The sequence below is a fragment of the Diadema antillarum genome, unplaced genomic scaffold (genome assembly GCF_040938485.1).
Source record: "Diadema antillarum isolate AM-2024a unplaced genomic scaffold, OU_Dant_1.0 seq00000372_RagTag, whole genome shotgun sequence".
NCBI lineage: Eukaryota > Metazoa > Echinodermata > Echinoidea > Diadematoida > Diadematidae > Diadema > Diadema antillarum.
Window position 1 is genome coordinate 203,446 of NW_027271372.1, and position 72,089 is coordinate 275,534.

Sequence of the window (72,089 nt, forward strand, 5' to 3'; positions counted from 1 at the left end):
GAGTAAAAAGTTTACATTAAATCATCTAATTATTCAATATCAAGATGTCTAGGTTCTCTTTGTTTTGAAGGCTTTATTGCTATCGGCATTTTGTCAACAGACACTGGGCATTGCGCACCCAATTCAATTTCATGTTACAGTATTGTACTATCTGCTTTTAATTTTTAAGGACCACTTCTTGACCAAGTCAACTTCAGAAGACAAATGGGAGTGCCATTTCTAGTCCTTTCGAATATCAGAATGTCATTGTACCAGGGTTGTCTTTTGCATGATTTCGAGATGAGACGGTATGAACATGGTTTCCCCACACAAAACAGTCTGTTACGTGAAAAAAAAGTCAAAATTTTAATAGAATGATGCAGTATGAATTGACCACCACCTGCAAATATATGGTATGGTGTGTATGTACGTGGGTATGTATATTTGTATGTATGTATGTATGTATGTATGTATGTACAGTATGTGTGTGTATGTATGTACAACTTGTATGCATGTATGCATGTTGTTGGCCTATAATCATACATAATTATGTACACAATTATGTATATTACACATATTATTCATAATTATTTCATCAATGAAACAAATGACACTTGATTCCTTTTCCTGAATATTTATTTCACTGAAAACATCACAGCAACAAAAGGAAATGTCTTTGTTTCACAATACATGAAGACAGCTAGTGCCTACAAATCAGAGTGGGAACAAAAAATAATACATTATAAATTAGTCATATTTTAAAAGTCATTTCATCAAAAAAAAAAATGCAGAAAATGCTGAGAATAATTATTTACATAACACATTCTGTCAAATTTATACAACAAAAGACACGCAATTTGGGGAGTGCTTGAATATAGTTGATGCTGGGGTGATCTAATTTCGCCTCACGAAGAAGAAAACTGTCCCCAATCTTGAAAAGGCTGAACAGGGAATTTTATTTTTTGTTGATTTGTCACTAATAATTACAGGTTATATGTGAATTTAGTCTTCATGTTGGAACAAAAAATCAAAAATCGAGATTCTAAACAGGTGTACTTGCATACAAATTTGTATTGGTGTTGCATGGATGCGAGGCTTTGAAAAGTTAAACCTACTTTGGTATCTATACATGTATAGGATGCAACTCTGCTGAAGTTTTCTTTCCCCAACATTGCATGACTACATGGCATGGCTATGATTTAACCCTTTCTGCGCCAGGAGCTCTGGACAGTGCATACAATGCAGTGGGTTTTTTTTTTTGTGCTAATCAGAACTCAAAGCACCCAAAAGGTTAAGCTTCGCCTTATGAGAACACTGTGCCACCTTAGCCTTCATCAATTTCAAATTAAAAAAAAGAAAGAAGAAATGCCTTTGTGTGTCTATGGAATGATTTAATTGCATCTCAAAATATCAAAACATCCCCCCCCCCCCCCCCCCAAAGAATGAGATCTTAAGTTGTTGGACAAGAGGTGTCGTTCTGACCGCAGCGGACACTAGCATCAAACATTATGATCTGGACAAAACTTCCCAAAGATGAAAACATTACAGAAATAAAAAAAAATCTTCATGAATACCATACAAGACTCATTTCGCTACTTCAAATTCATATATACATGTCTACAGGTCCACTGTATTTACCATATTTCAAATAGGTATAAAAAATTCTGTATAATCTTTAATCATGTACAAACATTTTACCCAAAACTTCCAATCTTACATGCTTGCATCCTTTGCACGTAACTGGAAATGGTTTCGAGTACAGTAAACAAATTTTGGAGAAATGCATGACAAAAGGACCATTTCCCTCTGATGAAAAAGAGGAAAAATAAACCTTGAAAAAAAAAAAAACTGGTTCCAAGAGCGAGTGTTGTTACAAAATTCAAAAATAAAATTCTATCATGTGAACCCTCTCCTCCTTTACAAACTTTGCAACAAAATGCCAACTACAAAGGAACAACCACTCTGATCTTGTCACTTCTAAAGCTGGAGACAAAGCAGCATTAATGAACATGTTTTGTAAGAGAAAAAAAGATTCTCAATTTATAAAAACCAACATAATAGGTCTACACTGAGCATGGGCATATGCAGAGTTCTGTTCAGACCACTGGAGAACTTGAACATTTGCAGAGTACCGAAGTGACAATGTCACAGTCTTTTTATATAGCTTGGGTTGGAAACGGGTGTGAGCATGGTCAGCAACAATAATGTTCACAGACCAGGCTATCATTTGAAGTTGTATAGAACCAGTTTCCATGGCGATGAATGGCTATGCCATTGCACTTTAGTACACTATAGCAGCAATCACCTACTGAATTTGATTTTGAGAGGACAAGCTTTTCAGTTACAATGTCCTGACAGAGAATTACAGAATGCATAAATGCTTTGGACGAAAGGAAAGATACTTCCCTGACTTACCATTTAATTCATATTCTGTAAGCCATAAATTTGTGTCGGTTTTTTTTTTTATATATTTAGGGGATCATAAAAATCTCCAAAGCACATACTTCATACTTTCATGTAACCAAAAAAGAAAAAAAAAAAGAAAAGAAAAAGGAATATGTCTGCATTTATCCATTCTCACTGTTAGTTAGTTGCAAGTACTGATTTTTAATGGAATACTTCTTTCATTAATTTACCATACCCTAAGTTACCCACATAATGACACCAACATCAAGTCTTGCCTCTAGCCAACCAGTGCACAAAGAGCTGAACTAAAACACTGCTGCCGGCACCCCTACACAGTACAGGCATGAAACAAAGCTGGGGTGTCAGGAAAACCATTGGTAGAATGCAGGAAATGAGCCCCCAAGTCTCTGATTGTATCTATTGATAAGGCATCCTAAGTGTGATGGACATAAACATTTCAAAAGTTTTGAGCTTTGTAACGAGTACTTCCGAAAAAGAGAAATCAATGTTGTGAATGACGATTTGGACACTTTGTCTACTTCATTTCAAGCTACATACAGTAGAGCCTTGCTCTTTTCTAACTCTTTTTCAAAGACAGTGTGTTGTTCACCAACAGCGTCCTACTGTCCTCTTTTTTCCCTACCCCACCCCCATTCCTGACCTCATACAATAATAGATGCAGCGTGCGAGATGGCTCAATACATAATCTATACGGTGGAAGATACTATGCAGTTGCTGTGAAGTGACTTAAGATACAGAAAGCTGATGGGAGGTGTTTCTAGTGTAAGGCAGAAACCGTTTATCAGCCGGAGAATGCTATTTCAGGTGACACACACTCCTTGTGTTGTATGCAGGAGTGTTATAAACATACAAACAAAAAATAAAAATGAGAAAAAAAATACAGAGCATATGGCAAATGAACTATCAGCTGTCAGGCATGTTTAACAAAGTAGTGATCACAACGGAGACTGGGTGAACGTGAATCTCGGTGTAATCTATATAATATGCCGATTGTGAGTACATTGCATACATGGATGAATATTATATACAGCAGCTTCTTAATTGAGATCTGAGTGGTTCAAACCATCCCTTCTATCTCCTTCAACATTGACACAATTTCAACTTCCCAGGCAGTGCCAAAATCAGATCATACCAGATATGTTTACACCTCACCGATGGCAGATTGAAAGTTGGGACCGGGACACCCATCTGGACTGACCTTGGTCCTATAAACATTTCAGGGCAAGTAACCGGTCATTGGTCAAGGGATTGCAAAATCTTGGATATCTTACCGGTAAATCTTTCCTACCAATGACTGCTTCATGTTCCATTCATGTGAGGGAGAGAGAAGACAGAGAATGATTCTCCTACAAAGCTACTAAATTGTTATATTCTCTGTAACAGCCATCTGCATATGGCCCTTTTTCATGAACCTGTACAAATAACATGGTGTTTAATAAACCTATCATATTTGCGTCAGGGAGTCTTTTAGCTGATTAATTTAAATCATCTGGCACATACACAAAATAAATATTCTCAAAAATTCTCTTTGGCTTTGATTTGTCCGTAGATTTAGTAGGCTGGGGAGGCAACGTTTTGTAAGCAGGGTCAATAAACATTCAAATAGCACACTGGCCAACAGCATCAGTCTCTTGGAAGAATCAAAAATTAAAAATAACCTCTGTGTGAATACAGAGGAGTCCACTTCACATCAGTTCAGCATTCAGGTTTTAAACAGATTTCAATCTCAACAAGCCCATAAATGTCATGATGTTAAAGCTCAGTATTGGTGATCTCTGTGAGTACCACAAACTCAACAGCCATTACGATAGCTTCATGTTATCTGCAGCAGAACTACCAACGCATCACGTCACAGTGATGTGCATAATATAACTAAATCCAACTATGTGCTAAGCAGCAATGACAACTTCTTGCATACGAATACAAACACGGCCATAACGTTAATGCTCTTTTTTTTTTTCTTGTAACACTGAACAACCTGCCACGTGCAAGCAAAAGTGGAACAAAAAATGAAGAAGAAAAAACAGTGTCTCATGTGCCAAAAATGTATGTACAAAATACTTTACAGTCTGTACAGAGAGGTCACAGGTGTAAGAAATGAATTCATGGTTTTCTCCCTGTTGGAGGACACAACCCAATTGAATTCCCCACATCACCAAACTTTGGTCAACACGTGAGCTTGCTCCTTTGAAACTCCTGTCATACTGAGACAGGAGTGCTTTCTTTCACAGTATTTGAAACCAAATGGCACTGTATCACAATTCATATCTCCTTACAGAGATGAAAACGATGGAAAAAAAAAATAGACAAAAACCTCCTACAACTTGGGATTGCATAAGTGTGGAAGTAGTGAAACGGTGTATATATTCGTGACTTTCTGAAAGGCATCCCTGATATTGCATCATCAATTCCATGGCCTGTATTGTCCATTGCGTATATCATACACATCCATTTCCCCACTGAAACGGCCATGATACCAAAGAGTACCGGTAATCCCTTTTCATGAAATCACTGCCAAAAAAAAAAGTTTGGAGTTGGAATAATGAGGCATGTCATCCTGAAAAGGTAATACTGGGCTCTGCAAGTATCAGAAGAAACAAAATGTTGACACCATGTTAGGTAAAAGAAAGAACAAATATCAAGATGGCCAAGCTCCTACTGGACTGACATAGAAGCAACAGCTGGTTGCAGCAAAGACAGATGTAAGGGTGCCTTGGAGCGCTCTAAAGTGAAACTAAAGCGAACTGAACCAAAGTGTACCATACTGAACTGTGCCAGATTTGGAGCGTTTGAGCACTCTGCTGAGAAAGCGTACGTCACGAGTTATTTTTAGAGGGGGTCATGCATTTTGTAGCAAGAGGATCATTCACCTGACGCGCTCAGACTACCTTTACAGATGTCTCGAACAAAGAGAACGAACTCTTTGCATTATGACATGTGTGCATGTTATGCACATTCTTCACATGCAAACTTTTGGTACCCTTTTGGTACCCTTTTGGAGCACATCGAGAAGTGGTCCACTTTTAGCTCGTTTCAGTTCGGTATGGTACACTTTTAGGTGCGTTCGAGTGCTCCTCTGGCGCCGGCACAGTACGGATCGTTTGCTTTGGGAGAGTGCTCAAACGCACCCTGAAGAGTGAAAGTGAAAGAAGATGATGGAATGCAGGCACAGTCTCTGGGTGCTTCTAATGGTTGTCGGGGGAGATGACAGAGTTACAAAAAAAGAGCATCTAAGGGAGGCTGCAACCCAAGCTCTTCATCCAAGCTCCCATCAGCTAAATACATGTCTCTGGGATCCATCGTTCACAGTAGTGATCACGTTAAAAACAAATTACGCACATAAAATAAAAGACTATCACAAGGAAATGGCACTGGTAATTGAGCCAGCAAAGGACATTATGCAATGTGCAGTACCTTGGTAAGTATAAAGATGAAAAATGATTCATACAAAGTGATATGTGAAAGGCAAGAAAGGCTGGTTGTTCGCCAAAGCAAATTTGGGTAATTAAAGAAAAATCAATGCACTTACACAATCTCAAAAATAAGAAAAAAAAAAAACCCAGAGATTTCGCTTTGATCACATACAAGATGGCCTCCAAGTTAATTCATCATTATACATTGTAAATGATAAAACAAAAAAAAAATCACCTGATTGTGACTCAGTGATGATGATGACAACATCTTCAACAAAAACAATTCTGTAGCACAGGAAAAGAGTAAAGGGCGATTTCATACGGAAAAGAATGTAACTTGCTTTCCTGTGTGTAATTTGGGGAACAAACAAGACTATTTTGTATCCTGTGTCAAATCACGCTGTCAGAATTTGGCTTTTCCCACACAAATACGTACAACAGTAATAATCACTAAAAAGGAATGGTGCACTAACAGAATAAAATGAATCATAATTAGGGAAGACATGTTTAGCCACGGCTCTAAACTAATAAAATTCCATCTCTTTTTCAAATGCATTCATTGTCACTGTCGAAATCAGACTAAATTTGCCCCTCATGATATTTCATCACTAGTTTTTCCTTCACTTTGCTAAACTACAAAACTTTATTGAATTTTTATTGTGCTGACTCATCACTTCATGAGCAACAAACTGCTTCAGTCGAAGCTGATGTTTGGGTCCATCAATATTGAATTAACTTGGTTTCTGCACCATCAGTTTATTTCCCTTCTAGCAAGCAAACCTGGGGCAATTCAACACAGAATCTCAGTGCGTTTGTGTGTGCACATCCGACCGTGGCCACCACTTAGACAATAGCCAGCTACACACGTGGTTTTCTCTCCTGGTGACCCCGGAAGCAGTCGCCATTCCTTCGCTCTTGGCGTCGTACATGAAACTCTGCCACCAGAACAAGATGTTCCACGAACAAGCAGTTGGGAGGGGCTCTGAGAAACCTGCGACATGTCTAACCAAGCCATGTTGAAAGCACCGGCTCCCGCAGGCTCTGCAAAACCCCCATCTCTGTCGGGACTCTGTTGCAGAACTCCACACATCTTCGCGCCGTCCTCGCATCAACAGATACGTTGCATTCGGGCAGTTCTAGTGCACATATTTCAATTCATGAATAACGAATGAAGTCATCTTCTTCCGAGTCTTGCTTTATATATATATTTATATTTATATATATATAAAAAAACAAACAAACACAAATCGCATTGGCAAAATGTCTGCCTTTCAGAGGCCTCACTTTGAGAAGAAACTCTCAGTCTGTTGCACGTTGCTGTCCGGTCTGAACAAGACTGTGTCCAGCCTAAGCGAGGAGTCGTTTGGAAATGACACGCCTCCCTCACTGGCACTTGTTATTGCTGGGGAATCCCCGTTTTTGTCCCTGAATCCGAGAGCCGGGACAGGAATGGTCACCTGGGGGGCCGGCCTCTCCGCCACGGGCGAGCCGCTCGTCGTCGGTTCCGTCTTTATCGTGATCGTCCCTCCCTGGGACGACAGTCCATAGCTTTCGCTAGCCGACGTCCCGTTCTCCACCTTAATCGCCGACGCGAAAATGGGTGACCAGAGAGAGCTGCTGGGGCTGGCCTCCTGTGCGACACTGGACGGTCCAGCGCTGGACTCCTCGGTGTTCTCAGTCTTGACCAATGTTTCCTTGCTGGAGGTGCTGTTTGGACCATCCCCGTTTCTCTCTCCCTCCTTCCCCTGCCTCGATTTCATCGACACAGCTGCTAGGTCTTCGAAGCCCTTGTACCGCTTTTCTGTGGCCTCAGACTGGAATGAAATGTATAGGGAGCACTCACAATGGCACTGTTCACAACATGAAAATGAGTTGGACATACCAAAACATTTTTGCTTATGAAATGCCATAAGATAATTCCTCAATCGCACAGCGATACAACGGAAATCATTCTTATTTGCAAACACTTTTTTTTAACATAAACAAATTATTTTCATTTTAAGAACTTCTTTTACGCAATATCCACTTATCTGCATGGATTTTGCAATTCTTAATTCTTTGTGCCAAATCTTGACACATAAAGGAATTCATGTAATATATTCATAAAATCAACAGCTATGGTAGACGATCAAGCAGATGATGCAATGAATCCTTATCTGTCAGCCATTTTGCTTGTGGCAGGAATAAATTTCAATACGGAAAAAGCTTTTTGAAAGACTGTGAGTCACAACCTTGTTGTTCGTATTTGTTTGATATAATCCTCTCTGCTCATATGATTCTCTGCACTGTTTTCAACCGGGTACTGGTTACAGCGAGGTAAAAAATCAGCGATACCAGTGACCTTATTTGAACAAGGTTCCCCTGTGGTGAAACCGATGAATGGCAGCCCTATAGAGGGCGGTATGACTCACCAGCCTTATCCGCACCCTCTTCGGCATGGGCTCCCCTTCCTTGTAGATGTCCTCCTTTTTGACGGTGACCACGGAGCCGTCCTCGAACTCCACCTCGTACATCTTGGTGGAGTACGAGTTGATGAAGGTGCCGGCGTACAGTATTCCATCCACCCAGCGTACGTCCACGTCGGCCCCAACCTCGGGTGGGCCGTCCCTCACGATGTTGTGGCTCTGGGTGGAGAACAAGTATATCATTTGATGCGCAACAGCTGGACGCTAATTGAACAATGTGTCTGACGAGTCCTGATTTGCAAAAATATATGACATATACAGTATCTTCAATCATGGCTGAGATCATGCTCACTCTTTCTTTAATGCAAAGAAACACTCACAGCACAAATTTTTGAACAGTGCAGTTATCTTTTATTGCTGTCTTTTCACATGTTCCTTCCTGTATTATATGCACCCTAGTGGTGATCTACAAACAACATTGCAGTAGTTATGGAACTACTACTTAAACTGAGAAACAAACTTACCCATATCATGTTACTGTCAGCTTTCAAGTTTTTTTTTTTACAGTGCAAACTCACCTCTATGTCCTCTGGATACAGGTTGTCACAAAAGCTTTGGTCCTCCTTGAACTCTACATGACAGAACATCTGGGCCTTCTCCCCCTTCACCATCGACTTGTAGTAGCGGTTGTTCTTGTGCTTGGCTATCACCTGATCTCCGGCATGGATTTCCTTCATCTTGCGAATTCTCGTCTGAAAAATTTACAGGTGTGAACATGTTTCAGTTTACAAATGAAGAGTTTGATTGCAAAATGGGATGAGTGTCATTTTCAAACATTCTAAAGTAAGTCCATCACTAAGTAGAGCAAAGTAAGACCTTTCCAGTGATAACTCACTTGTTGCATAATGAAAAATATTCTGGAAGTTTTGATTTTAATCATCCCATATTTTTTTTTTTCACGTCCATTTGCTAAGGACACTAGAAAGAGTATTTACACCAAAAATATGCCTATTAGGAGCTGTATTTAGTGACTTACAGCAAATAGTCTGATTTGATGAATACATTATGCATTGATTAGCATAAATACGCACAAATGACTTTTTTGAGGGGAAAATTCCAACTTTACACTTTCGTAGAGTACAGTGCAAGCAATGTGTGTGCTGATTTTTGTCACGATCGTGCGGTCAACGACTGAGATTAAGGGGGGGGGGGGGGGGGGGGGGGGGCTTCCCAGGCTCCCGGCTCTATCGTCTACCTAAATAGCCAATAGCCTGGCCTAGTTAGGGTTAACAAGGTATGTATAAACTCATGGATCCAGTCCTTCACACTGTCAAATTGCCCAACACAGCGTTCGCATCGCAACATAAACCTCGCATTAAAAGTTAAAAAAACTCACCCAGTCCTTGACGTTGACCGGATGCCTGACGCAGGTGGCGAAGACGGCACACGGCCACACCCCAGGCTCCATGATGACCCCAGCAGCATTGGCACACGTCACGTGGAAAGAGATGGCACATTTGCCCACCGAACATTGAATACAGGACCCATACTTTGGGCTGTACTTGATGAATGACCGGCAGAAAAAGCATTTCTGTGGACAAAGTCGAGGGCGAGAGAAAATGGCGGAATAGGATATGGTACAATTAAGAAAGGCTTTGCATAAAAATAAGATTTTGCAGCAAATTTACTGCACTGAAAACCAACAGAAGGAAATGCTCATATATGACTTAAACCATCTTTTCTTTACATGATGTTATATTAAATCATATCACAATTATCATGCATGGTGTTTGCTATACTTGTAAGGATATGAACATTATCCAATGTCCCTCACATTTAACAAAAGTTGCCTGCAAGCAACAAACAAGCAACAAACCAGCAAAAAACAACCTCTTCCCACAAAAAAAAGTCCCCCCACAACAAAAACAACCCAACACCTTTCTTCATTTGCTGCTTCATAAAATCTGTGGACCATGGTATATTGTAGCAAGCCTCAAAGAATTCCATGCTATACTACCAATCAATACGGAATATGCCTGCCAATAAGAAAAGGGAAGCCTACCAGTTTGAGTCTGGCTTCCGATATGTTGGAGCAGTCGATGGGGTGCCTCTCCAGTACATTGACAAAGCGCACCTCAGGGATGGCCATGGCACACATGATGTGGGCCCACTTGCCGTGGGTGGTGTGCCGCAGGGCCCCGCCCCTCAAGTTACACAGGCAGCATACCTACAGGTGGTAGGAAGAAGATGGGGCAAAGATATTAAGAGTGGGTACAAACAGAGATCGGACTTACACGTATGTGTACAATAAAGAAAGAGATTGGCTGCATACTGTCAAGCAAATTGGAGCTGACAGCTTTTTTCGTGGCATAAAATATTTGCAAATTGCTACTGGCATATAAGGCATAGAGCATAGACAAGAACTTTCACATGCATTTACATTTTGCGAATCTTGGCTCCCATGAAATTTGTGTCATTAAAATGTGCAAAAACATTTCTGGTTTTACAGTATGCAACATGGTGGGAAAATCTAAATTAAAGGATAGTTTACTCTCTACTCTTTACAGCAAGAAAACTGATCATTCATATACCAGTATGCATGAATGCAGTCACAAATGTTCCATGAGATTTCATCCATTCTATCCCCGAGTGCTATGGATACGTGCTTATCCCAAAGATGAAAGCATTTTTTTTAAACACAATCCCTCTTTATGTGTACATCAAGGTAATGAATTGAATGTTGCAAGTGAAGACATAATCATGCACACAATCACAAATATTCCCTCAAGTTTGCTTGGTTCTTCCTAAGTGCAATAGGACATTTACTCATCTAAAAAATGAAAGCTTTTTCATCATACACATCACTTTTTACGTGTATAGTAAGGCAATGAACTAAATGTTGCAATACAAGTGCTATAATTACGTATCTCATCACTGCCTATGTTAATAATAGTTCTAAGCCAGAATCCACTGATACCGACACAAGAGAATAACCCTAAGAGGCCGAGAGATGCTAGGGAAATTACTCACAGCTGACCAGTCTTCTTCGGTGCACCGCTGGCACGTCCAGGCGACCACATTCCTGGGCGGTGCTTCGCCATAGCAACCTACAAACACAGCAGATTGACAAAATGGTTTACATGATGACAACAAGGCATACTAAACCCGACAAGTACATGTTTGGTCTGCATATTGTTCTATTAACCTGGTTCTTCTGCTTTCTCAACTGCGCATCCTAAAGGTACTTTGTCATTTCAATTTCTATCATTGAAAAAGTTGTATGTAAGCCCACAGAAATTCATGATACATTACATGAAAACTCTTTCAACACTGCTGTGATCAATATACAGAACCAAAACTACAACAGGCAGATTTTGCCCAAGATCTACACCGAGCCAACTTAACCATGACCAATCACATACGAAATCAGAAATCACCTAAGACAAGCTTTGTGAATTATCCTCTGTATTATAACCACATACGAAATCAGAAATCACCTAAGACAAGCTTTGTGAATTATTCTCTGTATCATAATCACATGCAGTAGAAATATTCACAAATCATGCTATCAGCCCTAAGGAGCAGTGTAATTTAGGTGAGACATTTATACATTTTTTTTTCTTTTTACATATTCCATTCATATACATATACGTATGACATTTTTCATATTTTTCTTGAGGTCATGCCCCTACTAAAGGATTATTTTCGTATATTGGTACATTGCATCTTTTCTGAAGTGCTGAATTCTCTTCTATAACACTGTTGAGACTGATACCAGCTGATCTGTGATTAACCCTTTCTGTGCCAGGGACTTTGCACAGCGTGTACAATGCTACAGGGTTTTCTGTGCCGTTCGACCCTCAAAGCACACAAAGGGTTAAAATGCATTACGTGAGACAGAGACGAGTACTCACTTGCATGAACAGCAAGGTTGCATGTCATGCACGAGAGAATGGGGCTGCACGCCTCGTCATCGATCAGGGGGTTCTCGCAGCTGGGATTGGCGTTCTCGCTCGTTGCCGCGAAGCAGTCCTCTGGCGTCAGCACAAACTTCTGGTAGTCCTGGGAGGACCCCACCAGGACCGTCTTACCCGCATCGTCTTCGTCATAGATTCCAAGCTGAAAGGAAGGAATGAGGAGAGAGGGAAAAATGAGTTCCTCAATGTTAAACACTAAATCTTATACAGGTATTCTTCAAATTTGTATTGCATATACAAGTGACTTCTGTTCCGACAAAGTCCTCGGAACCGACAGTTTTTGTTCCTTTTATAGCCAAACAGTAATGGATAATATTTTATGAAGATTTATAGATGATAATTTTGGGACCTCAATCTTAACTTTGTTGTAATGAGGACTTTGTGACAGCCGTGTTTGTTAGAAGAGGGTGCACTGCACTGCCCTCCTTGCAATAATGACGTAAAATCAAGACCAGTGGCTTGTTGTATAAGCGTTTAGCCTGGGAAAAACTCCAGTAAGAATTGAAAACTCAGGATAGCGTGATTCTGCCAGTGACTTAACATAGGAAAAAATCTGTTAAAAATCAGCCCGAGTTTTTCTCGGGTAAAGAGTTTTATGCAACAGGCCACAGATTTCCTGAAAATGCATGTCAAGTCTCAGCAAAGTTTGTGCACTTTGGCACACGGAGGAGTGAGGACTTTACCTTGTCGTGGTAAAATATCCTACAGACACAGCAGCCTGGCTTCTGGTCAGCCATGGAGGCATTGTACACCCTCTCCATCAAGAAGTTGGTCGGCTGGGTCACCCAGAGGCCATTCAGTGACCTCGCCCAGTCCTTCATGGCCCGCATTTCTTTGGTGGTGAAGGCTACACAGAGATACAAGTAGAGGAGACAAGGCAAAAAATGCTGATGAAATGTGTTTAGCATTTTAAACTCGGGGCTTTGGTGTTGCTGTTGTTGCTCTCTATGTTGTTTCATGTGACAGCTATGTTGTACATTGCAACCCCAACTCAGTTAATCTTTTAATACTCCATAGGGGGTTAACTTTGTATCATCCTGCATGCATATTGTAAACCCATTATACTCTGCTACCATCGTGTAATGTGCTTACGGTTTAATAGTAAGACATGCCCACTCAAATTTTGAAGGACACACAAACTGCCCATTTCATTCTGGACACTCCGTATCACTATTCGTCCGTACCATCTTTCTTTTCATAACAGATGCGTGCATGGCCATTATTTTCATCAGCATATCATATATCACCTACAAATTTGTTGTTTGTGGAAAGCTGATCAATCATGTACTGGATAGCATCGTTAACATTCAAAAGCCCATAAAAAAAAAAAAAAAATCAAGAAGTTCTACTGGCAGAGATGACATATAATATTACAGGTACTTATGAGAAAACAGTGCAATTTCTGAACTGTGGGGGGGGGGGGGGAATCAAGTGGAGTTAGCTTTGACTCAAGCAAAGAGTTGCAGCCAATCAACAATTCGAACACATTCAATGAACTGCAAGCACTCATATTTATGTCGGAAGTCCAGCTTCTGATTACAGTGACCCCATAACAAAGGAGACAACCAATCTCTATTTCGATGGTGGTGCTTACAGTGAAAGTTATGATGACTGAGTGCAAATATGTATTGACTGAATACAACTGGGCTCCTTTTTAAAGCAGGCCCTTGGGCTCTGAAAAGACTACTAGTACCCAGTTTTAAAATGAGATGGAACAAATTACAAATAAATTACTGACAATAACTGAACTCAAGCAACGCTAATAAACTACACTGTATGACAGGAACCTTTCAGCATATGAAAAGTGAAGTGGGTATGTGAATGAACGCAAGACGTTAGTATAAGAAGTCTAAATCTTCAAGTAGGAATAACAATTCAATAAAAGGCACAACTGAATATGTGCTGTCCAATCATGTAAACTTTGATGTGAAGTATAATGTTTGAAGGAAGCCACGTACGGAAGCAAACTTTCGACAATGCAATCGACTAGGGCATGCATAACCTCTCTCGATTCTATTCTTCAAATTTACAGACTCTCCCACCCCCCCCCCCATTAATTATCAAATATCAAAAACAATGCCAAATGTTTTGATATAAACAAGAGGGCCTTTACACATCAAACACAAAATTTGTGCAGGTACTACTATTAAAGAATTGAGTTGTGCATATTACTGATGTAGATATCTCTTTCCACATCCATCTCACAGCTTCTGAAGTAACCTGAGGTTTACAGCTAGGCACAATATGAAAGCTATATGGAGACACTTATCTCACTATGTTCTTGATAAAGTCATGCTATACCATGTACTAGGAACGATATGAAAGCAATGTGGAGACACTTAATTTCACTATGTTCTTGATAAAGTCTTGCTATACCATGTACAAGCTACACCATGTGACACTTATGAGGGAGAAGCAGAGAGAGAAGAGGAGGACAATGTGTGAAAAGGATGGTTGGACAGAGCCAGACATATGAGGACGCAGTGGTTGCTGGGATTTGCGGAAAAAAACTGTGTCATGTTTGTGTCATGCTAAGCAGTGGCCATGGAAGGAGTTGGAATCTGACCTTGCCGGTCGTACAATGCCCGACACCCTACACCTTTACAATGGGAATACCGGCATCCAATCCACTTAATATCATTGACAACTGTCTTTTTTTATTTCAATTTGGTAAAGATGGTATGCTAGAATGTGATATTCATCAAACATGCATGACTCTGCATACACAATAAAGTTCATCAATGGGTGCAAGCTTTAATCTAACTTCCAAACTGTAAATGATTTGTGACAAAGATACTGCAAATATAAGCAGTGCTGGGATTTTGACAGCGAAGATTTTTCAGACATGAGTGATGATAGGACATAGTAAATGCATAAGGGACACACAGCACCATCAGGAAATTTTCCCTGGATTTGTATTTGTGCCATTAATTACATTGAGTGGTACGTTATAGAAATAAATTTGATGATTTTGTGTTTGCAGATGGAATCTGGTGCTCTTTTTCTTCACTGAGGGGAGTGCATCCATACCTGTAAGTCCTCTTCAACAAGAAATCAAATTATGATGGCACACTCTAGTCATTTTCTGGTCATGGGACTTCTTCTTGAGAAATTGAATGACAGAAACTGATGTACGCTCCTAACCCTGAGTGACTCTAGCATTTTCTTCCCCTGTGACAGTGGATGCAGTATGACGTGAGGTGAGTGATGTGGAATTCTAGTGATGCATGTTTCCTTTTTGGGCGTTACTGCTCCTCATGGTGGTCAAACTGTGTGTGGAACTCATGCTATCAACATGAGTTTGTGATTTCAGGCTACTCTTATACTTGTGTAAGATACTGCCATGAAGGAATTGTGGGCATCACTCTAATAGAGACTTGAAAGAAACTGTCACTTACAATGGCCGTAACTACTACTGTAAAAGTGGAAATTTTCGTGCATTTCGCGCAACCAGAAACTGGCGCGAAAATAAGAGCACGCGAACATTCTTGCTTGCTTGCTATATGTTCCAGTAGTTCATGTCTTGATTCTGTGGAATTAAAAACACGCAAAACTCATCTCAACCTGCACAGCGCGAAAAAAATTACTCACGCGAAAATATCCACTTTTACAGTATGGCTATGCCTGAAGAAAATGGTCAAACCTCGCTGGGCTTTTGCTCTGGTGACAGTTGCGATCACTGTAAGTGACAGTTTTTCTCAAGGCAATAACGGAAGAACGAGCCCTAGACTTTGTGGTAGCTCCAACAGGGCCCACGGGTCAGTCTCCCGCCCCCAACCGGACTGAGCATTTACCAGAATGAGTGTGATGAGCAGACTGCGGAAGCACTGATGGTATACCACCCGGCTTGGGCATGGCTAGGGCCCGCCTATATTCCAACATGGCCACTGCTGAGCGAGGGGGTGATGGACATCGGTCTGTGTGGGGGAGAGGGTGCACATATGGATGTAGTTTGGGGACTGCATGAGGGCACTTGGCAAATGGGGGAAGTTTCAAAGTGAACTGATCGCGGAAAAAGAATGACACACAGAGGCAAGACAGTTCCGCTCAAACCAGGATATATATGAAAGTCATAGAGAAGTTAATGCAGAATCCTACTCCAGAAGAAAATGTTAAGAAACTTTGAAGTTGATGTTAATGGTTGCTGTTTACCTCCCTACAAGGGCAGGAACACGTTGCTGGGGTTTCTCTTTCTACTGTACATATCAACTGATATCAGTGTCAAGGTTTAAAATACTCAAATTGTTTATGTTAAAACAAACAAAGAACAAGAAACCAAAAGCAATTAAGTAACAAATAAGTAGTGCATTCATAGCATTTTATGCCAGTATGGATGCACAGAATTTCTGAGTGAAAAGTACAAGTTTTGTACATGCATCAGCTAATAAAAGGTCGAAGGTCATGGGTGCAGCCAGCCCATCCTACAGACACTATTGTGAAATACTAACAAGGCAAGAATACTTAGGATGTGATTTAAGGATGCATGTGTGCAGAAACACAAAATAATAAACATGCAGTTCCCTTCAAAAATGTTTTGACACTGATAACTTCAGGACAAGTATTAGCTCAACAACAACAAAAATCTTATCAAAGGTCCCATCCGAAAATACCAATGCCTAGAAGCCTTAAAATCTTCAAACTTTCAGTCACCAAACATAGGGTCATACATGAACCAAATACAGAATAATTTTTTATTTGTATTATTTCTTGCTGAACTGAATAACAAAATGAAATTTGAAAGAAATTGATATGAACATCAGAAAAATCAAGTAGCAGTAACAATAATAATAATAAGATATGATATGTGTGTTCTTTCTTTTTTTTTTCTCTACACATAGCCACATTCAAGGACAAGTTCACCTTCATAGACATGTGGATTGAGTAAATGCAGCAATATTAGTAGAACACATCAGTGAGAGTTTGAGGAAAATCGGACAATCCGTTCAAAAGTTAATGAAATTTTGAAGTTTCTGCTTAGTCACTGCTGGATGAGAAGACTACTACAGCTTGTGATGTCACATGTGTACAACGATATAAAGAAAATATAAAGAAAATTCAAGATATTTTCAATTTTCTCGCATAATAAAAGAACACAAGGACTTCTCTCTTTCAGAAGGCAAGGGGAATAATCCTACCCTTAACTTACGACGATGACGAATCGAGGAAATGTGCACTTTCTTCAAAAAGTAAAATTTTGTGAAATTCTCTCTACATTTTCCTTATATCGTTCTATGCATGTGACATCATACATTATAGTAGTCTTCTCATCCAGCAGTAACTGTGCAGATACTTTAAAAATTCATAACTTTTGAACGGATTGTCCGATTTTCCTCAAACTTTCACTGATGTGTTCTACTAATATTGCTGCATTCACTCAATCCACATGTATATGACATCGGACTTGTCCTTTAAGGTTGATTCATTGTGTGATACATGGCCAAGGTATTGTTTGTATTCAACACACTTCTTTGGAAGAAAAATATCTTTATTCTCAGACTTTCTTGGCAAACCAAGAGGGCACAACCTGAAACTGTGCATTCTGCAAATGACTGAATTAACCCTGTGCTGAAGTGAATAGAATTGATTAGACAAAGAAAGAAAACTATTAAATGTCCTACTGAGCCCAAGGGAATGAAATAAGGGACAGTGTATGACATCACTCTGATGTGGATTAATGATCCTCAACACACGAATCACTCAGCAATAAACACACAAGTCAGAGCACTAGATATGACATCAACTGTGAATGTGGGCTCACAAAAGTGTTGGCAAAGAGCGGAGAAGTACAACAAAGGCAGAGTATGCTCACATACACTGAGAGTGGTATGTTAATCAACAGCACACAGTGATTTTGTTTCCTGTTCTTGGGGATAAAGCACATGTACAGTTTATTCCCATTTTAGAAGGTTTTCAAAAACCAATTAGTTTATCAACTTTCAAAGAGATGACTGTACTTGAGAAAGTTTCCTGAAACTTAATTGAAATCTGTTAGTGTGGGAGGCAGGATAGGCCTCACCGCAGGCATCATCTGATGCACTGAAGTAAAGATTGTGCACAATTCCCTTTTGGAATGAATGAGGTAGAAGAAAGAATTGTCATCTTACCTTTGCCTTTCCTCATGCGCACCATCTGTCTGCGGCCTTCCTCCTCCCTGCTTGGTCTCGGTTGATGCTTGTGCTTGTACTTGCCGTTACCAGCAGACGAGGCCTTGGGCTTAGAGGATGAGTAGCGGTGATCGAACATCACCCACCGGCTCGTCTCCGTCGACTCCTCCTGATCGGCGCAGTCGACCTCCTTCTCCGGCTCGATGCTCCCCTCTCCGTCCGACACCCCATCTTCCACCAGTGGCCTCTCGAGCGCAGACGTCTGATCGACATTTGATGCATCTCCCGTGGCATCCTCCGCGTTAGTCTTTCCGCTTTTGCTCTTGGTGTCTTTCCTCTTGGTCTTTTTGCGCTTTTTGAGTTCTGCCTTGGGCGTGATCACCAACACTCCTTCGGGGAGCTTCTTTTTCTTGAGTTTCTTTTGTCCATTTGCGGCTGGGTGTTCCGCTGAGGCCTTCTTCTTTTTGGATGGCGATGCGCCGTCCTCCGCGCTTGGTGCCTTCCTCTTTTTGGCAACACCGGTTGCGTCTTCCGACTTTTCCTTCTGCTTTTTCTTCTTCTTCTTTGAGGCATTATCGACAGATTCCACGCCGTTGCTGCTCGTAGTTGGATCGGCATCTCCACTGCTCACTGGCGGCTTCTTCTTCTTTGCTTTCTTCTTCGCTTCCTCACTCTGTCCATCCCCTCCTGCATCTGCCTCACTCGTCTTCACCTTCTTCTTCTGTTTCTTCTTCTTTGGCAGAGCGTTGGGCGAGTTCGTCCGCCTCCCGTCCTTCTTGTGGACGGGGTGTCTCCTCGGCAACTCGTCGCTCTTGTTGGTGAAAGGCCTGCAAGGAGAATTTCACACGTGCTAGGCATAATTTCAACATTCAGAGAGAGAGACAATGAATCTGCTGCGGTGGTAATGAGAGAATAATGGCATAATTATAATTTCAACCATTGCACTTGTGCTCAACATCCACAGTAGATCTGATCCATTGCGTTCACTTAAAATAAAGCACAAAATAATGAAAGAATGTTGGTACCATTCACAACGAGCTCAGTCTTAATTTTTCCCCGATGACATGCATGCATCAATATACAGGAACACATCAAATTGGTCTGAAAGCCTGGAGAAAGAGTCTACTCACAGCATGGGCGGCTCCTTCATGTGCTTTTCTTTACTCCCCGCACCGGTTGGGTTGTCCACTTCTTCAATGTAGAGGGAGTCCTTTCCCTGCTTCCACGCCTCGTAGCGGTCGGGCTGGAACACCCGCACGAACGGCTCCATGCTAATCTTGACAGAGTCCTTTTGGCAGGTACACTGTACATCAAAGAAATTCAAAACATCACAATAGTATCATTTCTCCATTGGTTATATTGAATTCTGGCCTTGTGATGTGAGTCTTTTGAAGTTTAATGTGAGTCTTTTATGTTAATTTGTTCTTTATGTATTAAAATCATTGAGCAATACATCCAAGAAAATATTCCAGTAATGAAAATGTAATTAAAGGAGTAGGTTTTGCAGCATAACTTAAAGTACTGTTTCGATCCAAATTCAAATTGGGTGTAACAGAAAAGATGAAATCACATTAACAGAATGCTAATTCAAAACTATTTGAAATCAACGTGCATACAACTTAAATTATTATGTTACTCCCACAAATCTCTTTGATGTGTCTGTAAGGAATATACATGTACATGTAGTTCAACAGGATATCTAAAGAAGATTTTTGGAATAGGTCAATGAGAAAATTATGACATCATAATGACATCATTACCTCTACTACTTTGCACATGTGGTTATGAACAATATCACAGTTTCATCGAAATACAGTCACACTTCTTTCTTACTTCTTGTCTGACTGAAATGTAACTAACCCTTGTGTTTTACTTCACTCTATGCATTAAACTCAATTTAATGTTGAATTACATTTTATTCCAACACAGCATGAGAATTAAAGGCCAGATATGTAGTCTATTCCTAATGCTAGAGTCACACACAGCCGGATTTCGTACAGTGTCCATAAGGAATTAAAACCGTATCGACCTGGTTCGAGCCGTAGAGACCCGCATTGACCCGCATCGTAACCCGAGTCAATTCCTGATGGATTCCGGGGGCTACGATACGGCGTTGAAATATTTTTGGTCATGTTCAAAATTTTCTCAAGGATTTCAATTCCGTATTGATATCCGAATTGACCCGGTTCAAACTGCATTGACTCGCATCAACCTGCTGAAACCCGCAGCGTAAAACCGTATGGACCTTTGCTGTATACCGCATTGCCTTCATGCAACGGATGATGACAAGGTTTACATTCGGGTCGGTACGGGTCAAAGCGGGTTGACATGGGTCGATATCAGGGTCGAAAAGGATTCAGTTAAGGATTCAAAGCGGATTTTCATACGGTTCGATATGGGTCAAAACGGGTGTCTACAGCTCTAACCGGGTGAATACGGTTTTAATTCCTAATGGACCCGGTTCGAAATCCAGCCGTGTGTGACTGTAGCATAAACTAGAAATGTCGCTACAGCGACTGGTTATACCCCCGCCAAACAACATTTCATAAGCTTTGGTCAAAACAACATTTCATAAGCTTTGGTCAAAAAACTGAGGAAGTAGTTAAATCCGCAAGATCTTTCCTTGATCTTCTGCCATTAATATGCCGTTACCATGGCAACGTACTTTCAGATACTGTCGAAAAATGCGTCTTGCACATCTACAACCAAAGGCACACATCTGTACCAAGTTTCATGGAAATTGGGCAAAAACTGAGGAAGTAGTTTGCAACACAAAATTTTCCATCATTTTGGCTCATAATATGTGAGCTGTTACCATGGCAACATACTTTTTGTCACTGTCAAGAAATGTGTCATGCTGACCTATATCCTAAGACAAACATTCAATATGAATTCCATGAGAATTGGAAGAACACTGATGAAGCAGTTTTGCCATGAAGCATTTTGCCCTATATTTTACCAATAACATGCCGTTACCATGGCAACGCACTTTTTGCCACTGCGGAAATATGTGTCTTGCACATTAACATATTCAGATGAACATCTGTACCTAATTTCATAAAAATTGATCAAAAACTGTGGGAGGAGTTCGCGACGCAAGATTTGTACCCATTTTTGCCCATAATATGCCGTTACCATGGCAACGTACTTTTGGGCACTGTCAAAAAATACGTCTTGCACATCTACAACCCAAGGCACACATCTGTGCCAAGTTTTATGGGAATCGGTCGAAAACTGAGGAAGTAGTTCGCGACGCAAGATTTGCAACGGACCGACTGCCCGACCGACCGCCCGACCGTCCGCTGACTCCTATATACCCCCTTCAAACTTCGTTTGGCGGGGGTATAATTACCCTCCATTCTGGGACTGATGCAGCTCATTTTCACCCGGATCAAATCCGTTTTGTGACCCGGCCGTGTGTGACTCTAGCATTAGTATTTACTGTACATGCCGAATATTTCATGAGGTTTTAATTTTCATGAATTTTGAGGTCAGGTGCTGTTCACGTACTTCAAGACACACAAAAATATTGACTCCGATCCCCCCCCCCCCCGACATGACGTGCAAGCATGACGTGCACGCATGCACATCTCTATTCAGCACTGCACTCCACAATCGCAAATGTAACCACTCACGAAATTGTCAGGAAGTCCCAATTCGCGAAAAATTAGATTCGCTAAATACCATTGTACACATACTTTGATTTGTCTTTTTGATTTGTCTTTTTTCCAAAGAAAATAATGCATTCTTGAAATCTACATACAATGTATTTCATAAATGATAGCATTCCAGACAAAAGAAATGATGGACACGTTACTAATCCTCTAAATGTAAAACATGATTTTAACAAGTATTCATAATTTCTTCAATACACAGACATTTGTTTTCAGGCCTCGTGGGCACACTTTGCTCATAATGCCTATCACACTTTGCAGAATAGGCAAATGTATTAGGAATGAATGTCAGTTTTTGGCATCTGTTGATATCCCTTAAATTCCGTTTCATGTCCCTTCCTATCCTTTGAATGGGAGTTTATCTTCCGTGATTTCCATCAGAGCGGCCAGAATATTTTGTGCATGCATTAAGTTTTTTCTTGCTGAAAACGCATAGCACCATCTGACCCTTGTCCCATAGCTGTATGTTTTCTCCTCTATCTGTACTGTACTTTGTCACTGTCCATGTGTTTTCATCTGCTAGGCCTCCTGTACAGTCCGTTGCTGCATGAGATGGAATGGCCAATGCCTATGCATGTACATACAGCACATCAAACGTGTACGCATGTCATCCATTTGTTCCTCATGCGTTTTGTCCCATGCGCATGCAGTTCATATTCGTTTCTCATGTGTTTGTGCACTGCAGGTTCCAGTCCTGTACACATTCGCCCCAGGTGCACTGTTTGTTTGGCCCCTAGACCGCGAATGTACAATGTTCACTCCTCTAAAATGGAAATTACACTTTGTCAATTGGATCGATGGTTTGAACAACAGATGAGCAAAATATTGCCTGTTTCTTATATGGTTGGCCTACACCTGGCAAAGTGTGACAGGGACTTAACAAATAAGCAACTAAGCATCAAGTCCAAATACTTCAGTCACCATAAGACAGCAGGAATATGTGAAATTCATATGTTCTCCTAAAATATGATACATTATCAAAAATGATCATGATCACACATTAATTTATAAGAGACACATGTAACTTTTCTTTGCTGTGTGAACAGATATAACAGTACTTCAGCATGAGTGGTAATGGATTAATCAAATCAACAAACAATTTTTAGGACAATTTCACAGCAAACTCCATAGTCTAACAGATCAGGGTTTTTTGAGTTTTTTAACACAATCACAGGTGTTTTACATGTATGGACACAGAAATAGCATTACTTTTTACATAGGTCAATATTCCATCATTTCCAAAAGATCTTCATCACATAAAGACATCACATGTATTTTAACCAAAGATGTCATAATTTCCTCTACAAAGAAAACTAATATCATGCAAATGCCCTGCTTACCATACTCATCTGGGGTCAACTGAAGAGACATATTACAGTGTGCATTTCTTTCTAATAATCTTGCCTTGCCAGACACGCCATCAAATTTGAAATTCAGCAAAATACATTTTGTCCAGAAATGTGTAGTATTGTTAAACATGATAACACTGGCTATTCCACAATACAATGGCATAATAAGGAAGGAAATGCAAATGGTGTTTAGCAACATTAGAGCACTTCGTAAGCAATACTTCCCAGAAACACCAATATGCATATTGAATGACGTAAGGAAATAGGAACATACCTGAGTAAAACAAAACAAAAACTCAATTACTACTGATACTTTATACCATTAAATAGGACCCTGACTAGAGGTCCCAAAATTAACAGACATACAATACAACATCATCCCATTTTGTATCATAAGTCATGAAATAGATTACAATTATTTACATGTTAATGGGAAGGATTTCTTATGTATTATTGCTAAATGTATGGCAAATTTTTATACAATTAAGAAATATTTCTACCAAAATTTTTAAAAGTTCAATTTCTACCAAAATTTTAAAAAGTTCAATTTCCTGTAGTTTACTTGCAATGGATGTTTATTAAAGGGAACGTTTGAGGAAAATCGGACAATCAATGCAAAAGTTATGAATTTTTACAGTTTTAGTGTTGGAACCGCTGGATGAGGAGACTACTAGAGGTTATGACGTATGAGTGGACAACAATATAAAGAAAATATAAAAAGGAATTCCACAAAAATTCACTTTTCTAGCAAAAATGAAAGAGTACTTGACTAACCGCTTTCAAAAAGCAGGGGGAATAAGTGCTACCCCTAACATATGTCAATATCAAGTTGATGGAATGTGTAATTTTCATGAAAAATGAATTCTTATTGAATTCCCTTTATATTTTCTTTATGTTGTAGTCCACTCATACGTCATAACCTCTAGTAGTCTCCTTACCCAGCAGTTCCAACACCAAAACCTTAAAAATTCATAACTTTTGCATCGATTGCCCGATTTTCCTCAAACTTTCACTGATGTGTTCTACTAATGTTACTGCTTTCACTCAATCCACATTGCTCTTTGGGTTTGCGTTCCCTTTAAAGAACAGAACACCAGATTGAATACAAGCTGGTATGCCACCTCATGTCTAATTAACTTTACTGCTGCACTTCACAGAAGTCAAGTTCGATGGGTGGAGCCATAGTGACAAAATACTTTGATGTATGGATACACAGCAGCAACCATTCATTTCCTTTTTTTCACTTTATCTGCAATCATTTGGCTGATTAAGTGTAATATTGCTCTAACACTGCTTCATTTGGAACACCCCGACCAACAATGTTACTTGAGCATTTGTTACCATGGCAACCTTTGAATGCATATTATGTAATAATTTCACCCTTTCCTGTCTAGCTTGCATTTATGATGCAAGTGACATCAAGAGCACTTTATTTCTTATAATGCCACTGGTATCCTCTGGGGGCAGAGACATGAAAACGTAGCAAGTCATCCCCAATACAGGGGATCTGTGGTATAAAGAGGATCTTAATATCACGACAAGGGCCTTCTTATATAGATCTACACATCAGGATATCAAAACAAAGTGTGCCCTGCAAAATCACCCTGTTATAAGAAGGTTTTTTTGTTGATATCAAACTTCTTTATTGAACCAGGTTCCACTGTACACAAGTTTGAAGATAGTGACTGAGTGTTACTATACATCTTTGTCAACTCTGTTCTGTGGGTTGGATGCACATCTTGACATATCTTTCTCTTGATCCAAACTGGAGGGAAATTAAACTCTGCCTGGTGTACACCTCCTGGCACTTACATATCATCATACATCATTGACAGAGGTGCAGACTATTGTATAAACCACATTAATGGAATGAGAAATTACTATTCCTTTTCAGAAAAAAACACAGTGATTTCCCCACCTTGGAGATGTTAAACAGCACATTGTTTCATGAGGTAGGCAAATTTTCGGAGTTGCTAATTCCACCAATATCAGTACAAACAAGGCAAACGCCAAGTGATGTCTCACCCGCATATGATGACATAAATGGTATCCCGGGGTACCAAATAAAAATCAGCCATTTTGTTGAATTAATTTTTTTTTAAAGGGTTGTACCCTGGGTGCCAAAAAGTGAAATCATTTTGGTGCTGGAGCAAGCGTGCGCTAGCCACTGCACTGCACTGCACTGAGGCACACGCTATATTGCTAGCACAGTACTTAGTATACCATGCATGCACAGTATCGCATGCAGTGGCATGGGAATGACTGTACACGCACGCACGGTGCATGCATTTCTCTGCGGCTGTCCTCGAGTGGACGTGAGGTGGCGCTACACAACGTGGTACCCCGGAGTACTACGGTACCCCGGGGTAACGCGTGATGCATCATATTGCAATGTGTGATTATAGTGTTTTTCAATGTAAGTTCATTGACCTTTGACCTTGTCTGAATTCACCAATATTCACACTTGACCAGAAACTTTAGGTGATGTACCTGTGGTGCAAGTTTTGTGGTCACAGCTCACAGGTGAGGAAAGTAATTGAGAGCACACAAGATATGGTGCTCATCAGGGAAAGTTAATTGACATTTTGACCTTTGACCTTGTCGGAATCCACCAACATTAAAACTTAGGTTATGTACACCTGTGGTGCGAGTTTGGTGGTCATAGCTCAAAGCTGTGGAAAGTTGAGAGAGTACACCAAATGTTGTCGATGATGTCGCCGCCGACGCAAAAATGACATCTACGTCCCACTTCCGCTACACAAGCAAGACAAAAAACAAACAAACACAATATTCGCAGAAGTTTTCTTCCGAGGGAATGTAAGGAGGTTTTCAACTTACACAGCTTGCTCTCTTCCCGTAGTTGATCCACCTGAGAGAGGCAAAGTTGGTGGACTCTGCACAGTTGTAGCCATGGTTGAAGCCAGCGTGGTAGCCATACGGAAAGGTCACCATGAACTCCCCTTTCAGCTGGGTGATCTGAGGGATTCAATTGTTATCGATAGTTCTATCAACAATGTCAGAAGTTATAGGACCAAAATGTACACACGTATGTATCTCTGTCAACATCACTTACAGTTACATCACTCCAGGCTGCACTGAACTTCCACTGTAATTTTCAAGGGAAACTCCATCCAGATATTATGTTGCTAATTGTTGCTTATGCTATTAATTTCCATATTTTTCCAAATGTTTGGGCACAGACAGAACTTATCCACTGGAGGGACACATACTTTTAAAAATGTTTTACTCTTACTACATGCCAAGAACAGGTCTGAAGAATTTTTTTTATCATTTATTCATTTATTTATTTATTTTTTTTTTTTGGTAGAGGAAAGTGAAAACTGGCGAGTTTTTGAGTACAAACAGAATGGTGAGCTGATCAACACCCTGAATTTTCACAGTTCATATTTTCTGTGTGTATGTGTGTGATTTTTTTTTCCACAAATTTTCAGTGATCTACTACTTTGATTTTTCAATTTTCATACAAATTAACATAATATCAGGATTGAATTTCCCTTTAAAGGGGAAATCCAAGACAAACACAACTTAGTTACAAAGAAAAAGAAAATCTTACAAGCACAACAGTGAAAGTTTGATCAAAATCAGACAAAATTAAAGTAGGTTATGAAATTGTGAAGTTGTGCTAATTTTCATGAGACAGTTCTCGAACAGTCGATATGAATATGTTGGAACTAAGAAACCAGCGGGAATTGAACCTGACTTCTGCTGCTTTCTGGGCAATGACACTACCACCAGGCTATTCCTGGTTGCCGAAAGTGACAAGATAGACTTGGAACCAATACCCAAGCTCTGAAATTCTGACATTGCTATGTAGTTAAGCAGTCCATGATTTTGATTCTGACTGGTTCCTTTTTTCTGTCGTTTCCTAAAATGTAGATCAGCAGTTGCGATTTCATTTGTATTTCATTTCATTTGTACAGAAAGCAGACAAATTGAAGAAAACTCATACCTCATATCTTCACCCCTCTGCTTAATAATCTATTGCTTTCTTTCTTCTTCTTCTTCTTAACTTGTGATTTGCACATTTTCTAAAGACTCGTTCTTAATGAAAAAATCAATCAATAAAAAAAAGGGGTGTTGCCCCAAAAGGTCTCAAAGCTGTCAGGAACTAACTTGTTTTTTAATTTAAAGATTTTAATGGAGTATGTCTTCAAGATTTGTAGAGCAATTATTGTTATTTTGAGCGTGAAGAAGTTTGAACTGATCTGTTTAACAGAGTCATTGGGAACGATGGTTACCTTTCGTCATAGTGAAATTTTATGTTATAGCCTAACAGTAAAGTATATAAAGATATACAGATGATAATTTGAGGATCTGAATGTTTACTTTGTTCTAACGAGAATTGTGTTTTAACCCTATTTGTCATAACGAGAGTGCACTGTATAAAAAGGGGAATTCATGGATCTCTGAAATTTACCTTGTTGAAAGGAATTGAGTACTTCTTCAAGATGTGCGGAGCGATGATCGTCATTTTGTGCCTGAGAAAATTTGAACATATCTGGAAGTTTCCAGGGAAGAATCCTACAGATTGAAAGAAATATGAAAACAATCAAAAACTTATCATGAGGTCATACACTGTCAGTTGGTATTTTTTGTCTAATACATCATATGTAACATCATTCTAGACTTCCTTAAAGTTTAGTGCACGTGCCGTAGTTGGGCAATCATGTGAAAATGAGGAATAATCATCATGTAGGTCTTACACTGCAAAATACATGTACATGAAATATAATTAAGCTGAAAAGTTGATATACTGTACATCATTCGCTACAAAATGCAAATATGGCAATTATCACATAGCTATGAAGCCAAGATATCAAACACACAATTGTTTAGCACAGGTATCTGCATATTTTTATTTTTTTTTCATAATTGAGTAGCCAAAGCAGCAAATAAAGAAAAAAAATATATATATATATTTATAAGTACAAACACATAAATGATCACAGCATGCATACTGGTGTAGAGGTGAATTACAGAAAATGATACAAGTTAGCTGGTGAAATCAGTATGAAATTTTAAAAAATGATCAAGAGACAGAAGCGCCTACCCTCTGCAAGTCTCTCCAAACGTTTACCATGTTCAGGTGGGATAGCATACCTAGACAGACGAAGGGACACAAGGGTTAACTTAGGTCACAAGAGGGTGAAAGATGAGAGAGAAGAAGAGCAAAAAGCACCAGTGATGTGGCTGAGACCAGTCACCTGACACAGCTTTTTACAGTTCTTATTGTTTGGGGATTTTGTTTTTTTGTTTGCTTGTGTTTTTCAACTCATGGTATTGCATGAAATTCGGCAAGAACATCATGACTGTGTATTCCAAGACACAATTATTCTGCTAGCTTAGGTCAGGATATTCTGGTCTCAACGGTCAGCACTGCAGGGCACTCAAACACACGGGGTGGTCAGAGCAGGCACAAGTCTTTCACCAAGAGACGTGTTCGCCTCGCCACCATCTTCCATTTACACAGTCCAAAGGGAAATCAGGATGCCTCGATCATAAACATGACCATTTTCAGGTATGAGTGTAATGCTCTCTAAGCTAAAGAATTTGAGTTTCTAGTTCAGTCACTCTGATTTTCATGGGGGAAAAATACTGTTAAAGTGTAATTAAACAGGTACTGTTTGCTCAATATAAGCCATCAGCCTATCTTCTTGCCAAAAGCACCACAAACTGATGGTTAATAGGTGAGGACCAATGCTGAGGAGAGTCACAAGGTTGTGAAACTTCGAGATCATTGACAGGTATTGAATTGGTCCCCTGTTCTCGATCTAGAAATGTACTTTCCTTTCCCCTCTACCTGTGCTTCACTATATTACTTGAAGCAATGTGCAAAAATTTGAGTAAATTAATTGACCCAGCAGTAAATAATGAGTCAATCTTATGTTTCCTACTGGACAAAAGCCTTGCAAAACCCATTCCTCAAAGAATGGTGACACTGCATTAAAGGCCTTTAAAGGCAGAGGAATGGAAATGTACATTTCACTCGCTTCACAGAAAGGCCAAGTGAGAGCCTCTCCTCTTCCCTAAGGGAAGGAAATGAAAGCAGTTTGCCCGAAGAATCTCTGATTTCCCTTCAAATGTGCATGTTGAGGATGGTAGCTCTGATAGACTTGTGCACTGCACTGACCTTTCGGCAGGAACGCTTGTCACTCTTGGGGACACAGGACCACTTACCAGCAGCCAGCCTCTCCAGGCGTTTACCATGCTCTGGAGGAATGGCATACCTATGTCACAGAGGCATTTAAAGGGAGGACAAGACAATAGAATCAATTCATTCCTGTGGCACGCTAGAAGGTGGTAACTGCTGGATTACTGGTTGTCATTACTACCAAATAAAAGATGCTTGTTATCAATGAATTTCCACAGCTTTATACACATGTCCTCGACCTTGGACAGTATAAGAATGATGCCACAAAATTTGTGGGTTTTATTCACGATAACTACGACTGCAATGAATGACAGTGCATTTGTTCAGGGGAATTTCCCCAGGGAGAAAGTCACTTTGAGTGTAAATAGGGCAACAAAAACAGACCATGAAAATTTTACTGAAATGAGATACATATCAAATAAAAAGTTGTCAGATCTTCAAAAGATTTACACAACTTCCCAAGTTTCTGAACATGTCATGTAATCTACTGTCGTATCATTCCTACCTGATATGAAGTAGGCCTGTTTGAAGTCCTTCTGAGTTTTAACATTTCAAAGAAAACAGAAATGTACTGAAAACTGTCTAGTGATAAATACCAATTATCAACTCACTTTATATGTCAGAAGTTGAGCAATTTAAAGAAACTAATCTACAACACCTTGACTTCATTCAAAAAATATTTAGCATGCATTGAAACCAATACATTAATATTTTGTCATTAAACAAATTTATCCATCAGACCATACACTCACAAACATACGTTTTTTGTCTCGTTGCCCTTCCATTTTCAATTCCACATGAACACTTTCTTTCAATTTTTTCTTTACACATGTTTGGGTTGTCATGGCAGCATTTTCTTTTCTGGTCTAATGACCTGACATGCCTGTTCAACCCCTTTCCTACCATGACTTGGGAGCACCGTAGTGGAGGTAGTTGATGCTGTAGAGGTCAAGGTCCTCTGTGTGCCATGCAAACGTTGTCTTCCACATCCCAAAGTAGAGATAGGCTGTGTTCACACCCTCAATCTTTACTCCTGTGCAAAATGTGACAAAGAGAAAATTGCAATTTCAGATATACTACCCGCAATCAAATGCTTAAGATCATTGTACTTCAACGAAGTTACCAAGATGCATAAAACTCATAGATGTTTCATCCATGGATTAATTCGCAAAGTAATAAGTACACAATCTTGAACAGGTAAACATAGAAAGTATGAGAACAGTAGTTCTGCCGTGTTTACAACAATAGTTTACACTGCAGGATCTGATAGAAATATGATTTATACAAGCACATTCTGGAATAGTGTCTCATCAGCACAAATGCACAGAATAGCTTTACCTGGTAGCAAACACATCCCAAACAATTGTTACAAAGTATATAGAGAGTCACTGCAACTCATGGTGAATCTATCAACACCTATCAGCCAAGCTGGGCACATTCACTTTAATCCAGAATACATTAACACATCACGTAATCTACTGTCTTTTCCATCCTTATGTGATTCCAAGCATGTGCGTTTGAAGTCCAGGTTGGTTAGAAACTTTTCTTTTTTTTTTATAAGACAACAACTGTGGCTGGTTCAACAATAATGGATTGCACAAATGCCCACATATTTCTGATCATAAACATTAACGACATGAAAATAAAATTCATGCTGAAAATCACTTTCGCTGAATGACATGGATGAAACTCAAGGCAACGTCTTTAAATCAAATATACCAGTCATTCAATTCCTGCCAAATTTTTATCCATACATAAGTCACATATAGTTGTGTGTTTTTTTAGCAGTTAAAAAAACAAATCAAACAGACAGCAGATTTAGTGAAATCTTCAAGTGCTTTCTGAAACTTAATCTTTTTGATGTATATATATCATTGTCGGGTCATTGACGATGAAAGTCACCAACTCTCACTGCTATCATACCTTGCTCCTCTTCAATGATGTCCAGCACTGTGTTGAGGCGGTTGATGTTCCAGATGTCCACCCCTTTGTCGTACACAGATCCCGAGATGTCCGCTCCATAGATGGGTGAATTGTAGGTGATGTTCTTCCAGTACTTTCTCTCGAGGTCTTCGAAGCCAAAGTGGGGTGGTGTTTGGTACCTGGAGAATTACATATTATAAGTATAAGAGGATGAAACAATCTCAGAACATGATTACCCTAATGAGCCGAATCACAGATGTTCTGATAATCCCCTAGTTATGAAATTACCAACCTGAGAAAAGTTAATATATTTCTATCCTGTAACAAACTTTCAACTGCGGGATATTAAGAATATTAATAATTATCCATACATGCACTGACATGTGTCAATTCACAGTCACAGTAAGATGCTCAACTTTAAAACTGCTTAGCTCCGTAGAGTCTTGAGTTAGCAGTGACTAAAGTACTACCAAGACAATTTAACAATTACCTTTGGTACAACATGACTTGCCAAACATACCGTCCAAGGAGAAATATCAACAAGTCTGCCTTTCCTTGATGATCAATACCCGAGTGGAATGATCTACCAAGCTCTGTGATTAATTAAAACTCGGTCAAAGAAATCCCAAGATCTCCATAATAGACCACAATCAGCCTCTGGGTAGGACCACATTCAAACTCAAAACAAGCACACAAGTTAAATTCATCTTTGTGACAGGCTACACAGCCCTTTGAAGATTATCCACACAAAAAAAAAAAAAAAAAAAAAAAGGAAAAGAAGAAGAAGAAGAAAGAGTACCTGGCACTGTTGGCAAGCTTGGCATACTCCTTGACGGTCATGGCCTTCTTCTGAATGTTGTACTGGGTGTAGAGTCCCTGATGACCCATCACCTCCTGCTGGATCGGGGCCGGAATCACCAGGTTCAGGTCATCGTAGTTCTTCCTCGGCACAAATTCCTTGGGGGGAATCACCTGACAGGAACAAACACAGAAATATTTACTGCATTTACATATTTCTTATTTCATTCAAGATTTTTTTTTTTCTTAAATCAACTTACTGGATGAAAGAGAATGGTGCGCCATCATATCCATCATCTGCCTTGTGGTACACCAACCAATCCACATTAGATGTTCCACTTTCAAAGTACAATTCATACAAAGGGACATATATTTCTGGAATATGGAAAATCTCCACACACAACCTCTTGTCCTACTCTGTGTCACATGACTTGTGCAAGCAGGTAGTCCCAAATACTACAAGATTGCAATTTTCTTATGGTTATGGGGATGGTATAGTTTTGGTTGAGTTGGGGGATTCAGATTTTAACTTTTTGCATGATAATTAAAAACCTATTATGAAATATGAAAGAGCATACAATTTGAAGAGGGATTAAAAGCTTATTTGATGAAAGTTGGTCTTGAAATGGCTGAAATATCAAAAAATGAAGTAAAACAAAGTGCTCGTAATGTAAGGTGGATCCCACCTTTTATTAGGAGCACTTTGTTTGTAGATATATCAGCCATTTCACTAATAATTTTCATTAAATAAACTTTGAATTCCTTTAAAAATTGTAGGTTCTTTTATATTTCATATGAGGTTTCGTATTATCTTGCAAAAACTTGAAATCTGAATCCCTAACTCGACCAAAACTATACGATCCCTTTAAAAATACTAGCCCAGGCCTCACAAGTGAGTGTCTATTTACTCATTTACAAACAATGAATTTACCTTGGCTATGCCTGCCTTGTGGGCTCCCTGCGATTCCATGTACGCAATGTAGCCACTGAAGTCCTTCATCTCCTCCAAGGTCGGTCGGAAGACCATAATCTTGGGGATGTTCTGGGACGAAGCCGTCAGACTCATCTTGGCTGCTACATATGGCTTTGCACGGAAACAAACAAGAGGGGTTGCCGGTTACTACAAACTTTAATTTGTTGGCTGACATTGATAAGGAATAAACTGAAAGTTTGAATTTCATGCTATATTTGATGGAAATTAATACAATCCAGGAATTTCACGATGCCACTTTGAGGGGTGCTGAAATTGCTATACAAGTAATGTGAAGTCAGGAATTATTTGGACGACATTGCAGCAATAGTAGTACACACAAACAAACAAACAAGCAAACACACATAAACTATCTTTTGCTGTGTGCATGTTCAATGAAGTCCAACAATATACTCAATAATAATTCCAATTAGCTCCCTACCCCATCCCCATTCAAGAGAATTAATTTCTTCATACTTAAAGAAAAATTAATTATTGCACTTTACTTGCATTTATCTCTCCCAGTGGCAAAAAGTAGGCCTACTAAAACCCAAGTACTAACTTCTACTATTGGCATTGCTGCGGTTTCTACACCTTAAAATTTCGTTCAGAAAAAAAAAAAATATCAAAGGCCAAGATACTAAATTTACATTAAAATTCTACTTTCAGGAACATTCAATGATAATAACATTAATTATTATCAAAATAAAAGAGACATTGTGGGGTTTTCCACATAAAAACATGATGTACATAACAGCCCATGTTGAATAAAAGGTTGTACACTGCATACAGCAATTTGTAAACTCACTGGTAGTGACTGGGACTTATCACTCTCTGACGTATTCATCCGCACAAATAGTTCTTCATTTTAGGTGAAGGGAGATAATGGTACCAGTGCAGTACCAGTAGCAATAGTTCGCCACATCATGCATCATAGAATTTAACACTTAAATGGACCAAATTATCACTCTACATCTTGCAGTCATCAAGATGAGTACTATGAGTACGTTATAAAATCACTTAATGAGTAAAATCGAATTCTGCAGCGACACATTCATGTCTTCCAAGAGCGCCTGCATGGTGTTGAACATCCACAACACTTCACTGCTAATTTTCTAACGTTGGTACTGTGACGATAATTCCACAACCTGCATTTAAGATTAAATTAATTATTCTTACATGAATCGTTAACATTTATTGCTTGCTCTATATTCAAAATAAAACCTCCCTTCACGGATATCTTTAAAAAATGACTGTATTTAGCACCCACAAAATGTCATAACTTGGCGACAATATGAACTATCGAAACGAAGCTGAGCGTACATTCCCATTGCATCATGACAGCGTATGGAATACACACACACACAAGGTTCCCCACACACAAACACACACACACTCGAGTCTCAACGAAAAAGAAGGGGACGCGATTTACGCTGTGTGCACGGGGACGCGTCCCCCTACGACTGCCGACCAGCCAGTCACTATTTGTATTTAGCCGTGTGCTTCACAGTAACAAGTCTACTGACCAGACGAAATGACAACTGGGCATATAACTCCCACTGTAACATTAATATCACAATCATTGGACACTTGATACGATAATCACGAGTCCTCATGGGCACTATATTGAGAATGATTCGTATATAATATTTCATTAGTGCAAATTTTGGCAATAATCAGCTGTTTGCTAGCGAACAAAACAGATGAACCGAACGAGACCTTGTTGGAGAGCCGACAACGGGTCTACGTGCAAATTCCCTGTCATCGAGTCTCAGTGTTCTCAATGGAAAAACATGTCATTTCACCAGCTCAAAATGAGTAGAAATCGATAAAACAACAACAATATTTTATCAAAACTCGTCATCAGTCACAAAATCTACCATAAAATGAAGTCTTACCTTTATCAAATGGACGATTTACCATTAAAAATGCAAAAACATCAGGGCCTTCGCCAGAGGACGCGAAGTCGGGAAGCAATCGACTCGCTCATTTACAAACCGTATCACAACCATGTGCAATAATATACCTACACCGTTATAAAATATAGTTCGGATTTGTCTATACCAAAAGCAAATCAAGCTCCCTTTTTTTTTCTTTTTTTCTTTTTCCAAAATCGATTTCCACTCTTCTTTTGTGGAGTCACTCCATGTTGAGGAGTGGTGATATCACGAAGACTCATCTAGGGTTTCTATTTCATTATCTTATTTAGCGTTTTCAAGACGGGATCAATTTCCATTTAATAAAACACAACAACAAAAACGTCGCTGCATGATTTTGCCCTGCCAGTCATACCGATGTCGGGTACCAATGCAAGCGTGCCGACTCTACGGGGTTATGAAGTTATATCGAAAATTGGGATTCCCAGTGTGATAGCGGGTAGGCTATAGGATATAGGCCTACGGTAGGCAGAAGTTGGGTTCATAAGAAGATGGCCTATCTGCAAGTTACCTGGTTAGCTAGTAATATTTGTTCGATGATACACAAGTAGGCCTAGCCCGAATGAGAAACGTAAACGGACCGGGGTGGGAGTGGCCGGGCATATTGTGCCTCTATGTAGCTATACCCACCCATCCGTATGAATCAGTCATCAACAGGATATTCATTTCGTTTAAAAGTCTTCTACAAAAAATACGTACGCAGGAATATTTTTCTATCGCGATCGAGGGCAAGATTTATTCAACTGGGGGGGGGGGGGGGGGGGGGGGGGGGGGGGGGGACATCCATTCGAGGGAGCGCAGCCAACTTAACGGGGGAGGGTGTGGTGGAATATTGTGAATTTTTCGAATTGGTACTCACTTTTTTGTGTGTAATATTTGGAAAATGTTCAATAAAAAAGGGGGAAAAATCAATATTCAAGGATAATGCATGGCTATAAACAAATTGTAGTATCTATATAGATCGTCCCTTTACTTCCCGTGTGCATTGGCGTCTTTACTGTGCACTCAGTCTATAATGGAGACGGATCGAGCCGGGAAGCGGGGGGGGGGGGGGGGGTGCATGGGAGGGGGTTCCCCTTCCACACAAGGAAGCTTTTGCATTTTTAGATGAGAAATTCAGCGACATGCTGCACATTTTTTCAAGGGATTATTAAAGGCATTATCTACCATTTGCAGCTGAAACACCCCCCCCCCCCCACCCTTAATGCTGCAAAATAGTTCTGAAATGTGAGTTAGGTATAGAAACAACCAATGTAAAAATTTTAATCATCATAATCAATGCTAATATAGTTAAATCTACAATTATTCCTAGACTAAACCGTCTACAGTTATGGTTTAGTGAGAAAATTAATAGTGATGTCTCCTTATATTTTAGGCTTTATTGCGAAATTTTTATTTGGTAGGATGTTTTGTGATAAAACTGACCTACACAGTTATTGTAATAGCTCGAACATATTTAAATCACTGCTCCCGATGATAAACAGTACCTTTAAGAAAATTTTCAGTCAAAAATATGAGAGATCTAAATATTCAGGACAATGTAAATGGCGAAATCGTGGTAATATCCAAGGAGGTATAATCCGCGTGTACGTCTGCCACCGTTTACTAAAGTTTGTTAGCAGCGGGGGAGGGTAAGGGGGGGGGGGGGTCCCCTCCCATACAAGGGAGCATTTGCACTGTTAGATTAGAAGAACGATCTGATGCACACTATGTGGAAGCTTAAGAAAATATTCGAGCAAAAAAAAAAAAAGAGTAAGAAATATACATTATATTGAGGGAAAATTTGAATGGCTATAAGTCGTGATTTGATTATCTGTCACGTATACACGTCTTGTCCCGCGTGTGTGTCTATACTGTTTGCGAGTCAAGTCTTTATGGAGGTGTGTAGCGCTCATCCATAAGTATAAAGTTGATGACGAAAAAGAAAAAAAGAGAAAAAACGGCGGTGAGTGGAGTGGTGTGAAATTGTCACGATAATGCTATGTGTCACACTTTTATAGGATAACGAGATGAGAGAAATGTATAACTAACAAACACAAGAAATAAAAATAATTAACATTTTAATTACTGGGTGATTTATTGAAAGTCTTATATTCGTGTCCAAGAAAAAGAGGCCTTTGAACATTTCTTTCCCCCTCCCCCTGCTTACGGCTATGATTCGGAGTGCCAAGTACATTGTAATTTACATGACAAAATCCTAACATTAAGATGATTATCATTTCCTATTTAAACACTTCTTTGGATTTCTATAAACTATCTGGTTAAAACCCCCTCATTATAAAGGTAATTAATCCCAAATTTCATGTGATTTTAGTCATAAGAGAAATCTATCTAAGTATGCTTATATATGCATCCATGAAGTTTGAGGAAAATAAGATATTCCGATCAAAATTGTATTTGTAGGTATGTATATATATATATATATATATATATATATATATATATATATATATATATATATATATAATATATTATATATATATATGCATATATATATGTAGTTTTTTGTCCCGACAACTTTAGATAAGAAGGTCAAAACAATTAGCGATGTCACAGTTTATAGGGCAACGACATAAAAAATAACTTATAAAGAGAATAATAAATTTTCATTTTTGGCATAATAAAAGAGCACTTGAATGACCTCTTTCAGAAAGAGGGGTTTAGGATATTACCTTAAGCAAAGATTACATTAATCAATCAATCAATCAATCAATCAATCAATTCTTTTATTCTTTCATGAAACTATACATCAGCCAGAGGCTGCTTTTCAGCGAGTCCGTGCCATAAAAACTCCACATAGATACAAGATTCAAAATGATACATGTAATATTACTGATAATTAAAAGATTCACAAACATTACCAGAAAAATCATAATCAGAATGATTAATAGTTTATAAATAAAATTGATTATGATTCCTGAAAATAAAGCATGATATTGCCAAGAATCAAAATGAGCTGACTGATATTTCTAAAATATTCCCAACAAAAATAAATAAGTAAATATCATTACAAGAAAAACATGCATAAAAAAAAGAAAGAAAGAAAAAACAAAGCGTGAACGCTTTTCCGGTTTATATTCTTTTTTTATAGATGATTTTGATAAAATCAATGTATCATGATAAAGGGTAATTTGATTGGCTATTAACCTGGTAGGTCAATACAAAGGGAAACTTTACGTTTGAGTGAACACATTTATTTTCGTCCTCCAATGCACAAAAGTATGTTGCAGAAATTGACATATTCTCATTCATTTGCATAAATATACCCTTCAAGATAATAGTGACAACAAGAGGCAAATTTAACACAATGAGAGACATGAATAATAAAGTAAAAACTTTTGGAGTCTCTTTATAGCCTGAAAGAAAAACAATATGGAAAACTAAAGGGGAAAATAAGAATTTTCTGGCAACCCCAACTTCAAGTGACATAGTGAGTAAAGCCACAGAAGTGATTGAATGGACAGAATTTCCTTTTTTTTTCATTCTTTTAATCTAGGAATTGAAGAATTCATGAGACAAATTCAGGAACCAAATATTGTTTCCAATTTTCCTATAGTTTGAAATAACAATAGATTTCTACCATTTTTGTTATATTGCTTCTTCTCTATACAATGTCATTTTAATTTCGATTTGACAGAAGACTCTTAATTTTCCTTCATAATTAATAAATATGTAGCCTTTCTTTATCTCTCGGGCTACAAAGACATTATAGAGATCATATCTAGTTTTATTTTTGCAAATTAATGTTTCTTGTATTAAATTTGTCTTTGGTTTCATTGTTACATGGAAGAGCACTAACTCATGAATGACAATTCAACTTGTTTTGCAATTTTCACTTTTGTGCCTTGAAAAAGAAAAACGAAAGTGTTCACTCATGCGTAAAGTTTCCTTTTAATTGACCTACCAATCTGATAACTAATTGAATTACCTTCAATGTGGTATATAATACATTAATTTTTAGCCAAGCATTGAAATATTATTGTAACAGTGCTCACTTTCTTTTTTAGCTGAGTATCATAATCAAAGAGGTTACAATTACACACTATCAGTCAGTTATATTGCACAACAAATTTCCCTAACCCCACCCCCTAGATCACTATCCTGCTCTCATACAATCTTTATAGCGTCGTGTAACAATAATCCCTTTAATCTAGTTACCAAGCAACCATCACTATACCCGTCTTCTGAACTTTCTCCAACTCATCATTATTTTCTCATCAGCTATTATCATTTAAATTAACTTCATAATAATCATTATACACGCCTTCGCTTAAAAGGTGGGACCCACCTTTTATAAGAACCTTTGTTTTACTTTGTTATTGAGTATAACTCAGCCATTTCAAAACCGATTTTCATCAAATAAATTTTTATTTCCTTTAAGAATTGCATGCTCTTTAATATTTCTTTCTACCGGTACCTATGTGATGACATCACGAATTGTAGCCTTCTTATCAAGAGATGATTACTTATGGATTTAACCCAAACTTTAAAAAAAAGATAACTTTTGAACAAATTGTGCGATTTTCCTCACAGTTCACTAATTTAATGTGTACTATGATATTTCTGTATTTACTGAATCCACAAAGATAATTTTGTTGAGGTAAATCCTTTGTTTAAACTTTCTCTTGATTCTCTTTTTCGTTTTTCAGCACTGTATCTAATTTTACCTAGACGGGTTGAAGGGATGGTATAGTTTTGGTTGAGATGTGGGATTCAGATTTTGACATATTACGAAATAATTAGAAACCACTTTTGAAATATGAAAGAGCATACAATTCTAAGAGGAATTCAATGTTTATTTGTTGAAATGGCTGACAGATCCAAAAACAAAGTAAAACAAAGCGGTCCTATGATAAAAGGTGGGTCCCACCTTTTGTTAGCAAGTCTCTGTTTTTGGATATTTCAGGCGTTTCAAAATCAATTTTCATCAATTTATACTTTGAATTCTTTTTACAATTGAATGCTCTTTCATATTTCATAATAGGTTTCTCATTAGGCTTATCTCACACACAAAAGAGTTGGAAACATGAAACCCCATCTCAACCAAACCTATACCATCCCTTTGATATAATGGATTAATCTATAAGCATTAATTGGTGCACAGACAGCGGAGGAGTGGAGGCGTGTATCCAATGGTTGTCATGACAACATACAACTGGAAGGGGAAAACATCATGAGGAAAATATAAGTATACAGATAAACCCAGCAGTTATACCTTTGCAGTACTAACAGAAAGATAATGATATTGCTCCTTCCACTGGTGACGATAAATGATGGGGCGGATGATACTGCTTGTTATTCAATGTAATAAACATTATTGCCATTACGCTGTTGTTTTATCAAATTGCTTTGTGTTCGCCATTCGCGACCTTGATGACATTGACAGAGGATTGTAACTTTTATAAATTTTCAGTCAGGAGCAATACCATTTGCCTCTCCTCTGCATCGCAGAAATGAATAGACGGTAGACGGTGCTTCATATCAATGTGCCATGTGCGTGGCATGACAACATGGCCATAACCCATAGCCACCATAACCACAATGATCGAGCCTATTTTTGAAATTGTAAGTTGTTGCGCTGACTCTATACAGCTATTTTGTCCTGATAAAGTCCACGAGTATGTTATGGTCTAATTTGTCACCCGGGTATCACCCAAGATACCCTAATTGGTAGCTTTCACTGCATATTTAGTCGACACCCAAAGCAAAAAGCGCTTAGGTATCGGAACCATGTGTGAGATAATGATGATGATGATGACAATAGTTGTGACCTTGACTATGACGATCTGTTGGCTGCCATCCTCAAATTCGTGCTGCTACTCAATGTGATGTTGTTGTTGCTGCTGTTTTGGCATTAACCAACAAAAACCATAGAAAATTGATTCAGTGAAGGCACATAACTTTTTAGCATTTTAAATCCAGCGTGGTGGTCTTCGTTATCATATAGTTACCTAGCTTTTAGGCCTAATAGTTATATTCTTAAGATCATATTAATAACTGGTCCCAAATCTTCTGTTGACCACTGGTCTCTACGCCTATCAGTGTTATTGATCAATCACGTCAATGTGCCGTCCTGACGGTTCAAAGTTTACTGTGCGGGCCTCACACTGTCCCGCAATTGAGCAAAAATGGACCAATGACAAAGGAAAATAAATGTTCAAATTTTTCTCTGATCGTACATCGGATCATTCGAGAGGGCATCTTAATTAAGCCATCGTATGACCACCGGTGGAATTTCTTAGGCTCCGGCAGCAGCTTTCCATAAGTGGTGGTAAAATCTCTATCCTACAATACATGTACTTGCTTTGGCTGTCGATTGGCTTTTGACTATAACTTCGGGACCTACGAAATTGAAAATTCCATATTAGTTTAACCATCTCACGTCAAATGTCGGGATAGTGAGGCACGAGAATGTTGAAATTATACCTATATACTGTATGGAACAACTTCAGATGCATGGTGAGCATTGATGATACAAGGAGGTGTGAGCTCACACCGCAAAGTCTGTCTCTCAAAATACACTCCCCGAGCAACTCTGGCGTGATGCAGATTGATAGGGCGCCCTCATACATTGGCTCAAATCGAACTTCTATGCGAGTGGCCGTGGATGAAGGCGATTAATAAGGGGAGAGTATATTATCAACAATGACACGTTTTATCCCTCTCATCATCGCCTGTCGAATTCACTTCGTCATTCCGTTTTCTCTTCTCCATTTTCTCCTTTTCCATACTTCTCCTTATTCAATGATATTTTTTAAAAGCATAATTATTTGTTTTATATCTACTCCTCAAGAGTGTCCACTGTGTTTTGGTGTTTCTGGGCGCTTTCAAAACATCATTACGTGTATGGCCCCACGTGTATACATCACTCCACCCTTGACTGCTGCACTTTATACTTGATGTGAAAAACATTCTGGTTATCTCTGTCGCGACGTTTTTGGCAGTATTGTACGGTATGTAAAAATCTTGCGTGAATGAATTAGAGGGAGATAATCTTCACGATGCTCCTTATCGTATGTTTGATAAGTTCAAACATGTAGATTTAAATTGGTTCTCGAAAAGACATGACAAAAATACTTCTTTAATATTACAGTGAGCGGAGCAAAACAAAATACTAGTAGTGATAGGAAGTGACGTACGTAGCTTTACCTGCTCCTTTTAATCTGTCAAAATAGTTAACTTTTTAGCAAATATGAGTAACTTACATGCAAAAATGAGAATGATCTGTTCAGGCATAAATAAGTAACTTTTCATAAGCTTTTTTTTTTGGGGGGGGGGGGGAATTCCCTGAAACATTCTGTTTCTGGTGTATATTTAAGTGCTGTTATTATTTATCCTTTGACCACCTCACACCTATCCTGACACTTTTCATTTATTATTATTATTATTTTTGTAGTGGCTTGCCCGAGTATACTCGGGACTTGTCTTCAACGGGTTAAACATTTACCACAAACAGTAGAATAATGCTTTACAGACCCCCAAAACTGACTTTTATGACTTATGAAAAGTGACGATTTAACGTGTGCATACTCATGCAGGACTCCACAGATCACGCTCACTTGCTCACAAAAGTAAGTCAGTATAAAGTGGAGGAATATACACGTGTACGTACATGGCAAATTATTTTGCTCAAAACATATGATCAAAAGTTATGCCAGTTTGATTAATGGGAGTGTTACTTTCTTGTTGTGTGCACGTGTATATCAGATCAGGTACTGTGATTATAATTCTTTTCCAATAATATATATATATATATATATATGTACGTGTGTGTGTGTGTGTGTGTGTGTGTGTGTGTGTGTGTGTGTGTGTGACGAAGGAATGACTCGCAGATGTTGCAGTAATGTTCACTATGGCCTTTTATTCTCCCAAGCTTTCGACTGAGTTACCAGTTTTTTTCAAGGGCTTGATGGGACGTAAACACAAAAGCAGAAAAGCAACCAATTTGCATGCATTTGAACAGAATAAGGCAAAATAAAAATAATAACAAAAATAAAAGGCCAATCAAACAGAATATAGACAGCAATATGACATTCAGACCAATTTGCATACATTGGAACAGAATAAGGCAAAAACAAGGCAAAAGAAAATCAAAGAAATCAAACAAATATAGACAGCAACATGACATTCATTACTAAGGAAAGGCAATATTATCACATACACTGGCAGTGAAAATAATGGAACAGTAGTAGCAGTATAGTATAAGCAATAACAGCGGTAAAATGATTGCAATGAAATCATTGGAAATACATAGACCAACATAGGTTAAAACACACTGGTTACCTTTTAAGGCGTTGGGATATACTTGCTGTGTGTGGTGTGGTGTCAGAGGGATGAGTGTGAAGGGTTCGCAAACGTAATGTGGGGGTAGTGAAGTGTGTTTTTAGTAATACGTGTGTATTATTAATTGAAAGCGCGTAGATAATTGTATATATGTATGCAAGTGCACGAGAGTGTATGCACTTGTGTGTACATACTTACGTATGTACACATCTACCCATTACACTGCTTATACAGTTTGTGTGTATTTATGATCATGGGCGAAATGTAAGAAAGTAGACGAGTATAATGATTAATCTGATTCAAGTTCTTTAATTGTGCCATCAACGTCTCAAATACTTCAAGCCACATCACCCATCACACTTCACTACCCCCACATTACGTTTGTGAACCCCTCACACTCATCCCTCTGAGTCCTCTGACACCACACCACACACAGCAAGTATATCCCAACGCCTTAAAAGGTAACCAGTGTGTTTTAACCTATGTTGGTCTATGTATTTCCAATGATTTCATTGCAATCATTTTACCGCTGTTATTGCTTATACTATACTGCTACTACTGTTCCATTATTTTCACTGCCAGTGTATGTGATAATATTGCCTTTCCTTAGTAATGAATGTCATGTTTCTTTGATTTTCTTTTGCCTTGTTTTTGCCTTATTCTGTTCCAATGTATGTAAATTGGTCTGAATGTCATGTTGCTGTCTATATTCCGTTTTGATTGGCCTTTTATTTTATTATTATTTTTATTTTGCCTTATTCTGTTCAAATGCATGCAAATTGGTTGCTTTTCTGCTTTTGTGTTTACGTTCCATCAAGCCCTTGAAAAAGACTGGTAATTCAGTCGAAAGCTTAGGAGAATAAAAGGCCATAGTGAACATTACTGCACCGTCTGCGAGTCATTCCTCCATCACACATACACCTAAAGATAATGCAGCACCCACAACGCACGAGGCCAAGCCCGCTTCACCTTATATATATATATATATATATATCGAAAACTTTGAGCAAAGAATATATATATATATATATATATATATATATATATATATATATATATATATATGTATATATATATATATATATATATATATATATATATATATATATATATATATATATATATATATATATATATATAATGTATATATACATATATATAATGTATATATATATATATATATAAATGTATATATATATATTCACAACAGTAGTTCATATGAAAACTCTGTGAAAGACGTAGTTTTGACGAATTTTCGCCCATAGGGCTTTGTCAAATCAATGGCAGATTTTATTTTGAAGCAGATATCTGCTGAACTACTGTTGTGAAGCAATACTTTCTTGCACTTCGAGTAGAAACCTATTGCTGTTATTCATATATATATATAGATAGTAAGCAATAAAATTTCGTTTTGTAACTCTATATGGAAAGGAGGAATTCACAAGAGAAGTATGTGATAGCTTGTAAATTTTGTGAACTACTCTAGGAGATGAGGGCATCTCAAGATCTGTCAAGGAATGAAAATTTTGACATGATTTCAGGCGAAACAAACAGAAAGAAAGGACTATGACATATATATATATATAAATATAATATATATATATGATATATATGTATATATATAAAGATATATATATATATATATATATATATATATATATATATATATATCATGAATATTGAATGGAATGAAATATAAACAAAATCACAGAATCTGATGAATATTCATTAGTTATATCTAGTATGTGCCATTCTGACAGTGTTCCATGATTATTAGAGAACGTTCAGATTATACCTATCGGTGGTGGATCCACGGAGAACCACACCGGGCGCACGCCTCCCCCTTTATTTTTTGTTGAAACAAAAGAAATAAAAAGAAAAAAAATGGGGAGGGGTGCGAGCGCCCCCCTTTAATTTTGGAAACGTGCCCCCTCTTTACGGAATTCCTGGATCCGCCCCTGCCTATACAAGTCCTACAACAAGCATCTGGTATGTAGTAGTCATTTAATCATCTATTTATCAACAACAAAGAAGTTTATCAATCAAAAGCCAGAGAGAGACACACACATGAAGCCAGGGTAGAGACCCAGAGAAAAGAGGACAAGTTCAAACATTGATGTAAGTATGAAATTTTATTAATGCTTAACAAGGGTTACTTTACATGAACAGGAGAGACACAACTGCTTTTAGAGAGGAACAAATAAGTATTGTGTACAAATGAAATTTTAAGCATATATACATGTAACTTCTCTTATATATCGAGAAATAACATAAACTATTATGTTTTCATCTTCTAGACAGCAAAATATGCTATGCACAAGTCATCAGAAAAATATGACAAAAGGAACACCAGCAAAATATGTACTTTTTTCTTCTCAGATATAGACTTAAAAACTTACAAGTTATGTTGTGATTCATGTCAAAAAACAACTGTACCAAAATTTACATCTCTTATTACAGTTTATGTTCATTGTGAGGTTGGCTAAAGTCAAAAGAATTCAAACTCTTGGGATACATATGGGATACAGACATCTAATGAAACAAGGTGAATGGTAACAAAACAACACCACCTTGTCATTTAGACAATGTACACAGAAAGAAACTGAAAATAGAGTTCAAAACATATTGTTTAAAAACATTCATTCAACTTTCATACAAGCAATCAGACCTGAATGAATGGGCTTTACATTACAGGGATGAAACTTGTATGTTCCAACATAAACTGTTGAAAAACAAATGTTAACTCTACATTCTCTGGCCACCATATCACAGATACTGTGAATGATAAAATACTGCGTACGCCATATATTTCGCGCTTTCGTGTCACGGGAGGCAACGTCCTTCCGAGTTGTCAAACTCATGATTATCAGTTGAAGTGCAATATACACACTGCGTATACAGTAACTTCACTCCAGCTTTTTCATATATCTCCGTACGCACGTCGTGAGTCTCCGCAGGTCTCACACAGTAGGATGGAAGGAAAAGAAGGGCATAATGAGTTGTGAAACACGAATGCCGAAGCACAACTTTTACTAGATGAGGCAGATTTTATCCTTTTTGGCTGGCGTCTTAAGTATTCGCAGAAGGAAATAAGCGTCAAGAAAAAAGGGGCAACAGTATTAGAGGGAGAAATAGAAAAGTATCCATAGAAGAATGAAGATAGATCATAGATAGAAAATATGAAGAAATAATGAAAATTTAGATACAGTCAAACCTGTCTATAGCGGCCACCCAAGGGATACGGGAAAAGTGGCCGTTATAGACAGGTGGCCGCTATAGACAGGTAATCCAACTTTGTTTGCATTGCCTACATGTACATGTATCATCGTTGTATACATATACATGTACATGTATGTGTGATCATGCATAGAACAATGCCGGTGCACAGTCATGAAGAAAGCTTAACACTAGTGCATTATTGTGACTGAATAAGTGATGAATGCAACGGTGGCGATCACTGAACGTTGCCCAGAAATGACTGGCACGGCTAAAAAGCAGAAAAAACACCCTGAATTATCGGCTCGGCTACGGCTGCATCGGGTTTTTGGCCGCTATAGACAGGTTAAACTCTACCGCGGAAAACAAAATTTGTGGCCGCTGGCCGCGTTAGACAGGTGGCCGCTATACACAGGGTCTTTAACACGGCTTTTCTCTCGGGGGGATTTTTCAGTGGCCGCTATAGACAGGTGGCCGCTATAGAGAGGTGGCCGCTAAGGCAGGTTTGACTGTAGTTGAAAAGAGATATGAGAGGGAGATGAAGAGAGAGAGAGAGATAGGGATATATAGAGAGAGCCTGAAATAAAACAAATTTACATTTTATGCCGATTATATGCAAATATTGCGTATGGAAAGATTGTACCATTATTGCTTGAAAAGGGGAGTGCCAGGCAAAGTCTATACACCAAATGATGAAAACAACGTGGAGTAATGCGTGTTCAAAATTGAGTCTGAACAAGCTGGATGCGTTTCACATACACACATTTACAATCATCAAAATATATGGTTTCTGCACAAGTGTTTGTTACTGTCTACACGTATATGAATTTATATGTTGGTAGACAGAATACTACATATGTTTCTTTTTCTTGTTGTATCTACAGAGCGATTCTTTTCATATGTGAACTACACTATTGAGTTAGTCTTGGTGGTAAGAAATGGTAGCTCCATCTCTCATCTGACATTGTATTTGACAGTCATACAACAAAATGCACGACTCGAGCTTACTAGTACGTGTCTACATGTAACAGAGTTTTCCTGATAAGGTCTGAGTCCGAGACTATAAAGGCATCGCCTTCACGCATGAAGCCAAGTTCACATACGAGTGCATACACAGGTTGTACACCACAGGGTGCTAGTCTTGAAAAACTAGACCTCTACAACAATCAAATTATCAGCCAAGGGGGTTTAAACCAAAACACACGCTCTAACATTCTCCTTAGTCAGGAACAACGGCGAGAGCAGATTGCAGGCTTCTTTTTTTCTTTTCTTTTTTTGGTGGCAGGCACAAGATTTTGAGTTCTTCATACCTTTTTTTGAACGACTTTCTTTGTCTTCCAATCAAATCATCAAACAAAATTGACTGTAACAATGTCTACATGCTCCTTGCGAGAGCTACACAAACTTGGCAGTTTCCTCCAAATCTACAGGAACGCATCAACATCGCGTTTCTGTTTGTCTCAACGACTCCGTCACAACTATGTTACATGTATAAATACAGCATGCTGGGCACACTTTCATTCTTCTTAAAAGTCTCTTCAAATTACATCAGGGTCAGACAACACATTCTCTAAAAGAGCCATTAGTGCCTGGGGGAGGGGGGGGGGGGGGGAGAATTTGAAAAAACAAACAAACAACCAACCCACCCCCAAAACAGATTTGTATCTTCAGTCAATGCAAGCAAACAAAGCCAAGGTAGTTAACTGTACAAGACTCAAAAGAGAGAATTAAAAACACGCAAAGCAAAACTGATTTTCTTGTCATCGAGTCACAGGAATCTCGCTGTAACATCTCTCTACATCTATGTACACTACCGCGTCGAGTCGTCACAACGAACATTATCAACATGATAAAAAGGAACGTGAATACAATGATAACGCTGGTTTTCACTATAAGTAAGAACCCACACAAAGGGATGTGAATCGCACGCTGCAGCTCATAATTACTCTCCTCAAAATTAAAAACGAAAAAATAAAAAGAGCACCATTTTTGTTGACATTTCATAAGGACGTGGGAATAACCCCACCAACCAGAACAAGCATCATTTGTTTTAGCTTCTTTTTAGAAATAATATTCCACACTGTGATTATTCTACTACTCAACTGGCAGTAAGAAAAAGGAAGGCTGCTAAGAATCAAGTCTGCCATCTCGACAGTAATTAACAGATTCAGACACATGTGAAATGGCAGTCAACTGCTTGAGTGTACAAGACAAAGTGTCCAACATAGTCATTTATTTGCACGAATGTAGCATGGAGAATGCAATCCAGTTACGGTGCCTGGTGTGACAGAACATGTCCGACTTTGCCTACTGCTGCAAGCTTCATTGTGAATACACTGTCAATGAAGTCAACTGCACTTGAACCTCTCCCTCTCTCCGACTATGAAAGCTGCAATTGATAACAAATCACAACTAAACCTACGAATCTTTGCAAAATTTAGATCGAACAGTACATCATTTTGCATAGATAATTACATCCAAAACAGATGGCATATCACTGTTATCATAATCATGAGCAACTGTGTCATACTTGCTACCAAGTCATTACAATATTAAGGTCTCTTGGTAGTCTGTTCTTAGGGATAATAAATAGATAAAGAAAAGTTACATAATCACATCTAACAGTGTGTCACTTTCATTTTCTTTGAATTTGGTTGATCGGCATGATCTTGGCGAGATTGGAATTTGTATCCTCAACCATTCAATATGAATGAAGGCAACTTGTTTAGATGTATTTCTTAATTACTGGAACCATTATTGGATGCATCATAATAAAGAGTCCCATGCAGTTTCCGTCACATTTTACGTAACCCGTCGTGATGAGCAATGAGGATGTACAGGGACTGCTCTTACATGCATTTGTGCCACACGATCTCCACTGATGCATGAAACTGCATGCTTTGATACATGAGAAATGGGGACAATGGATAATACACACACAAAGGACAAATAACACACAAAGACAAACAAACAAACAAACAAACAAACACACACATACACACAATCTATATGCTAGCCTACAGTAACTTCAGATTTGTGGTAATTTTTTGCAGATTTCAGAATATCAGACTCCAGTCATGCCAGACCCATCTGAGTGTTTTTTTTTTTTTTTGTACCATCTTACCCTTTATCTCCTTTTCTTTTCATTAAATGCAACTGCCATGCTCCGAAAGCACACTGAATTTGCAGCCCTTGCCTTTTGTCACCAAACATCAAAAACTCAGGTTCCATTTAAAATGGACTGATTAGAAATATATAGAAAGAGAGAGAGAGAGAGAGAGAGAGAGAGAGAGAGACAAAAAGGGGAGATATGCGGCATACAGACAACACACAAGTTTAATAAAACTTAACGCCAATAAGCCTACTTTGTTTTAATATCATATATATATAAATATTTGTATGTACACAAACAATTTTTTTTTTTAAATGAATGCTGCAGCTAGACATTTATGACGTCCCCGCAAGAAGTTGATGATGTATCTGTGAACGGCACGTCAGTTGATAAAAGAGCGAGCGGAAGTAATGATTTAAAAATTGCCCTCTCACGTCTTGACAAACTGAATGGAGTCAAATTTCTCAGGGAAAATGCATACCGGTACTCACAAATACACAGACAGACAGACAGACACACACACACACAGACAGTACGTGCACGGAAAAACTTCAATGGATGGTGAAGACCCAGCAGAGGAAAGCCGACGCCGTCGTCGGCTCGAACAGGGTGGAAGAAAGCATGGGGACATCCCAAGAGAGGAAGATAAAAGATTGTGAGTGGGACAGCTGAAACGTGATCTCGAAAACATCAGTAAAATCACAAATAAAAATCTTCAGGAATTATACGAGTGTTCTAAAAATACTGTTAACTCCAGCAGAAACCTATCATGATGCAAATTCACAACAGAATTCTACGCTCAAATGGAGTTTAATACTAAACGTCCTGGAAGTCAAACATACAGGTATCACTCTATCTTATGGAAAAAAAAGAACAGGCACTAAGTAAAAAACAAAACAAAAACAAAAAAGGTGGGAGGTAATGTGCTTGGCTTAATAACCTGAAGTACAGAATACATATGACGGTATTAAAACACATCTGGCAACAACAACTACGGGAGGAGAACACGGAAACACAACAAACCACCAACACGCACGTACATAATACTGCCGCTTGGTTGTTCCAGCATTAAGGAAAGGAAGAGAATTCCGCATATGATGCCTACATGATACCATCCTATCAACTTACTGTGTTGGTAAATACAGGAGTACGTAACATAATATATATATTTCGAAAATCATAATAGCGAATTACAAATACAATACACATTCTATACATGAATACAATCATTTAAAATGAACACATATATTTCTTGCAGATCAATTTTGCAAAGTCTTGCACAACTTCTTCACAGTATCTTAAACTCAGACGAAACATTTACATTCTTCATGTCTCTCCCTCTCGTTCTCCCTTTCTCACAAAGTTACTAGCAGGCTCTGAAAATGGGTTGCTAGCAGTCTTAATTAAGTACAATTAACATGAAACTCTCTTCAGAGTGTAATAAAAATCAAGATGTAAGAGCAAAAAATTTGATTCACAAAATATGAGGGGCAGTTTTTGGCCACCAACTCAAGTCATTTACACATATACTACAAATCGATAGAACTTTGGGTGTACTAAAGAAATCAAACTTCAACTTTCAGTGATGTACATTTGGTTTGGTATCTGTGCGCAAACGTGCACATTTTTTTATTTAGAAATATGGTACTGGAGCATTGTAGCTTGTACTCGAAACACAGGATGTACTGTTAAGACTGTAGTACTGTGACAATTTGCGCCACTCCCTACAAAATTCAAAAAGTACTGGAATTCGCATGAATGCTGCGTGAGCCATCCACATATACGAGACTGATGAGACTTTTTATTTCTTCTCCTTTTTGTCAGCAGTACTGGTTGTCATGTGCAGGTATGAGTACTTGAGTAACACATCAAAGTAATCAACGACTCGATTAGTCCCAGAGGGTGCGAGAAGACATGAGTTATACACTGTTGTTTTTTCTTTTTCTTGTTTTAACTTGCTGGACAGTTTTGAAGATAAACATAATCTCTGTATAGGTGGCATTATTCCCTTTCCACCTCACAGAACATATCAGTATTAGCATTTTTGCTCTAGGTGAACTCTGCTATACTAAAAGTGCCCTGTCTGATTGTCGAGGTCCATACTACTTTCACGTCTCTGCCACTAGAACAGACGGCAAAACATGCATTGCAAACCACGCACACACAAAACCGAAATGCGTCAACCGACCAATTCCCTAATTCTTTCCATAACCGAACTCTACACGAAGTAAATGAAAAAATGGCGAGCGTTTTGTACAAAGTGCAACACAGCCCTCTACTGCTCCTGGGAAGATTGATGGTGAAGTCCATTTTAGAGCAATGGTGATACGAAAATGTAAAACAGTTAGTGGCTAACATAGGCTTAGATGGTACTATAGTCAAGCTTCATGCACAGTTGCAAGCTTCTAGCACTATACACACTTAACATTCTCACTGCAGCTTGGGGAACCGTTTCCCCATAGGTCTGTAGAAGATCAGCGATCGGCAGCGCACGTCTCAAAACATTGTTCTCGCCTGTTACAAACATAGAATACGATGACGAGAGAGAGCAGAGACGGGTGTCGAAGGCAAATTCAAATTCCAGCACGAATGTAAAGCAAAAAAGAAAAAAGAAAAAAAAAGAAGCAACTCTGCAGGAAAAAACAAACAACAAAAACCCCCAAACTGCAACAATGGAAGATACATGAGTTAATGTTTATGCAACAATGTCGTACATACGATGCTAGCCTTCCTACCAGTCTTTTTTCTTTCTGTACAAGAGTCTGTCTACTACGTCTTCTTCTGCAAGTGGAATACATACTGGTCTGTCTGCGATTAACAGCACTCCTTCTTTTTTCGTGCAGCAACGTGTTGTCTTCTCCAGTCAAACTGAGCGAGTGTGAGCGAGTGTCTCTGAATTTTGCCCGACTCTGCACGAAACGCTTCTTTTCTGAGCCGCTGGTGCAGACGCTCGCATTCTCTCACTCGCGTTCTTGTCCTGCTCCTCTTGTCATGCTTCAATGTTTGGAAATTGTCCACTGATTGTCTCTTTTAAAAGGTTAAAAAAACAAACAAAACAGGACATTAAAAAAGATAAAACGACGACATCATCATGCTCACCTCGCATTATCCACACTTGTGTAAAGTATCTCAAAATATATATATCGTCTTTTTTCTTTTGTTGTTGTCGTTTCTTCAATGCATTTCAGAATTGATGCATAGGGCGGACATGCATGAACCACGGGGGAGAACGTCTCTGTTCTTCTCACAGAGCTCTAATCGCTAAACCACATGATTGAAGTCAACCACAGATGCATAGATGAATCCACTTGGTGAAAAATCCTGCGCGGTCTACTCTTCATGGGCGGCACCTCCGCGACGGCGATCGCTTCCGCAGGACAACAGGAAGAGTTTCTAACCTCGGCTTGGAAGAGGATGTCGTGGTCACTCATTTTTGTTCTTTATATTTTTTGCCGTCGCAAAGTTTTTCAAGGTAAATTGGTCCACGCCGGTCTTCGATGACCGAGCCCTACGATACCGTCACTTACTTATCAATTCATGAAGACAATCTTTCCAAACATCTACTAAGGTCCATCAGGCCTTTTCCTTGTCTTGTTTTTCGCAATTTTTTCGGTTGATTAGCCTGGTGGTTGAGGAGAGATGTACATCCATTGGTCTTAGTTTGGTACTTCACACTTTTTTTTTCTAATATTTCAAGAGTGGCTTTGGATTTGTTTGTTTGTTTGTTTTTCCTCTTTCTCATCTTGTTTATTCACTTGAGTACTGTTGCTGCAGCCGCTGTTGTGGAGGCTGGGGGAAGGAGTCTATGTGTAGTGATCAAATGATCCAAGGTATTCCAGTGCGGCATGGTAGCAGAACTGGTACTGGTCCTAATGCAGCATGGGAGAAAACAGACAGAGAAAACACAAGTTATACACAATTACATTAAAAAAACTAAGATTACCCAATCCCCCTAATCCCTATTGAGCATAGCATGGTCGTCCTGTTGCACTACGTATGAGGCACAGTGCTACAGGTGCATCTGAGTGGGCATGCTAACTGTAGAACAAAGACAGGTTTGTGGAGCCGTTATTCAGGGCTTGACACTAGTGGTGGTCTGGTGGCCCTGGGCTACTAAACTTTTATACGGGCAACCAAATTTTTTTGTTGGTGGCCCGATCAGGCATCTAAAATTCAAAAGGAATTTTTATATTTCCTTATATTACGGGCCACTATATTTCTTTTGGGCCACCAAAATTTCATATTTGAAGATTTTAGTGACCCTAACGGGCCACCAAAGAAAACAGTTAGTGTCAAGTCTTGTATTACTGAATGCTGGTGAAAAGGCTTGGCAAGTTTACAAGCCAGGGCAGAGATGGGGTTAAAACAGACTGGCACATGATTCTTGCACAGCACGCTCTCAAGAGAAGTTCCTCCCACAATCAATTATTAACACAATCATGCTACAAGTTGCGTCGTTCCGCTTCACAGAATGTGTCGCCTCACAAACATCCCACGACAAATGCCAAGAGATTGACAACAGGAGTTCATTACCCCTCTGCATGCCATATCAATTTCCTCTCCACAGGCGTGTGTGTGTGTGTGTGTGAAATTTGAACACTTTGACCTTTTGGCGAGGAAAGGGTTAAGGAGTGACCAAAGGGGTCTGTCCGCCCACCTCTGTCTGCACCATGGCCGGCCGCTGGGTGCGCAGCATCTTGACAGTCTGGAACATATCCACGATGCCCTCGTACCGCATCCGCTCCAGGACCACGCTGAGGGTGATGAAGACACCCGTTCTCCCGACACCAGCACTGAGGAGAGGTAGGAAAGAGAGGGCGTACATCAATCCCTGAATTTGTTGAAATCTGATAACTGTAACCTTTGACAACTGCTATGGTGATAGCGACAAATTGAATTCTTGCTGATGACTGTTTCGTTGCCAATTGCTCTTGATAATGACTTATTTTCATGATGAATATTGCACACTTATATGCTTAAAGATTACACATCAATAGGCCTATAAAAAGGGCTATGACTTCAGTTGCACTCTGTCAAAAAAATATTCCCACATGTTTATCATCACTACCACCATCATCCTCATCATTGTCACTATATCCATCATCATTGTCATCATCATCATCATCATCATCACCAGCATCACCACCACCACCACTACATTCACTACCATGCCTACTAATACTATCACCACCTTGACTGCCACAACGTCCACCACTGCCTCTGGCAGTGCTACCATGGCAACTGGCACCATCGCCCTCACCCCTGCTGAGATCCTCCTCAGCATCCTCCTCCTCACCATCACCACTCATCCATCCTTGCCACCATCAACCACCCAAAAAAAAAGGAGAAAATCTGGGACTGACCTGCAGTGGACAGTAATGGGGCCCTCCTGGCCAAACTGCTCCTTGGTTTTGTGCACCTGCCCGATGAAGTCTATAAACCCTTCCCCGGACTTGGGCACTCCTTGCTCGGGCCAGTCTGTGAACTGGAACTGTCTGATGGTTCTCGACTGACCATCCTGTTTGAAGAGAGAGATGTAAAAATTTGAATAGGGGAATGAAATCAGTGTGGATACCACACAATCTCTACATATCACGCATCCTTGAAAGTCTATGAATTTGCCACAAGAGTATGGTCCAGTTTGTCCATGGTATTACGCATCTCAGTGACATATTCTGGAAAATTCTCATGATGTATTCCACGACAACTTATTCAAACAGTTGGATTATGGTGGACTTTGCACCTTCACCTAGCAAAACTATTCCTAATGGGTATGTTTGATACATTGCTCTGTCTTTTCCAGCATCATATGCTACTGACCATCACATTTGCGCTTTGACGGCCCACTCTAATCTCTCCAGATTTGTTTTCCTAATCTCTTCAGATTTGAAACCCCTACTGTCCATTCATCTGGTGACTGACACATAATCATCCTGAACCAGAGGTACCAGCATACATGAGACTGTGATTGTCCTAAACAACATTTTGACTGCAGATTACTGTTGGTGCCTGCATATATCGGGACAAGTACACATCCTCACCCCCTTCCTTTCCTGAGACAAATATCACCCTCAAAATACCACTCAGGTAAGTCCATGAAACTATTCTCCATGAATACTACTATGGTTCAAATGTTGAGTTGGTTGAGATACATCATCAAGATAGAGCATTGGGAAGGGCTAGTGAGGGGGAAGGGAGCAAGTCAAATGGGGGGGGGGGGGTGCATTAATCAAGAACTGGCTTATTGATATAAACAAAAATTAGACAAAAACATGCTGTGGCCTCTACACAGCCACAGGTTAGAATCTGAAGGCATCCTGCCCTACTGACTAGTCGGCCACTTCTGAAGACATTTCGCACAAGTGTGGTGAGAGGTGTGTCTACCATCTGATACAGGTGGTAGTAAAAGATACAAACTATGCATGGAGGGGGAAGTTGTTCCGTACCCTTGCGTCGGTGACCTTGAACTCTCTCAGGATGTACTGCGGCATGTTGTACTCCGACATCGGGTCAACCACAAAGTACTGGTAGCGGGCTGACCTCTCGGCTGGCCAGTACTGGTGACACTTCTCCTATATAGGGGAAAGGGGGGGGGGGGGAGAGGAGGAACGTGGGTGTGGTAGATTGTATGAAGTACCGGTAGCAGAACTCATATTGGGTGATTTATCCCACTGAAGGAATGGCAGGAGGACAAACTCATAGAAGCTAGCATGACAAAGTGAAATATGAGATTGTACCTACATGGGACAATGAAAATATTATACATCACACATGGAAAAGACTACCTTAGATCTTACACATCTATAACTTGAGGGAAGAGCCAACTCCAGAGTTGTTCCAACATGGTGTACATATTGTACATCGAATAATCATAAAGCACTGATACCCTTAGTGGAACATTCATGGAAATATATTTCCAAATAGAGAACGCTCTGCATAAATGAGTGCTACACAGTAGGATTCTCCATGAATTTGAATAGAGTTTGAAAAAAAAAACTTTTTATAAATGAAAAAAAAGTTTTCACATCTTAATCACATCTCCTGGTCAATTGGGTAAAATCTGCTCTTACTGACCTAAAGCAATTCAGTGCAGAGTAATATAGTAAGAATTGTTATCAATCAAAAGTTTATAAAGTTATGGGGTAAAGAGTTCTGTACACAAAAAAAAAAAAATGCCTTACTGAGCGCATCAAATCTTAACCATTAGGTATGTTGTTTGCCTGCATAATCATATACTATATACGCAACATATTTAGCAAGTCTAAAATGCGTTTACACTGCATTCATGTTGTAATCAGAGTTAATGTTTTTGAGTGTCCTTAGATTCATGAATGGCACCTGCATCGCAAAGTTTGTGAAAGTAATAATGGCAAGAAATATATGGTGTATATAGTAAGAGAGATAGGATGGACGTACCCTTCCCATCTCTCTGAGTTTGGAGAGCATGACGATGATGGTTGAGTTCTGCTCCCATAGCATCCTCCAGAAGTCTTCCGTCGTCTCGGCCAGAGGTCCCTGGGTGGCGATGTAGGCGTTCCTCTGCCGGTAGCCCTGCATTGGAATGAGGGGATGGGAAGAGGGGTCGGGAAGCATTTCAGGTATTGTCAGAAACCGGATCCATGGATATGATAACCTCACATCAACATGATGTCTACAGAGTAGTACAGGAAGAAAATTTTCTCTTCTTTCTTTTTTTTTAAATTTCCAAGTGCATTGCTTAACTACATTAATCTCTTGATACGGAAAACTTTCATCGGTTGGGGATGATGATATAGCAGGAGGATACGTCTTCTAGCAACCTTTACCGATTTCGTAATCACTTGGCATTTGAGAAAGTCTACAGGAGTTGATGAAAACTCACCCACAAAATTGCTAAAGGCTGGTAGAAGCCATAACCTGCTGCCAAAAGGGCAGAATAGAAATAATTCTTACATCAATGTGGCTGGCGTTGATGTAGTCTGAGCCTTCCACTCCTCTGATTGGTTGAAGACACACCCGGTTACCCTCATCTGTTGGCAACAAGAAAAGAGAGCATCACAGTGGTTACTCTGATGTCTACAATCACATGTAAAAACTAGAGAAGCACTCTGAGAGCACAGACCTCCGCCAAGCATGCAAATCATTTTCACCACTGATCTTGTTCTTCCATAGAGATATCAGTGATTTCCACCCATACGTACTTATAGCATTGTGTGCTGAAAGTCGCCTGATTTCCCAATATAGAAGCCTTTGTTATGTCATAAACCCTCAGCTGCACGGCGCGCCTCACCCTAGCAGAAACTAGAGCACGCGCTTTAGTGCGCGCATGCAAACCTCAAATACGCGCAGCCTGAACCCCCAAGTTCATTGACCCTACCTGCCAAAATATCAAAAATCCTTCATAAATTCCCCCAATATTCTCGAATCACTACCAAAAGTTAATCGTTTGTTACTTGTGTCATTCTCAACCTTTCCTGCAAGTTTCATCCCAATCCGTTAACTACTTTTTGACTTATTTTGCACACGACAAACTAACTAACAAACAAACAAACTAACTAACTAACTAACTAACTAACTAACTAACTAACTAACTAACTAACTAACTAACTAACTAACTAACTAACTAACGAACGAACAAACAAACAAACCAATGGTAACGAAAACATAACCTCCTCCCTTGGCGGAGGTAAAAAGGAGCACTGTGCAATCACAAGTACATGTACATGTATGTCAAGTGAGCAGTAATCCCTTTAATGGTCAGTAATCCATTCAATGGTCAGTAATCCCTTCAATGGTCACCTTGGTCACTGATGGACAAAATCAAAGACTACAAATGTCTTATTGGAATGCTCCACTGCTACTTTTGACTACGTACCTTCGGGATGATTCTTTGTCTGTTAACACTATTTAAAGTATTTTGCACTTCTACACACATTCTCTGGGACAACAAACATTCCGCACTGTAAGAGACAACCAGGATGGCTGTTGTTTAAATACTCTATAGAAATGATGGGTGTGTGTATCACATTTTTCAAAGAAATAACTTTAACATACGCATCGATTTACATATGATTGATGGTGAAGTTACTACTAAGTAGTAAGTTACTGACTACTTTTTCAAGGGCAAACACTAGAAAGCGCAGAGTGGCTGTTTGATTACTAATCTTCACTAAATGGGAATATTGCAAAGTGAGTGAATGACTAAACACAATGACTTGTGTATGACAAACTTACATGGCTGGATGTTGAGGAGTCTGTTCTTGAATTTATTTGCTGGTATATTGGCACTGACGAACCTCGATGGCTGGGCCTTTTGACTTGCTAACCGCTGTGGAAGAAAGAACAAGACAAAATATTTAATTCTTACTTTCAAATTAGCATTTAAAATACTGACATCACTTCACATACTCAAACACACAAACTTACTGACAAAAAAAAAATGCATTTCATTGTGGGTCATCTACGTGATGCATTTCTGTCACATCAAAAATTACATTTTTAAGATGACTGTCATTTTCGCATCTACATTGTATCTATGCTACCACTGAATGAATGCTGATGAAATCTGGGTCTGGCTCATGTTACTGTAAAAGTGGACATTTTCGAGCATTTGGTGCGACATGAAATTAGCACGAAAATAAAAGCATGCAAACTTGTAATTCCCGTGTACGTGTAGTACATATTACCAAAGCCCGTAACTGACATGGCAGCAGTGGGATGCTTGAAGTGCTCGCTAAATTTTCTAGATTATCCACAAAATTAAAATAACAAATTCATCTCACCCATCCGAGTGCAAAAAACTTAATCATGTAAAAATTTCTGCTTTTACAGTACATCGACTTTGTACTCTGCTATGACACTCGTGACCTTACGTGAGACACTTAATCCTCCTTACTTCTCTCAACCAGTAGGGGTGAATACATGGGAACCTGAGGGTAAAGCAAACATTTAATTTAGCTAAACTTAGCATGTGTGCACAGCCGAGAGGCAATGTGAGTGGAATGATCCGCAAGGGAGTTGAGTGAAAGCCCTTCACATGCAGGTTTGTTTCTTGTCACTGTGATTGTGACATGTTTTAGAGCACTCTGTGCACCATGATGATGCAGAAAGACACTATCTAAAAATCAACTTCTAAAACTGCGCTGGTTTCTGACCCAGCAGGACTGGAATCAAACCAAAGCCGAGCCGTTGGCGTCCCAGTGAACTCACCTTGAACTCGTTCTCCATGCCGGTGATCGTCTCTCCCGGCTCCAGGGCTGTCAGCTTCTGGATGTGGCCGTAGAGGTTGCGGGCCGGCACCTCCGTGTTGCCGCTGGCAACAGCCTCGTGCAGCGCCTCGTGGATGAAGATGTACTGCTCCTCCGTCTGCACCATGTAGTTGCGCTGCGCCCGCAGGCAGGTCACGTGACCGTAGATGTCCACCGTCTTCTCGTGCTTGATGCGCTCCAGCATGGAGTCAATGACGATGTAGGCTCCCGTGCGACCAACCCCAGCACTAATGGTACAGAGAGAAGAATGTTAATTAGATTGTGAAATGAGAAATCATGAAACTTTACCAGTGCCCCGATCATATGAGTGTGACACTGCAGGAAAGACTGAATAAGCCTAGAAAAATAAGACAAGTGTATTTAACACATAGTACATAATGTCACAACAAGGTGAATATCTTGTGCATTTTCCTGCCTTGCTCAAAAAATGATAACATTAATCATTCATGTGACCTTCTGTGGCCTTATGTCAAAAATGGAGAACAGAGTCTATGACTAGTAAAGCAGAGAGAGAAACCAAACAGGAGGTATGTCTGAACAGACCAGTCATATCTAGGACCAGTGCCCCTTACCTGCAGTGGACCACAATGGGACCAGCATCTGGTGGGTTGCAGGACTTGACCCTGCTTACAAAGGCTAGGACCGAGGTGGCGTGCTCGGGGACTCCATGGTCCGGCCAGGCCGTGAACTGGAACTGTTTCACCTCTCTCTTCTCCATGGTTCGATTCTGCGAGGAGAAATACGGATGACTCTTTTGATTAACCCATTGGAGATTAGTCTCGAGCATACTTGGGCAGGTGTCCATGGGAAGTACGTGTTATAGGAAAATTTGCTTGTCCTCAACAGTTTAAGATCGGCTTGCAGAGAATGTGTAGAATATACCCTTTACTTTTGAGAGTGCAACCAGTATCTCTAATAGGAGCAATTATCTCATGTACCTGGTGAGTCAAAACACACATTTCTCATCAAATGAGAACCAAAAATATGTCATTACAGTGCAAAAGTAACCATCTCGTTTTAACATAAAATGTCAAATGATGATATTGTATCATGACGGAACAAGAACATGGCAAGGTACGCAACTACATGTACTCATTAACTTGGAGCAGGTGAATGTTCTTGAATGACCTCTAACCACTGGTATAGAATGGTCATATATCATATGAATAAAAACAATGATGATGCTGAGACAAGTTATCTGAATATCAAATTCAATATAATCATAACTTAAGAATTTGCATCACAAATAGTCTACAGTTTTTGCAGTTAATAATGACTTGTTTTCAAACTGAAGACGTGCAAAGACCTTTTAGTTTTTAATTGAGCTTTGAAAACAAAAAATGTCTGGCTTCCTTATTAACAAAGCATATCCAGGAAACCAACCTTGCTGAAAAGGCACATTTTAAGTGGAAAAAAAGTGTTTATACAATGTACCATTCCAGTGACAGGCATGCAAAGTAACACAATATGGAGAAAACAGTATTTTCTGTGAAACCTGCAATATTTTTTGGTAAAAAACATTAAAAAATACTGCTCCCCCCCAAAAAAAGAATGGAGTTAGCATCTCTGACTGAAACAGATGGAAGACAACATTTCAGATTATCAGGGCAGCATTCATATTCTCCCTAGAGTGAAATGAAAATGGCAGTACCCACCTTGAGGTTGATTAAGGCAAAGGATCTGACGGTGTAAGTCGCCAGCTCTGTGGTATCCAGGAGAGTCACCTGAATGAAGCCATATTTCTCCTGGTCTCTGCTAGGCCAGTACTGATCACATTTAACCTGCGAGAACAAGATTTTTAACTCAGTTTGATATTTACTCCATCTGCAATGTTCTACATACTGTTTATCTATGACCTCACAAATAGACTGACTAAACTGAGCAATAAAACAACAAACTGACAGCACTGAAACCAATCACTTTTAAAACAATTTTGATTATCAATCTGAGAATTACAAGAGATTATATGGGGAAAACAATTTCTGAGATCAGTTAGAGGGGCTTCAACACTTACGATAAGATGTACTGATATATCAAGGAAGGGATGATTGAATCTGATACTGCTTTCAGACGGAAAAATCCACACACACAGGTTTACGAAGAATCTCAGATTCTCATCATAGCTGATTAATGATTGTTGTCACTATGGCAACAGTCTGGCACAAGCTGTTAACATTGACATCATTACCACCGCAACTGCACTTGTTGAAGCATAAAACAGTTGCAAGCCTCGTGATGAAAAAGATGGATATACATGTGTATGGGAGGGAAAATTGCCAGAAGTTAGTGACTAGCAGACTCCCCCCCCCCCCCCCCCCCCCCCCCCCATACGACAGACCGCAGTGACTCAGGTGACGGATAGCTCTCCACGGAAAGAGAGACAGCTGATGATTGACAACCGTCACAAAAAAAAAGAAAAAAAAACCTACCCTATTTCTCTCCTCCAGTTTGGTCATCATGACAATGGTGTTGGTGCGCTGCTCCCACACCATCCGCCAGAAGTCCGCCATCGTCTCCAGGAGCGGCCCCTGGGTAGCGATGTACGCGTTCTGCTTGCGGTAGCCGTCGCAGTAGTTGGCGTTGATGTAGTCGCTGCCCGGCAGCCCCTCCACGGGCGACAGGATGACGCGGGAGTGGTCGTAGGCGATCACGTTGGCGTAGCGGTTCTTCGGCTTGTTCGTCTCCAGGTTGGAGTGGTCCCAAGTGAACTGCTGGCCCGGCTCAATGGACTAGGGGATGGGAGTGATATGAAGGAGGGTCTTTTGACTAGCTGCTTTCTTACATTCCACACAACAGTTCTGATAGGAACCACCAACTGTACTTCATTTATTTTATTCATAGAACAACCACTTCATGCTATCCTATCACGAAATTTGATCAAAACATCATCTTTAAAAGGTCTTGATGTACAAGTTCCTCTCAAATGTCATGAAAACTGTGGCCAACAGATAAAGAAGTTTATCTGTTGTGAAGCAGAGAAGTTATACCTATATTAGCCATTCTTGGATCTCTAACAATTTTACACATGTATATGTGGATTTGTAAAGTAATAATCTCATATTACATCCCTAATATATACACTAGCATATTTACATCACATCCTATATAACACTCTAAGATGATACATACAAAAAGCAGTATATGGCAGATGACATCTGACCTTTGACCCCTTACCTCGTATTCCTGAGAGAAGAGCATGTTGTCATTGGCCTTCAGCCTCTCGATGTGCTCCGAGAACTGGGAGACGGGGATGGGAGGGTGAGACATCATGGCTGGTAGGAAGAAATTGAGAGAAAGAGAGAGATACATATATATAGCATGAATATCACAGATATGTATGTTTACCAAATATACACTTACATGTATATATGTCACATACATGTATACACAATGTTTATGTTACAGTTTTGCCCCTCCCATCAGTGGTTTTCAGTTCATAATATCAACACATCTAAAGAGTCAATATCACTTCAAGATATGTGTATCACAAAACAAAGTGAACAACAAAATAACACAGAGGAGAGAGATAAGAATATATATGTCACATATATGTTATGTTCTGCCCCTTCCATTACTGTTTCCTTTTTCAGTATATAATGATATCACCACATTTAAAGAGTGAATATCACTTCAAGATATACTTGTAAGTGTGTCACAGAACAATGAGAACAAAAGAACATAATAGGTCTCAGTCAGTCTTCAAAGAAGAGCACACATCTTTCTCTCTCCTTTCTCAATTGTACTCCTCCTCATTTTGCAATAAGATTTAAGGTTTGAATCAAGAGTGATGGAACTGATCCTCCACTCGATTCTGGGCTCCCCCTTCCCCTTTCGAAAGAGGCACGATGTGCCGAGGTTGTTGACCCTGCCTGACCCCGCTCCCTCAAGACTCACCTGGTGTCTGGTAGTTGAGTCTCCTCATCTCCACCGGGTCAGCCAGATTACTCTCCACAGTCTCCTTCCTCTTGCTGGGGCTCTGTGGGTGTGGCTCTCGTCGCCTAGGAGACAAAGGCATCACCAGTGACGTGACTACCGGTATCTCCCATTCTTTTCAGCATTTGTTATGTTTTAATGTATTCAATTACAATCCTCATTTAACAATAGAATTTAAAAAAATCAGACATAGAATATTTTGATTTTTCATTACATCAAGCAAAAGTTTGTTAGAAACATAAATGTCATATGGGTAAGCTTAGTAAGCAGGTGTAATGATAACTGATTGGTAGTGTTAGATATACTTTTCTGTCTACAGTAACATGATAAATTATGATTGATGAACTATTATACTAACACAAAACTACATTGTCTACAGCGGACAGGCAACTAAATAATATAAAGTAGTACTACTACTGAGCAAACAAATTTCATTGCATGCACCACCATTAAAAAAACAAACAAACAAACCCTCTTTCAACTATCATGCAAATGCAAATTCAATAAAGCAAACACATCTAACATGTTAGAATCACATTTTCTCTCCAAAATACCAACCGATAGAAACATTCAAAGTGACATGACAATTTTCAACAAAGGGCAAGCAAGCCAGGAATGGGGGGAAAAAAAAACCCTGCTAAAATTCCACTTGTTTTTGTTTTCATATATAAATTCCTATGATGTCCTGATATACAAATTGTAGATAGCTATCCAGCATTATCTTAGTTGATGATATGATCATCTTTTAATAAGAATATTACATGCACTTATTGCTGGAAGGACAAAGGTATACATATATATTCATATTTTTTTCTTCCAATCACTGCATAACCAATGCAGCAAGTGCAAATTAAAATGAGTTTGTGTGCTTTATGAAAAATCAATATGGTTGCATGTACAACGTAAGCAATTAATGGTAGTATGTGAGATTGGTTATCTTTTTTTTTTTTGGTTTTGTTTTGTTCAGTTAGCATGTCATAGTTACCTCCTTCTACAGATGGTTTGGGTTGGATGAGAGGGGAAGATTCACCGGGCAGGATGGATGGCAATCATCACATGGAGGAGTGGGGAGAGTAGGGGGGAGGGAAAAGGGTGTCATTAGAGGTGGCTCACGGGTTGGTTAAGCCTCAAACTTATGCAGGAGTTTTTGAATTAGAGCAAAATGTTTTTATTTCTCTTTCTTCCGATTTAGCATGTTGATGGATTTTAAAAAAAATAGCATGAATTCTTACTAATCAGATCTTACATGAATTTCCAAAGGATAATTTCTTCACATCAAACGAAATTCTTGCATCAGTTTGTTTTTATTGGAAATGATTGACAATTTTTAAAAGTTGATGTAGGGCAATTTGTCAATCAATTGCAATTATTTCTCCATCACAGCATAAGGTGATAGGCATTCTTACTGACTTTTTACATTTGCTCTTTTTGATGATATAAAGGCATATCCATGGCTTATGTGAACAGTACAACAGGCATTCAAAGTCCACTGAACTTTCTATAGCACATTCCAAAAGAATAAAATTCAACAGAAATCAGACTTGAATTTCAGATAACTGACAGCAACTTCACATAAACGGTTTCTTCAAAATTACCAAACTATTTGCCTATTGTTTGCATGAACAGATTCGATGGCTTGAAGTGTTTGATGGGAATGTAACAATGCCTTAAAATACTGTGGTTTAGAACCTTCAAATGAGGTATGGTACATCCCAGACGTTATTGTTAGGGCATCGCTCAGAATGCATATTCCTATGTGCTCTCACAATATTGGCATGTTTGTTTCTAATCACTTCATAAAATTGCTCTGAATGACCCCTGTTTTGTAGGAAATATAGGAAATAACAATTGAAATTTTGATTTGTTTTTAAAAATTACATATCAGTAAAGGCAAACTGAATCCCTATGCACATGATGTTTAAGGCAGTATAATGGGCAGAGACTGGTGAACAGATCTCTTCATTAATGTAAATATTTACCTCCTGCAGATGGTAGGGATGAGAAGGGAACATTCATCGGGCAGGGCAGCAAAGCAAGGTAATTTTGTTTTCGGGGAGGAAGGGAGAACGGGGAGGGAAGGGTATTGTTAGCAAAGCACATGACTGATTATTTAAGCAGTGCACAAAGAATAATAAATTAAACACAATAAAATGAACAAACACAGAAAACAAAGCTGAGAAAAATCAAATACTGTACGAACATAAATATGTTATTTTGTAGCATTTCCTTCTTTTTTTTTGCCGTAAGGATACCATACATGAGTGTGATGTATTGAAATAATATAAATCCATGATACACATGTCTCATGATTTTTAAAGGAAATATACATACACATGCTGTAGCGCATTCATAAAATAAAAAGGTATATAAAACAATATGCATGTGGGTCAGTGTTTAAGCATGTGGATTAGGCATTCTATTTCAATGGAGTAACATTGATATGGTACATCTAGTTCTCTGTCTTGATGACTGAATACTTGTCCAATGGTCATGAAATTGAGACAGAAATTGGAATATTGACTCTTACTCCTGAACCAAGACCATTGTCATAAAAATTATTATCATCATCATCATCATCATCATCATCATCATCATCATTCTTTTTCTTTTTTTTTGAGAAGCAAGATGGATCTGGTGTCAATAAAATCGCCGAGAACCCATCAAAGCAATCCAACAAAACTCCTGATCTTTCTTCATGAAATATGATACTCCGAGATAATTGGTAGGAAAACATGCACATGCAAATTTTATGGATTCTTCTGAGTCAGCATAAAAGTGCCAGCATGCACAAGTCCTACACAAGCCATTATGATGAGCAAGCTGATATATGTCATTATAAACGGACGCACATATATATATATATTTTTTTTTTTTCCCTTCTTCTTTCAGCATATGGTACATGCAGAGAAATAATGGTATTGCTATGGCATATGACCATATCTTTAACCATGCACAATGAAACTAATTGTTATGGTCACTTTTGCACCAATCCTATTTTTTTCTTACTTTTATTAAAGGGATGGGTACAGTCTTTTGGTTGAGATGAGATTTAAATTTTAACTTTCTGTGAGATAATTAGAAATTTTGAAGTGGCTGAGATATCCAAAAACAAAGTATAACTAAGTAGTCCCAATAAAAGATGGGTCTCACCTTTTATTAGGACCTCTTTGTTTTTGGAAATCTCAGCCATTTCAAAACCAATATTCATTAAATAAATTTCAATTCCTCTTAGAACTGTGTGCTCTTTTATATTTCATGAGACCTCACTTTGCATTGCACTTTAAAATGCTAGCATGAGATATTGTTTGATGTTAACAAGGAGCACACTTTTCAACAATTGCCAAATTTTCATCTCCAAACAAAAACACAGAGGAACTGAGTTCCCAGGGCTGGCAAGCAGGAGGACATTCCCTGCAGAAGGGGGATGGGGGCTGGACTGTCAAAAGCTTGACGCCACCACATCCCGACGTCGTACCTGACGATGAAGACGATGAGGAGCACCACCAGCAGAATGACCACGATGCCGCCAATCGCCGCAGCGATGTAGAGAGTGAGGTTGTCCTGCTTGGCCTGGGCGGTGGGGGAAGGAGGAGCAGGCTCCGCCTTGACGGGAGCCGAGTAGGGGCTGGAGGTCTCTAGCTCAGTCTGGAAGACACACACACACACACACGGACAAAACATCCAGGGCATGCAAAAGTCAGTTACCATTTGTTTCTTAAATCAATATATTAACCTTTCAAAATTTGCATTAGGCGGCCGTGTACACGGGCAGTCATCTTGTCAAGCACGTTTGCTCCTAGCGATCACCCCTGTGACCAGTTTTAGTTGTTTTATCACAAGGGTACGCGGGGTAATCTTAGCTAATGTCATTATAAATAAACAATTTGTTCTATCATATGATTTGCTTAGAAAACAAAAACAAAAACAAATCCCCACATATTTGAATCTACCATTGAATATTTATTTGTTATGCATTCATGTTAAGTGTTTCGCTCTTTATGACCACTGCATTTTTCTCCTGATATTTGTGTCATGAAAATGTTGCGGGAATAAAATGAACTGAAATATTGGTAATGGGTGGGATTTGAGATATACATATACTACTGGAATGAGATTTCACACTCACACTGACACACTTGCAAATTGTACTGCTACTTCTATAGACTTCTACTACTACGACTACTACTACGAAGACGACAGCTACATTTGTTTTTCACCATCAGTGCAGAAGATTGTTTATGATGGCAGCAGCAGTAGCATCATTTGCTGTAACATATTAAATATTAACATCATAACGATTGAAATTATTTTTGATCACCCCAACAATGATATCAATAAAAGAAGAAACCCCCCCCCCCAAAAAAAATGAAAACATTTAAGACATAAGCGTGAAAAAATATTCCAAACATTGCTGTGGGTCTACCATTACTCATCGCACTGGGTATTATTTTCAAATGCAAGCATTGCAGAAATACACATAATCTCACCTGGTTTTCGTTGAGAACGACAGCGCGAGTGAAGAAGACGTAATACTTCCCCTGTTCCAGGGGCTTATTCTTGAACCCGTTAATCTCGCTGTTGTCGCCGATGACAAAGGACGAGGGCAGCTTGTCGCCCATCAGTTTGGCGGTGATGTACGGCTCGCCACCGGTGGTCGACTGGCGCCGATCCCGCAGACTGCGACGGGCGCGGGCACCGCCGAGGAGTTGGCTGGTCTTGATGTCATTGGGAGATATTGCCGGTCCCAGTGGGGTGCCGTTCTCGTCGAGCCCCAGCGGAATCACGATCACGTACATGAAACTAGGCAGAGGAGAATAGAAATCAAACATCACACATCTGCTTGCACACCTACGTGAACAGTCGCTGGCTTTGACAACGACCACTCTCACTATACTTTGGGAGCTGCCACTTTGGGCTATGAGCTTGTCATGCCCAAATCCTGTACAGTCACTGTACAGCAAATGGCAGCACACTGTTCAAATGTGTTTGACTCCCAGTCTTCGACACAGTCATCCAAATGCTGTTCTAGTTGTGTCACAATGCTCATATAATCATAATGTTCAAATGTCATAATGCTAAATAATCTTCTAGTCTAGCTTCAAGTTCCCATTGTTTATTTGGTGAATGAAAAAAGGTCCAGACTCTCAGCAATTAATTTCAATGATGCGATATTATTAAAGAAACTTACAGTTGAATATCTGAACGATGAAACATAACTGCATTTCTAAAAATAAACATTGATTTGGCCAAAAAAAAAAAATCACTTTTGATATGACTTACAAGATATGAATTAAAAGTAGACTACCATTAATTCGCTAATCAGTGAGCGCGCTCCCTCTTCAAATTTGGACGTCTCATTAGTACGCATGCATATGGCCAGTGCGTACTCTTGTGCCTGTAAAATCTCTTTGGCTGTTCTTTTTTTTTTCCCTCCTCAGTAAAGGTAAGAATCCAACACACGCACACACACACACACACGCGTCTATGGTGGAAACCGAGGACCTGTTTTACCCATGAGAATTTTACCACATAACCGAGGACCTGTGTGTCAGTAGGACTCTTGTCAACCGAGGACTCATTCATATATTACCATCCAACAGAGGACTTATTACAATAATGCTAATCGAGGACCTACGATACAAACATGTACCCCTACATGCAAAAGCAGACCGTTTGGAATGGTCTGCGAAGCAAGGATGTCCTCGGTTCTCTGTGTGTCCTTGGTTTAAATGTAAAGTTTGTGTGTGTGTTCTCGTTTTCCACCATGGGTAAGTGCACACACACACACACACACACACACACCCAGAGAGAGCCACAGGAAAAGGCACTACTCACTCGAGAAGAGCTCCCTGGAAGCCGACCTGGGGAATGCTGACTTTGATTGTGTTGCCGGTCATCGTGTAGTTCTCCACAGCTGGGGTGGGCACGGACTGTAGAGCTGTATGCACACAACATTCAATCGAGGGCAGTGAGTCGATTTCACTCGACACGGATGGCTTTTGTGTTGCAAAGGAATATCTCTCCTCTTTCACATAAACTGCACATAGAGCGAAGTCTGGTACAGAGTGGCATGCAGGTAATAAAACATTATGTTGGTGAAACTGGATCACCGACAGACACAGATTAAGCTAAAATTCTCAACGTTCAGCAAATCATTGCGTGAATTTCTGGACTCCAGCATACGCATACAATAAACAGCCAGAGACTCAACAAAAAAACATATGTTTACTGCAATGCCTCATTACCAGGCAACTAAAATATGCACAGCAGCTTCATTAGCTGTTTAACACACTCTAGAATCAGATACAGAAAGACAAGAGCATCTACAAAATTTATGCATTGTATTTTCATATCATAGCTCCCCACTGTTCATGTATACAGTTGTGTTGTGCCTTATAATATTCCTCTATGAAACACATTTAGTCTTGGACACGTGGGAGTACTAGAGTTGAGCTGGTCCCGGTCCTAAAACTAACCTTGGACCTTGGTCTGGACCAGAATGATCGCTGGTGGTCCCTCGGCCAGTTCCTGGCGGGCTGTGATGTTGAACTGGTACTCCATGTTGGACTTGAACATCTGGCCGGCCAGGGTCAGGTGGTTCTCGGTGGCAAGGATTTCGATGTCACGCCCGCTGTCGTAGTACGTCGGGTGCTCCTTCCTGAATCTTGGGCTGGTTCGGAAGGAAATCTGAGAGGGAGACAGGATGGGAGAGATGGAGGGCAGGAGGAGCAGGAGGAGGAGAAAGAGGAAGATGAAGAGGAGGAGGGGCAGGGAGAGGAGGAGGAAGATGAAGAGAAGGAGGTGGAGGATGGATAGAAGGAGGAAGATGAAGAGGAGGAGGAAGATGAAGAGAAGGAGGTGGAGGATGGATAGAAGGAGGAAGATGAAGAGGAGGAGGAAGATGAAGAGAAGGAGGTGGAGGATGGATAGAAGGAGGAAGATGAAGAGGAGGAGGAAGATGAAGAGGAGGTAGAGGATGGATAGAAGGAGGAAGATGAAGAGGAGGAGGAAGATGAAGAGGAGGAGGAGGATGGATAGAAGGAGGAAGATGAAGAGGAGGTAGAGGATGGATAGAAGGAGGAAGATGAAGAGAAGGAGGGGCAGAAGAAGGAGGAGGATGAAGAGGAGGGGCAGGAGGAGGAGGAGGAAGATGAAGAGAAGGAGGGGAGGATGAATAGGAGGAGGAAGAGGAGGAGGAGGAAGATGAAGAGAAGGAGGTGGAGGACGGAGAGAAGGAGGAGGATGAAGAGGAGGAGCAGGAGGAGGAGGAAAAGGATGAAGATGAGGAGGAGGGGCAGAAACAAAATGATGATGATGAGACAAAATAATTTCGGTCCATATTGATTGAGAACTAAGTCGCACTTTTCCTGGCCTTTGTGAAAGTTTGCATTATTTACTCAGTCACCATCACTTATCATTGTGTCCTTACATTTCACAAGACAGAACTGACATGGTGGGTCTTTGGAACTGTGCCATAGACTGCCAACATGTCTGAGTAACACTGCCTTTCCTCAAGGTAACATGCAACATCTATTATAAAGGTAGAAGAATATTTTGAAGAAGAATGCAGAATAGTGAGGTTACTCTATCATCCCCTTCTCAAATCCAACAGTTAATTTCTTGCTGCAAGTCACCAGTCCCTCTGGACCCAACATGGACGCCATTCAAGAACAATCCTGGGACAAGTTTGCAAACATCAATGAATGCATTTTTTTCTCTCCTCCGACCATGCAAGCACTTTGATACAACGCAAACTTGCCCACTATCCATCTAGATCCAGATGTAGCCGCTGCTTCCAAAACGAAAGCCAATTTATGCTAATGGGGGTTCCACGTTTACCCATGATTTTTCATGTTTTTCTCATCAAACCCTTGACCACTCACCACATAATCCTTCAGCTCGCCTGGGATATCCGCAGGCTCCGTCCACACCAGCCTGATGGTGTTGTCGCTGAAGACTTCGGCGTTGAATCCGCGAGGCTGAGTAGGAGCTACGTGGGGGAAAAGGCAGGGGTAAAAGAACAAGGAGGCATTACTTTATGGAATCATGTGGCACTCTTTTCCAACTTGTATGTAAAGATAGTTTCACAGACACTTTGCTTTGTAGGCTTTGTTTGTAAGTGCTATCAACCCTATTTTAACTGGGCTATTTGAGACCAAGTTTTTACGGG

At 39.5% G+C, this 72,089-nt stretch overlaps 2 protein-coding genes across 2 annotated transcripts in view; both read right to left on the bottom strand.

The window, feature by feature from the left end:
* Window positions 1–7,099: 7,099 nt before the first annotated feature.
* Window positions 7,100–35,173, bottom strand: LOC139731444 (lysine-specific demethylase 4C-like). Its single transcript, XM_071642328.1, has 19 exons — window positions 35,090–35,173; window positions 33,153–33,305; window positions 32,223–32,395; window positions 31,424–31,602; window positions 30,404–30,533; window positions 29,527–29,576; window positions 27,767–27,870; window positions 26,167–26,304; window positions 19,436–19,608; window positions 18,306–19,132; window positions 15,996–16,118; window positions 12,885–13,048; window positions 12,139–12,343; window positions 11,255–11,331; window positions 10,287–10,451; window positions 9,621–9,815; window positions 8,803–8,976; window positions 8,231–8,443; window positions 7,100–7,633 (listed from the first exon to the last, which is right to left on the bottom strand). The coding sequence occupies exons 2-19, from the start codon at window positions 33,285–33,287 to the stop codon at window positions 7,100–7,102; spliced, it is 3,759 nt and encodes a 1,252-aa protein (XP_071498429.1). The 5' UTR covers window positions 33,288–33,305; window positions 35,090–35,173.
* Window positions 35,174–53,075: 17,902 nt separating this feature from the next.
* LOC139731445 (receptor-type tyrosine-protein phosphatase delta-like) overlaps window positions 53,076–72,089 on the bottom strand; it is a gene marked incomplete at its 5' end in the record, with an annotated part of 81,077 nt that continues 62,063 nt past the window's right edge. The window contains 18 exons of the mRNA XM_071642329.1: window positions 53,076–53,608; window positions 54,397–54,532; window positions 55,103–55,257; window positions 56,186–56,311; window positions 57,156–57,290; window positions 57,672–57,748; window positions 58,953–59,046; window positions 59,928–60,213; window positions 60,559–60,713; window positions 61,642–61,767; window positions 62,416–62,715; window positions 63,161–63,258; window positions 63,881–63,984; window positions 67,395–67,564; window positions 68,407–68,719; window positions 69,755–69,857; window positions 70,396–70,606; window positions 71,803–71,909. Coding sequence (XP_071498430.1) covers window positions 53,543–53,608; window positions 54,397–54,532; window positions 55,103–55,257; window positions 56,186–56,311; window positions 57,156–57,290; window positions 57,672–57,748; window positions 58,953–59,046; window positions 59,928–60,213; window positions 60,559–60,713; window positions 61,642–61,767; window positions 62,416–62,715; window positions 63,161–63,258; window positions 63,881–63,984; window positions 67,395–67,564; window positions 68,407–68,719; window positions 69,755–69,857; window positions 70,396–70,606; window positions 71,803–71,909 — 2,762 coding nt within the window. The remainder of the gene's footprint in view (window positions 53,609–54,396; window positions 54,533–55,102; window positions 55,258–56,185; window positions 56,312–57,155; window positions 57,291–57,671; window positions 57,749–58,952; window positions 59,047–59,927; window positions 60,214–60,558; window positions 60,714–61,641; window positions 61,768–62,415; window positions 62,716–63,160; window positions 63,259–63,880; window positions 63,985–67,394; window positions 67,565–68,406; window positions 68,720–69,754; window positions 69,858–70,395; window positions 70,607–71,802; window positions 71,910–72,089) is intronic.

Bases quoted from the DNA above. Each gene is read 5' to 3' on its own strand.
- LOC139731444 (XM_071642328.1), bottom strand. From the start codon at position 33,287: ATGAGTCTGACGGCTTCGTCCCAGAACATCCCCAAGATTATGGTCTTC. The intron at 29,577-30,403 runs GTAGGAAAGGGG...TCTGTGACATAG, and splicing joins TACGGTGCTCCCAAGTCATG to GTATGCCATTCCTCCAGAGC. The intron at 19,133-19,435 runs GTGAGTAGACTC...TTCTCCTTGCAG, and splicing joins ATGAAGGAGCCGCCCATGCT to GCCTTTCACCAACAAGAGCG.